This window comes from Opisthocomus hoazin, chromosome 8 (assembly GCF_030867145.1).
Source record: "Opisthocomus hoazin isolate bOpiHoa1 chromosome 8, bOpiHoa1.hap1, whole genome shotgun sequence".
NCBI classification, from domain to species: Eukaryota; Metazoa; Chordata; class Aves; order Opisthocomiformes; family Opisthocomidae; genus Opisthocomus; species Opisthocomus hoazin.
In genome coordinates, this window is record NC_134421.1 from 11,147,950 (window position 1) to 11,220,038 (window position 72,089).

At 36.2% G+C, this 72,089-nt stretch overlaps 1 protein-coding gene across 1 annotated transcript; it reads right to left on the minus strand.

Moving 5' to 3' along the window:
* Positions 1 to 4,391: 4,391 nt before the first annotated feature.
* On the minus strand, positions 4,392 to 59,372 carry IGF1 (insulin like growth factor 1). Its single transcript, XM_009944301.2, has 4 exons — positions 59,091 to 59,372; positions 54,621 to 54,777; positions 18,300 to 18,481; positions 4,392 to 12,881 (listed from the first exon to the last, which is right to left on the minus strand). Exons 1-4 carry the CDS (start codon positions 59,151 to 59,153, stop codon positions 12,822 to 12,824), a joined length of 462 nt encoding a protein of 153 aa, XP_009942603.1. The 5' UTR covers positions 59,154 to 59,372; the 3' UTR covers positions 4,392 to 12,821.
* Between the last annotated feature and the right edge of the window lie 12,717 nt (positions 59,373 to 72,089).

Genomic DNA, 72,089 nt, shown 5'->3' on the forward strand with positions numbered 1-72,089 from the left:
TACACTGGCAATTCTGTTACTGCACTGGTACTTAGAGCAAATAAGTTTAAAGAAACAGTCTGTTTCCTTGTTAAAAGGAAATAGAAATGCAAAAAGACCAAAAGACAAATCATGCCAACCAGAGATTTTCTTTATTTAGTGCCCAGGAAAGTTCCAGTCCATCTCTGAATAGCATGGTTAGAAAGTGTGTTGACCTCAAGATTTCAGCAGTATTTCAGAGCTAGACTTGCTGGCTGCTGACATTCTACAGGATACAGAAATCCGAGCTTCAAACTAGTACAAAGGAAAACCGTAGATGTCAGTGGTTACCCAGAAAGCCAGTCAAAATGTCCCCATTTGAATCCAAGATCTAAGTTTGTGAGATGCTTATGAAATTCCTTGACTCACTGGAGTCCTTGGGTAGTGACAGGGTTAGCATGCTGCAAGTTCAGCTATGAAGTTGTCTAGATTTTTTGATTATAGACAGTATGGATGCTGAAATAGAAAGAGCAAAAAGTGAAATTAAGGATAGGAGGAAATGTTTTAATATCAACTGGCACTTTTGTTCTGGCTGGCGTAGCAGAGAACATACAGCATTTGAACAAAGTTAAAAAGCTGGGTAAAATGACTAAATGTTGTTTAGACAGAACAAGAACAGCAGGAAATGTGTCTGATAGTAAGTTACATTTGCAGAAAAGGCTAATTCAAGTGTTTTGTCTGAAGTCAATCGCTTATTTATTGATTACTAAAACAACAATGTGCTTAAAGCAGTACGGGATTGTGTTCAGCATGTTAAATTAATTACCAAGAAATTTGCAGAGTGATTTGGCTCTAAGAGCTAGGAATGAGTTATGTGTATGAAAAAATATTTGAAGCTAGGAAGTACCAACAATGATAACAATATACAGATGAAGATCTGCAGGAAAGGCGATGATATAAAGTACTTTTGGAAAAGCAAGGATTTGAAGAATGTGAAATGAAATAAACTATCTCCCTTGCGCAGTATGAATACAGATTTTGGTAGCAATTCTGCAGTCAAGTAGTTTCAATAAAATCCATATGAATCCAAACACAGCTAACAGACTGATACCTCTGTAATCTGAACTAGAATACAAATGATGGATGTGACAGACACGTAAACTACTTGAAAGAAATAAAGAAAATATATATCTGAAATACCAATGCATAGACCAAAACTCAACAAAAATTAGGAGCCTTTCTGTGGCTTGTTAGTGGTGTAAATAACTGATTTCCCTGCTCTATCTACTTATAAACCTAAAAGATCTTAAAGTGATTAGAGTTGTGTAGTGTGCTGTGTGCCCAGAACTTTTCCATCTCAAGAATTAAAATACCTCCCTCTTCTGTAAGCCATACTGGGTTCTGGAATCTGTCCTGTATAGTGTTGAAGTCTTCAAAGGTCTTGATCTCATCAGAAGGCTAAGGATATGTGTAATTGTGTACTATTGGGCACATCAAGAATTCTGGCATTTTTTTTTTTTTTTTTCAAATTGCAATCTAATTGCAGTATGTGTAGAGTCAATGAGAGATCAGATTTTGTTCCATTTTCAGCCGGATGGCTTTCAAAGCTTTATCTCTTACTTCTTAACAGCATGTCCAAATCAGTAGATATACCGGCTTTTTGCATTGGAAGGACTGGGCAGGCATTTGCTGCTTCTTCTGTTGCACTGGGTCACTATGTAGCAAGAATATGTGATATATGGAACAGAAAGAAAAAGTAAATAAAAAGAGTGAAATCATTACTTAGTGGAGAGAACACATGCTGAGAAGGTGTGTCCTGGAGGGCTTGGAGTCTGGTCCAAAGATAATGCATTTTAATTGCAATGGTTGTATTAAAAGTTAAGTCCAAGCACTCCCCAAACAAACAAAATCAACCCAGTGGTAATCTGGAAATACTGCTTTAATCTTTGTTTTATCTCAGTTTGACGAACACTTTTCTTCCTGTTCTGTTCAATTTCTCTCAGTGTTTTTGTTGTCAAAATACAGAGATGACAAATTACTTGTTGTCAGAATACCAGCAGAAAATCTGTGTACCACTGATACATAGTGCAACATGTGCAAACTGTTATGAGCGTTAATAGCTCTGTCACCCTCTCAGTTGCTAAAACATGCTTCTCAGAGGTAACTCATTTTTGCAGAGATGAAAAATTGGTTTACAATCATCACTAATCAACTTTATCTAAAAAGTATGTACAAGAGATATAATGAGTAAAAATATAAAGTCGTAAGCCAAAATTCAGGCAGTCATGTATGAATAAAGGTATTTTTAACCAAATGTTAAGCAGTATGAAAATACAGGACAAAACCAAATAGCTGAATGAAGTGTCCCAAGTAAAACAAAAAAATCAGTTTAGAACTTCACACACAATGTCAATTTTGCACTAATAAAATAAGAACTTCTTCCATAGCATTCTTAACAGCTGGTGTTGATAGTCCTAATTTTTGTTAAGCTTCCAGAAGTCCTGCTGGCCTTCAAGTAGCAATGGATTTCTAGATCGATTTTTCTCTATAGCTGAGATCCAAAACCAGTTCCAAGTTAGGTCAATAAATAAGAACATTTCCCAGTAAATTAATATCCAAGCTTGGTTAACCTGCAGCAACTCTTTGATAAAAAATTTCTTTAAATTATCTGTATCTGAGGAAGTGCAAAACTGAAAAAAGGAGCTGGCCATGAAATTTTTTAATTTTGCTGCACTGTTAGTAATTTTTAGGCGTTTTCTGAATCTCTGTGGAGTGTTCTGATTTTGATTGTGTTAGCATAGCTTACCATGCAGTTGTATTTATTAACAAGCACATGTTGTTCACATAAGATGGAATACTTGTGACAACGTATGCAATATGTAGGATTAAAAATTTTTTTAAATTTTGATTAATGAATGGATTTTAAAATGTTCCTTGGCCACATTGCCAAATGCACAAGTTGTTGTGGTCTTTGTTAACTGCATCTGATTGTCAGAAAGTAAAAATGAAAATACATTTATTACTGTTGGGTGATTATTTTTAAAATGAGATCTCCATAAATAGCTGAAGTATTACGATAAGACAGAGTGGGTTTAAAAATTATTGGCTGTGGATATTTAAATATAGAGATTTTTGTGTGAAGGATATTACTTTAGGGATTGTTCACTTAGTGTCTAGAATGGCTACTGTGCCAGCAGGATAAGAATACAAGAACTCAGAGTAAAGATAAGATGGAGAAACTGGTCCAGGAAACTGTTTTGCACTGTAGCCAAAATCAATATCTAGGGAAAAATGCTAGAACAAGGCAACACATAGTGAAACTTTCCTACCCTACATTCATTTATGATTTAGGGACTTCCTGGGCCTTTTTTGTGTCTGTTTACATTTGCAGTGATAAGGCTGTCCTCAGGCCTTCCAGAACCACGAGTTGACTAGTAGAGTGAAGAATTGCCCACAACAAAACAAGACAGAATTATGGAGCACTTAAGCCACACAGAGATCCACAAGTTCTTGGGACCACATGGGGTACGTATGAGGGTGATTAGGGAGCTATGCAGTATTGTGGTGAAGCTGCTGTCTATCATGTTAGAAAGGTTATGGCAACTGTGGGAGTTTAGTGACTGAAAAAAGGGAAACATTGCATCCATCTGAGGAGGCCAAGATCTATGGAGACATAAGCTGGCCTCAGTACCTGGAAAACTGTAGAAAAAAAATCTTCTCTAAGCTGTTTCCAAGCACATGAAGGACAAGATGGCAACTGGGAACGGTAAGCATAGATTTTTCAAGGCATAATCATGCCTGATCGACCCGATTGTCTTAATATCACCCATGAATTTTGTGTTCTTACCGCTCACCCTTTCTCTAGCTCATTTAGGAAAAGGTTGAACAGCAAGAGTGCTAGAATAGGTTGCAGCAGGATTTTACGTGTGGTGACCCTCCACTATCGACTGGCCATTTTTCCTGATTTGTCTTTTCCGCTTTTTAATCAGTGGTGTTCTCATATGCAGAACTTCCCTCCCATTCCATGACCATTTAGTGTTTTTAAGAACTTATGGTGGGGGATCTCATTTACAAGAATTTTGGAAATCAAGACCATCCTGATCTTTCTTGACTATATGCTTGTCCTTTCTTCTGAAGAACTCCCAACACATTTCTGAGGCTTAACATCACAATAACCATCTTCCTTTTCCTGCAAGATACCATATTTATCGTATAATATTTATTCACATTCCCACAGATTCTATTCTTAATAATAATTTAAGTGATAGAGATACAAGGCATGGTAGCTCCATAAATGTCACTTGGATATCTTTGGAAGAGTCAGTATACCTTAGTTACCAACTAGTTCTCGTTTAGCAAGGAACTTTTGAGTGAGTGGCTGTGTACCAAAGTTCAGATATCTTAATCTGTAGGTGAATACCGTTTGTTCCTGGTCATTCATTACTATCAATTTTATCTACAGGTTCCATAATTCCTTCTGCTGCTGCTTTATTTATCAAGGCTCTTGAGCCGCTAGTTCACTTTTCATGTCCTATCTTAGGAGTGCAGCCTGCTCATCCTGTTAAGGTATGTCCTGATTTTGGTATATTCTGAGAGTTGAAATGTGTATGCAAGGGGGAGAGAAAAGAAGAATGCAAATTACTGCAAATTCTATGTGGATGAGGAGTTTTCAACGCATTTTTTATTAACCATAATCCTTTATTAGACCTCACAGAGGTGTAAACTATACATACAAATACATTAGAAAGATACCCTCTTAACAGTAATGCTTCACATTTTGGACCTGATACCAAGAGGGTTGCAAACATTTCAGTACATTCTACAAACCAAAGGGTGCATTAGCCTTGATGTATACAGTGACAAAGCCCTTTACTGAAATCAAAGTAGATAAAAGTGAAAATCAGTCAACTACCTCTTCCAACCTTTACCTACCATAAATGCATATAAAAGCCTTTAAAAGCATGAATACGCTATTATTTATGGAGCGGTTTACTGTTCTAGACACCTCGTAGAGAGAAGGGAAGAGAATGGTCAAGACGGCATTACATGAACTGCAAGCTAGCAAAAATTATTGATCTTTTTTTATATGTGTACATATTAAGAGCTCCTTTTATTGATTTATTGGTTGTTACTAGAAAAGCTTATAAGTGCTAAATGGGGAGAATAGAGCAACAAAGACACTGTTGAGGTATTTGGGGAATTCTGCAACACAATGATGTTACATACACAGTATGAAATATTATTTGTCATCAAGTAGTGACATTGTATCATGAGTAAGCACAAGAAAATAAAAAAGAAGGAATAAATCCAGTTAGAACTTTAATAGAGACTCTAAATGTTTTTAGTCAAGGAACATTTAACACTTGTCACTGTTTGGTTATAATGACTTGAAATGTTAATAGTAGCATTATTCAGTAGTGAAATCAGAAATTCATGTATCCACATTCATGCTTGCATCACAGAAACCCCAGTTATAGTCAGGATACCAACTGAAGTCCAACAGTGAAGAAAGAGAGGACAGTTCATATTGCTATTGGAAAGAGTGTCCTCCTGAAAACCAAGTGCTATTGATCTCTTCATTTAGCACTTCTGAGTGGCTTTGCAGATAATTTGGGCAGAAAGCTCAGTATGATTTGATTATCAGCAGCAGCTGGTGCTGCTGTTTCTGCTTTAACTTTATTTCCTAAAATCCTGAGGCTTGATAAACATGTTTAGTATTCAACCCAAAGACTCCAAGGACTAAGGAACTATAGGAACTATAAAAGAGAACAAACACATTCTGATAAAAGCAAAGTGAAGTATCAGACTCCAGGTGAAGCTGTTCAGAACACTATGAAGCACCAGTATGCTTTCAGCGGAGCATTTTGACTCATGTTTGATGTGACTTAGTTTAATCAGGCAACTATTATCTTTATACACTTTTAAAAATTTTTTTTTATCTTGCACAGGATTTATATAGAATTCAGTCGAACCAATTCCTTAGAAATAGTAATAAATGAAAAGGTAAGATTTATATACTCTACCATGCAATGTAACTTGCATGTGCTTTATTATATTGAAACTTGCATCTAAGTGGAAATAATGGAGAGTTAAATTTTTTAATGCAGTATTTATATCAATTTGATTTGAAATCCTAATCTAAAAAAAAAAGATATAGAATTCATCCCTGTACACCAAATAAGGTCATTGTACCTCTTTCATTGGTAGCACTTTAGTCTATTGATCTTTACTTTATCTATGATCATGGCTAAAGTGGGTTTATTCATACTGTAAGCCAGGTTAATGCCAGTAAACCAGGAAGAGTGGAACATTCATTTGATTTTAAAATTTACAAAGTCAAATATTTCACTACAAAACATTAATTTAATTGAATCAGTTGTAAATATAGTTATCTGGTTAAACCTTTTTCTTTAACACGAGTACATGAAGCGTGATCCTATGTATTGAGAGAGAGTCCTTTTTGTTCTGTGGGTTTTTTGTTGTTGCTTTAGAGGAATGAGATGATACTAATGAACGTAAAATACAGTAAGATGGAATGTTGTTGATTTAGTTAAAAAATGGTTCATATGTTTAAAATGTGAAAAAACCACAAATCTCCCAACTATATTTGTGTTGTTTCTTAAGAACTTCAGTCAAGGGTGAATATGTAAATATTGTAGGTGGGTGTATGTATGTTAAGCATTTGCAGGAAAAACATTTAGCAGCAGAAGTATCATGTTGATGCTTTTTATGACTTTTGTGAGACAAGGTGGTAAAATAAAAACTTACTGAAGAATACAGAGGAATAAAAAATTATTATAAATAATTTGAGAGATAGGAATTTAGAGTACTAAGTCTTTCCAATTCTGAAATTGTTGAGGGTACTATAGGGAGGTATGAATTACTCTTACAAAAACCATCTAATTGATATTGTTCAATGACAGAAATTTTCATTCTTCTCTGTTTATATTACACATTATTCTTGAAGGGGTGCTTACACTTAAAAAATCTCACTTAACAAAAGTTATCTGGAGAAGAGGAAGTAAAAGAAAAATTTTAAATCAATGTTTTCATAGTAAGGCCCTCAGAGTTAGTATCTTGTATTTGTACTTAGATTTGCCTCATGACAGCAAAGTGTCTTATGATTTGAAAGTCAGGTAATTTTTTGAAGTGTGAAAAACAAAGGTAGGAACTAACTTGTGACACCCATATTATTCAATGTTCTTCTAAAATTAGATTCCAGTTGGATTATTGTATATAATCCATGAGAAATAATGTGTAAGAAACAAGAAATTCAAATTTTACTTGAGAGGAAAAAGAAAAACATAATGTACACATGCACACATGCACATACACACATTATAACATCATATATATACACATATACATAGTTATATCTATATATGTATATATCTATATATATGTACACACACCCTTTATGCATCTAGTATAATATTTCCTAATCTAAGCATCAGGGAGGTCCTTCTTGTTTTGATCTCTGCTAGACTGGTATCTCTATACTGTACTATATGTAATCAAGTTTCAGATATTCCCATAACACCCTTCATGTACAAAAATCAAAGAAGATTTATATATATTGGATACTGTGTGTTTGGACAGTTACAGTCCAGCAGAATTTTCCAATGATATAAGAAGCAAAATGTATAGTGTAAGATCAGAATGAAGAAAACCTTTGGGTTAATAACTTCTTTTCCTTCTTTCAAGACAACTTTAATCTAGTTGCTTTACTTAATGTTACTTCCACACATGAATTGGATAGTTAATAATCTCATCAAGGCAAATTCTTTATTTTTTTGTGGGTTGTACCCAAGAGGAAAAAATCTTAATCACCTGAAAGCCTCATCTTCTTCTCCTTACCCCTGCCCCCCAAATCAAAACACAGTGAATCAAACCAAAACACCCCCCCCCCCAAACAAACAGACAAACAATAAAATTATGTTGCAATAGTGTTTTAACTAGGTTTGCTGGGGGGATGGGGAGGGAGGACTGAATGTTGGTTTTGAACAGAAGTTTGGCATTTGGAAGACTTGTTTGCACTGAACAGTATCCTTAAAAGAGGGACTAGTATAGGGTGAGTCCCCAAATAAATTATTACTATTCCTTTTCAGACTAAAAATAAAACATTTTAAATATATTGATTATACCTTCATCAGAACAGAAATATTCTATCTAACCTATAGGTTCCAAGAATCTCTATTGGGGCTTAATTTACCATCATTTCAAAACAAAACAATGAAAAGTGAAATTTTGCACATTAGGATATTCATAGTGACCACATAAAGTTAAAAAAAAATTCACAGACTGTTAGCCATATATTTCAACTTTTTCTCACAACTTGAACCTGGTGAGAATTAAAAATAGCCTCAGTTTCATGTAAGGAATACTTATTTTTTCATTCCTTGTTAAAATCAGATGCTTTTCTTTGTGTTTTTTTTTAAAGAACATTGACTTTTGGATGGCATGCCATGAGTCCGAAGGTAATCAGACAAAAAAAAAAAATGTGTGCTCAATGAAAATCTTGATCATATCATGCCACTGACTTTAAGCCAAAATCTACACTGATTCAGACTAGAGTGTGGCTTAATCTTTGGAATGATACAGGATGTGCATTAATCTGAACAGGCTTTCAGTCATACCCATACTTCCCTGACTTTAAATGCTTTTCTTCATCTGTATTTCTGACTTTGAGTAAAGATTCAGAATTGCATTTCAAGTTTATAATTTTTGTGGCATTTTGATTCTTATTCCTGCCCCATCTCCATTGGTTTAAGATTTCTTTACCACTGTTGAGTGACAAAAAGTTGAAAAATTATGGCTAGTTGTGTTTCTATTTTAATAACCATACCTATATAATTGTCATTTTCATACATTAAAAAAATATTTATGCTTTCTTTTATATTTTAGTCAAGTACTTTCTTAAACAAAACAATAGCACCACTTTGGCATTGTTGGCCAAATCAGTAACAGGTAAAGCAAATATGCACACACTTTTCTGAACTTCTCTTTTCACGCACTTCCTTGTTAAAATGGAGAGCTAAGAAGACATAGTGCTTGGCCTAGAGTCTTCATTAATCAACTTTAACCGTTGATACTAAGTCAACAACCAGCTCGTGCGACAACTGAACATTGCTACCGGTTGTGTATGGATTTCACTTCTGTATAGAAAGCCTACCAATAATTTACCCTTTAATCTTAAAAAAGGAATGGACACTGTACTCTGTCTTGGGCAAAAGGTGCCTACTTTAATGTATCTACAGGGACTAAATGCAGTATCCCATTATTTGATTTTCTTTTCTCTCTTTTCTGAATGGTACAAATGAGCCTCGTAGAAGTCTTTCACACAAATGTAAGTGTAGGTTTGTAAGTGCATTTTGAGCAGAACATAAAATTTACTCATTTTCCATTTAAACTCTTAATGATTAATATTGTTACTATGGAGATGAGGCTCAAATTTTGCTACCTTGATGAAAGAGATATAACTTCAGTGGGTTTACATATGCAGTTCTTTTTGAACTAAAAGAAAATAATGAGGCTTAATTCACTTTTTTAATTCTGCACTTCAATGACATTCTGTGTAATAATTGGAGTTTTGTGTCTATTGTGGAATGCAAAAATTTGTGACTTCTGTCATGTGATTTACATGATATGGGAGGATGGGGAGTGGGATTTTCTTTACTATTTAAGTGATTTATGAGAATCAATGGCATCCAGTGGGAGCCCTGTTCCTAAATATCTGGAGTGCTTTTGAAAATCCAGCTGAACCCTTCATGTTCTCTAATTAGAACTTTCTCAAGTCAGACTACTTTATACTTTTGGGAGGGAGATGTTTTGGCTCATGCTTCAACTTCTGTAAGTAGCGGATTTATTGAGATTATTAAGCTAATGCAGCCCTTTATCTTTCACACTGACTGGTATATCATATGCTCCCTGCCATATGACTGGAGATTTCTTATACAAGTATGCGTTTCCCGTCCATGCATTTCTCACCTCTGCGGTGGTGGAGCTACTCTCCATTTTGTGATATCATTTATTCTGTAGTAAGGCAAGGTGTTGCCTTTGAAGCTTGTAGCTATTCATTATTTATCATAGTTTCTTTCAAGAATTGTTCTGATTTGTTTAGACAGTTGTCAAGTTCTGATGTTAGATATTGCTGTCTATAAGTGACATTTTCTAATTATGATTTCTCAACAGGAGAATTATGGTGGCATGAATGTGAGTGCATGAATCCAAAGTTAAGACCAAAACTTGATTAAATTTACAGGAATTACGTAGCACAATGAGGTATGGTTATTCATTTATGTTAACAGTGCATCAGTAAAATGTTATCTACAAAGAAACTTGCCACCACGGAGATCTGAAAATTGTTTTTTGTGTGCACACCTTTCCTCCCTCCTCCCCTTAGAACTTCAGAGGGGGTAGGGGACAGAAAGAGTCATGGGACATGAAATGGAAATATGCATTATATCTGCGACATCAAAATAATGGCTTATTCTTAGAATGCATTTCAGAATTCTTAACAGCCATTGAAGTAAAAATACTTCCCTCTCCATCCCCTTCACCAAAAAATAGCCTGTAAGAGCTGTGATAGATACCAGAATTGCTGATTATTGAATTGGTGGTAAACAGGTTCGTTTCCCTTCTGTTTCTCTATACTTTCTTCCTTTTTCAACATAGCTATCTCAGTCGGTGACAGCTGTGACATGTTCTTTTTATTCATTTACTGTTCTGTTTTTACATTGCAATGGCAGCCTATTGTGCATATAAACATGGATCTCACAGAAATGGAAGGGTTTAAAGAACTGCCAAGGAATACATTGCACTTTCCTTGGAAAAATTACGAAACCTCAATCTTTTGTGGGAAGAGAAAAGGAACTATAATAATTTGTTAGACTTTTAAGGCCTACCTTTCCTGTCTGTTTCACAAGAAACTATTGTGGAGCTGTACAATATGCAGTCTGCAGAAATTTTCTCTTGAGTTTTAATCAGTAGTTCAGTCATCTACTGATGGATGTAGCAGAAAGTAAGGCAGATTTGAACCTTTAAAAAGAGATACTTCTTTTATCTAATCTGACATCTCCCTAATTGCTCCCTTCATACACTATTCTCCCTGCCCTCTCTGGGAATGACCAAAGGATACTTCATCCCTTATCTGAGCTTACCGTATGCAGGGTGATGGGGAGAAATCGAGTGGAACCACGTTGAAGTTCTGGACAAGATGGAATAGTGCATTCTCCCCTGTCTTCTCTTCCCTTCTCTCACAGAGAAGTTTATTGCTGACCTTGGGACACTGTTGGCTACCTATCTCCCATTGCTGCATGGCCGATCTAGCAGTGAGTTAATTTACAAAAGCGGAGCGTAGGACGCAATGTTATTCAAGGTAGAATCAGTGCAGTATCTATTAAGGTTCCATGGCAGAGATTATCCAGAAATTTGTCTCCCACAAGAGTGCATGAAAAGCCATTGTAAGCAGCAGTTTGAAGGACGTTATGGTTCATCTCTTCTTGAAGACTCATTCTACATTGTAATTTAGTGATTAGATTAGCTTTTCTGATTTACAGAGAGATGCAGCAGCCTAATTAACAGTCAATTTAGTCACATTTGATTGTAGGAAGAATTAAGATGGCGAGAATTTCAGTAACCCTCTGTTACATTTGAATAGAGTGCTGATGTTTCAGAAAGATTTAGGCCATGATGGGCTACCCTTTGAAGTCATTTGAGGGCTGTTTTTCAAATGGTCTTCTCCGGGCCTAGGCATCTATGAATTTGTGTTCCACATTACTGTAAGTGAAAACACCACCATTCAAACATCTAAAAGGAAACAAGTATCTGAATTTTCTTTTCAAGATGGGAAAGTTATTTCTGTGGTGGAATCTGAAGCCATTTTAGTTCATTTAAACTGAATATTTTAAAAACTATTTTGTTATTTAATCTTTGGCTTGATCTTTTCGTATTTGCTTTTACCTGTTACTGTTTTGGCCAGACCCTTTCATGTAACAAACTATAAAATAGCACCGTTGCACTATAAAACAGAGATTTGTACATACTGTTTGATATATGTGTATTATTGATATGCTAAATTTTAAATACTGCATTATATGGAGGAAGAAAGAAGTTACCTATAGTGTTGCAAAATAATTACCTGGAAGAATCATTAATGGTTTGAGAGCCTGTGTATGCTTTAACTGCTTTTAAAAATCTTTTACCTCACAAAATGCAATAAACTGCATCTTTGCAAGAGAAGAAAAAAAAAACCTGTCTTAAAACAAACGCATCTATAACCCATATTCTGTCAAAATGCCACAGATGGAATTAATGGATGTTTAAAACTGTATATGTCACCTTACTGCTGCTGTTACTGGGAATGTCAAACTGTGCAAATATGAAGACGACAAACAATGTTATCACACACTGTAAAACAAACAGCCTGTTGCTTGTATAGAAGTGCAAATAAAAAAACCCCACCACTTAGACAAGGCTGATGAATGACTCCAGCAGCCAGTGTTCATAGGTTAATTTAGTGCAATTGGATCCATCAAAGGCCCGTAAATTTGTAGGCTTTTGAGGGGCACAGGACTTTAAGAGATTTTGTGCAGGACAGTTACAACAGGTTAACAAACAGTAATACATCAACCACAGAATTTTTTAGTTCTGGGCTGGTTAAAATGTTCTGTTCTCTAAAGACTTAATATTGGAATGTTTAGTTGCATGTTGTTCACTGGGAGAATGCCCATTGGTTGAGATAGCATCAAGCTTATTAAACCATAGGGTTTTTTAAGTCTTCCGATGTTTAACAAATAATTTATTTACAGCAAAGTATCCTGCAGATGGCACATTCATTCTTCATTCTTGTGGATGGCATGTTCTTACATTCTGTAGTTTCTGTTTCCCGTGTTCCCTCTACTTGTATTCTTCAAATGCACTTCCTGAAGGTGTAGAAAAAAAAAAAATTATTCCAGATAAATTTTAATACACTGTATGACCACAAAACTCATATTAGTGGGAAAACAGTTATCCTGAATGCTGGAATTGTTACAGCTCTTCTGCCAGTTCACAGGCAACTTAACCATACAAAACTTCTATACACTAAATTTCTTGTTCTCCTAGGCATAAACATGCTGATTACTGCTGTAGTTGATCTTGGCAGAAGAAACATCTGTATACTGGAACCTGGATGGTCTTATGCACACAGTGGGTACCAGAGATTTCCTTTCTTTCAGAACAACGATATTTGCAAAAGCAGGATGTAGAGGGGCCAGGTAACTTCAGAGTTATAACTGCAGGATTTATGGAGCCTCCAGGGCTTTGGTACCCAGTGGTCAGAGGTTTTCAGAATCGCTGAGTGGGGCTCTGTTACCTACATTTTGCATAAATGTCATATTAGGTGTGCAAGATTTTTGTTGGATAAGGCCTTTAGGAGGATAAAATGTGTGGGTTCACTGCAAGAACTGCAGCCAAATAATTTGTATTTTCAAAAAGAGATGGAGTGATGTGCCAGGCAAATCAAGAGAACTTTGCAATGAATAATGCCCTCAGCTCACTGTCTTTCCATGCACCAGCAAGATTCCAGCAGCAGTGGTGGGTGTGGCATACATCTTTCAGTTCAGTTTGATTTCCTTATTTGCCACGCTGGTAAATATTATCTGGGCCCAAATCTTTGCACATTCTGTACCAGACTAGAGGCAGAATTGTTAAGTGACCCTCCGTATATCTAATCCTCATCAGAAGTAAAATTCTTAGTTAACTGAAATCATGTCTGTTGTCTTAAGAAAAGCCAAAAGTAAAAAATCTCCCTGAGAAAGGTGAGGCATGTATATGCAGCTCTTCCACTGCATTATCTGCTATTTAAGCCCTATAAAAGAGGTTATATTCTTTAAAATTTAAAAAGTAATTAAATTTTTGCCTGCTTTTCTGATGGACAGAAAGAAAATGGAAGCTGATTTGGTGCATTACAGTAGTTCTGTGGTGTTTTTTAATGATTTCCTATATAAAATATTATTCTATATATAACTTTAATTTGCCTCTAGTATCTACTAAACGTAAAATAAATCAGAAACTGGCAAAGGTTCACAAAACTTGAGCTCACATAGAGCTTATTCATTTTCATTGGTTTGGACTGTTTTCTGATGGATATGAGTTGAATTATGTTCAAAATATAAAAAAAACTGAACCCAAGCAGTATTAGTAATTGTTAAACTAATTATACCACTAACAAGAAAGTGTATTGAGCAAAACTAAGATTTATCATCTCTGACAAGCCAAATTTGTTAATAGCAAAATATTCATAATGAAGAAATGTCTTTGTTAGGAATCTGCCATTCTAGATGTTCTTAGTCCAAAATGCAATACTAAAAGAGGAAAAAAGATTAATCATCTAATCACTATTTCCAGATTTTGCTAATATAGCTGTAGAGTAACTTCCTTAGCGTGGATCAAATACAGAAACAGAAATGTCAACAGAGTTCCACTTATCCACAGATTACAATATTTTTTGCTGTTTCATTGCCTGTTTCTCTTCCAGCTTTTCCGAAACTACTTTTTCTGTCTTTAGTTTTCCCTAAGTTGTACCTTAGTTTTCACCCTGAAGTACTCATTCTGGAGAAACCCTTCAATTTTCACTGATTTTCAGTCAGATCATCATTGCAGCACTTCACAGGAGTCTGCCACTGCTAAGGATCCTGCCGTATGCTACAAATGTTTGTATTGGTAACAATGAGCTAAGAAAACAGGAATTCCCTGACTCATCTGCCCTGTTTTTTAACTCATGGCAACAAAGAAAAATATCCTTCTCAATGCTTCGTCTAGATGCTCCTCTTTGAAGAGAGTTTACTAGCACACAGGAAAAGTTATATGTTCCATTTTATTTGCAGAAATTCATACATTCTTAAAGGCTACACAGTCGTGATCTGTAAAACAGACAGTGAGAGCCTTATTATGAAACAACAGCCATTTTGGATTGCAGTGCATTTCAAAGTATACGTAAGTAGAAAATTATATATTTTCCAAATGAAAACATAAATTCTCTCTGTTACTGTTGCAGTCTCACTTCAAAATGGCTTTATCATCCAAATAAAGCAAAGATTAAGACATAGCAGGGTTACAGTTATAACTCTTAATATTGACATGTAGATGGAAAAAGAGCTGTCATAATACATCGGCTAGCTTGGAAATCAAGGGAAGATGGCAGGTTACTTTTAGAACAATTTCTCCTCTTGAATTAGCATTTTGATGAGTAACTACAAAGTAGTGGCACTGGTGATGGCAGCAGTAATATGCATACTACAAAATGCTTTGACCCACATAATGCATTTTTTAAGTATGAGATGTTGAGACCATTGGAAAAAAGGAGATGTGAATGCCTGAATCAGATTCTCAGACCTGCATTTGCACTGGTATAGAAAAGCTTACCTTATTTCTCAAGTCTTTGAAAAAAGGTAAATAGAAATAAAATTGTTATCTGTGATGCTATCAGATACCCTGAGCTGATATTCAGACCCAGAAAAAGACAATAAACATTTTATAATGATGGATGCAAAATGTCAACTTCAGATTTGTGCGTGTAGTGTAGCAACATTTGTTTGTAATGAAATGACTAAAGCTCAGCACTAACGTAACCTATAAACAGAACAACAGCCCTGCTCCATTGAAGTAAGTTATTCTACCAAACTGTGCTCCAGGAACTGGGAAAGTAGACCACTTAAAAAAACACTTAAACCAAAACCCAAATGCTGGGTTTGTCTATTGAAAAGGTTATGAGGAGATGCCAAAAAAAAAACTAGAAGTGTGAAAGGCATAAGAAACTGACTGTGTATGAAATCTGAGAGTAACTGTACAACATCTTATATATTCCACTTAATCCTCCCTTAAATCTTGAATCTAAATAAGAAAATATTAGGGGTCATATACGTTATTTTGCATGCATATATTCACTTTAAAAGTATATGTATCTTATGTATAACTTAAAAGAAAAATATTCTAAAGTAGAAAAAAAATTGCTCAACTGAAAAATGACTTCAGTATAATTATTTTTTTAATCAAAATCAGTGACATATCAACACTATGAATTAGCTAAATGCTTTCAAATTGGCGTAGCCTATCCAAAGAAGAAAGTATGAACATAGCATTGTCTTTCTTAATGGACACATGTACAGCTATCTGCAAAAAGAAAAAAGAAATAAAAAATAATTACGTAAGAAAATGTACCAGAGCTTTTTCACATAGAGTTTTTCTTAATGAATTCTGTTTCCCTTCTCTTCCCTACGCTGTATTTTCCTTTTATCTGTCATAAATCTGAGTAATAGTTTCTTCTACACCTTCTATATTTTTGTTTCCTTAATCTAATTTTATCCATCCACAGATATTAATGAAAATTTCAGTTTATTCTTCCCATCAGATTTGTGTTATTTTACCACACGTTTGCATCAAGAAGCATTTATGATTTTTGTACTTCTGTTCACCTCTCTTCTCCTTTTCCCATAAATTTTCTTTGAAGGTGTTGTTTTCTTTAACATTAATTTTTCTTTAATTTTATTTTCTCTCCTCTTTTTACCAAAGTTCTGTCTTTTCTGTGTGATGCACCACGGTTTGTTCAGTTCTTCATTGTTTCTCGTCTTCTCAGCCTCTTTGATCTTATTCCCTCCCCTTTCTTTTACTCTGCTCCTCGTTGTCTTTTTACTGCCCTTTTCACCTCTTGATTCTTTTTTGCTTTTAATTTCCTGGATGATTTCTTCTGCAGCTGCGTTCTTTCAATTATTATGTACTCCCGCTAATTTTTTCTTCTTTCAGTACCCCCTTTTGAATGCTACCTCCCCTGCTGCTGCAGGAAGATGCAAGATGCCTTTCTTCTGTTCCTTTCTGTGTGTAAGAGAAGTGTTTTCCTTCCTATCTTTTGAAATGGGAAGAGGACAGCTGCCTAAAGACTGACATCATTCCTTAGCCCTCCAAGGAAAGACATGTGGAGATCCATCAGAGAGCTGGCAGGTTTCTTGTCTCCTTTCACCTGAAGTTACAGAATGTTTTACCCATCACCTTGGCAACGAGTATAGGAAGGAGCACACAGGTTACTGGCCAAGCCTGTTTTCTTCTTTTCTTGCAAGCCTTAAATATATGTGTGCCCAGACAGGAATAAACCACAGGGTGTTCTTGTCTATAGCTGAGCTCTTCCTGAAGAAGTCTTCGCTTGTTGTCGTGTGTGCCCTTTGAGATGTTCATGGCTAAGGTGATTCTTCCTAGGAAGAGTCACAGAGCCATTACTCTAAAGGCTGAAAACTCTTGAGGAAGGGGTGAAAGGATTCCATTTGATGGATCGACTTACGGAAAAGAAATGGATGCTAGAACCATTACAATTGTTCTTTTCATAAAAATGATATTAGGGAAATTAGTATATAGTGCTGGTTTCCTGACTTGCCATTGAATCCCAGGTTTTTGTGCAGTTCCATTTCTTGTAAGAAAAAATTTTCAGATAACTGAAGGAGTGGGGCCAACATATGTGTAGGACATACAGCGTCAACAGCAATAAAATATATCATTAGAGGCTTACAGCAGATGACAGATAACATGTAAAACAGATGTTCAGAACTCAAACAGGAAAGACAGTAGGGCATGAGCTTAATGATAGCCTCGTCTAAGATGGGTTTTCCAAACTATAGGCTCTGTTGAGGAAGATGAGATTTAGCTACAAATATATACAGTATACCTAGTATGACAGAAGCAAAAATCTGGATACTCTGAACTCCATAACTGTACCAATAATACCAGTGAATATTTGAAGTGCTTGGAGAATATAAATCTCAAATACTAAACAGTTAAAATGAAGTATGTAGTGATTGCAGTGACTATCCAATTAATTTAGTTCTGATAAATAAATTTTTAAAAAGCCAAAACAGTGAGGAAAGAAAAAAATAATTTGTTCATTTACATGTAAAATGAATAGCAGAAGAGCTGTGTTTTCCCTCTTGAACACTCTACCTCTTCCTGACAAGGAAGAATGAGTGAGGAAGTCCTGGATAGATCAGTTGTTAAACACTTAGTGTTTGGTTTCTCTTTTGAAAGAAGTCTTAGGTTCAGTTTGTGATTGGATGATGTCACAGTAGCAGGATAAAACCTCTCAACTACTAGCTTAGCAATCCACATTTTATTCAGTGTTCTAAGACATGAGATAGAACACACCATCTGCTACTTACTTCCTACCATGGACACTTATTTTCCAAAACCCCACTAAGTCTCAGTGTCCCTAGTAGGCAGATCACATCACTTGATTGCTATGTTACCAGCTTTGACAGAATTTTCCTTCCCTAAAATACATTGGGCTTTCTGGCCCTCCCTCCCCCCCCAACCTGGCCTACCTTTTGTGCTTTTGGCATATCAGTGTGGCGCTGAGCACGTACAGAACGCGCAGACTTAGGTGGCTTTATTGGAGCACAATACATCTCCAGCCTCCTCAGGTCACAACTCTGGAAGCAGCATTCATCCACTATTCCCTTGTGGTGTAAGCGTCTACTGCTGGATCCATACCCTGTAGGCTTACCTATTCAAAACACAAATGGAAAGGTTTTATGTTAGAAAGAAAATACAAAGATCTCAGCAGAAATCACACTAAGTTGTATTATTTTAACTGAATCACCAATGGTAGGTGTAGACGCTGCCTGTGTGTATCTGTTCTAAGACCCTGTTCTCAGATACAGCTTCGAAAGATATTCCTGGAAATGGCCATCTTTGATCTCTGTCTGTGGGTGGTTGCTATTTAAGCATTTGAGCAAAATTGTATCTTCAAGAAAATCTTTTAATAATACTTTCCTAAGAACTGTCTTGACATTGGAAATTGAGAGGGAGGAAGCTGAAATCTGACATTTAGAAGCCTTGCAAAGGAAATTTGCCCTTTAGCTTTTGGATGAAAACTGATTGTTGAGCTGACTGAGGTAGCTGGTGTTTAAAGATCATACATCATGCCTGTGTTGTAGGCTAGTATTTTCTAATGAAAAAGGCTACGCTGAGCCACAATGTGAAGTCATTGTGTCTTCCAGAAGGGAAATAAATACTGTATACCACTGCACAGGCCGCAAATCTGCAAGCTTAAAAACTGGTGGGAAGCATGAAATAAGGTAGTAAATTTATCAGTGAAATGCAACAAAAATAGGAAGATGGCTGATAGAACAGATAAAAGTAGAAGATCTTATATTCTATAGCTTTGCACAAGATAGGATATGGGACTGATGCAATGTGGTCTTTCATGTGTTTTCTGTTTGCACTGGCCATCTGTAGAAACTACTTGATTGGTAAATGCGTTGCATTTTTCACTCAGCTCCAGTAAAGGGTGACATTTTCATTCATAGAACTCTTACACTCTTTTTTTTTTTTTTTTTATTTCACCCAATGATTTATGCTTTCTTTAATAACTGTTGATTTCTCTGCTATACTGTGCAAAGAAAACAGACCCATTATTTCCTGGACTTGTTTGTATGCAACACAGTTGGATGTGTAGTCACCCTGTTATGACTAACTAGAAATGAAGGAGCATTAAAAGCACACAAAAAAGTAGTTGCTTGCTTACTAATCTATTTTAAAATTCTGGTAGAATTTGGTTTCAGACAGTAAAATTCTGAAAAGATTAAATGTTTTGTTCTGGAATTTTCAACATTAAATGTTTCCATTTACAGAATGATCCACATTGGTAAAGAACCCAAAAACATGGAAAAAAGAAAAAAAATTTGCACCGAGAGCCAAAAAATGAAGTAACTCAATTCAGTCAGCTCTACCAGTTTTTTTTTCTTGCTTTTTTCTTCCCCCTTCAGTTTTATCACTGAGACCAAAAATCTGTTGTTCACAGAGTTTGACAGGAGTTTACGTTTTAAAAAAATTACTCAAGCTAGGTAAAGGATAAGGGCATTGAAGAAGATGAAAAATCAGTTTCTCTTTGGGAAATTATTGCCTCCAATGCTTTCACAGCAAATTCTAGGTTAATATCCATATATTTGTCCTGCAGTTGTCAATTTGAAGACAACGCTGCATTTTGCAATTCTCTGTGATTAAAACATATGTCCACTGATGAAGAACCCTTGAGGCCGTGTTGCATCCGTAAATGAGAAGACCTCTAGTGGTAAAGTATGTCTAATATTTTAGCCAGCAATACAGTCAGCTAAGAACTAACTATCCCTATGAGCTTTGTAAACCCAGATAATAGGTTTTTAAATGTCTTTTCTTCCAGGGACTATAAATTAAACAAAAAGAAAAACATACTTACTTAGTATATTGCAATCCACTGAGGGCCTCTATACTGTACATTGCCTGCTAAATTATTTGTTTCATAAGACTAAACAGAACAGCAAGCCAGGAGTAGATTACAGTAATATTTTGATTTTTCTGTGTGTGTGTTTTGTTTTATGTGTATCACTGAAAAGTATTATAAATATTAAGACACAGAGTTATGGGGTGTTTTTCCCAGGCTATTATCGCTCATTGAGTTATGATATAAAGTACAAGGTTTTACTTGGAGATTTTTCTGAAGTCTGGTAATCAGGTTGGCTTAGCCTAATACTTCTAAAAATTGGTAGTCGTGACAAAATGTGCAGCGTCATTACTGTGAGGGGTACCCAGAGCTGTTCCACATTTTGTTCTTGCTCCCATTTAAATCATGGAAGTGCAAATCCTCTTCCTGGATAGGCAGATGTACTTTTCCTAATAGATCCAGCTCAACTCTAGGTGCAAATAGTTAATTAGTTAGCTCACTTTTCTCAGTCTGCCAATTTTTCATAACCAAACACACTCTAAAAGCTTCTGTTCAAGAATTTTCCTTGAAATGGTGTATCATAGCAGCTAATAGACATAGAGGTTCATTTGATTCCCTGGCTACAGCTAATAGTGAAAATAAGGATGGACAGTTCGTTGGTTAGTTTCATCTGGCTTATGACCTCTCTACCTAGAAAAGAAGCTGCCTGTTAAAAAATTCTGTTAGTCCAATAGAAGATTTCAGGATTAGTAATCATAGAATTGTTTAGATTGGAAAAAGTCCTTGAAGATCATCGAGTCCAACTGTTAACCTAGCACTGCCAAGTCCATCACTAAACCGTGTCCCGAAGTGCCACATCTACACATGTTTTAAATACTTCCAGGGATGGTGACTCAACCATTACCCTGGGTAGCCTATTCCAGTGCTTGACAACCCTTTTGGTGAAGAAATTTTTCCTAATATCCAATCTAAACCGCTCCTGGTGCAACATGAGGCTGTTTCCTCTTGTCCTATTACTTGCTACTTGTGAGAAGAGACTGTTCTAATATTTTGCACTCCTGAGAATCATACAAATGTTAGCTCCTCATGACATTCATGCTAGGTAGATAATATTACCTTTAGGTGACAAAATTCAGAATCAGTAAGATGAAATGTGTTGGCCAGGAGTTTCCATGAGTTAACAACAGAACTTAATAGAAGATATCTTCCTTCCATGAGTAGCAGGACTATAAATGTCTTTAACTTGTAAAATCCATTAGCAAAACAAGTGTCCTTGTTTTTTACTGAAGCCGATTATCTAGTCTGTAGAGAACTTATTGGGGTATTTTTTCTTAGTTGTGTGATCTTCTAAGAAGGACTAATGATGGCAGTGGCATTTTTTTGTATATGAAGGGGTTCTAAAGGAAATAGTCAAATGAAACATGAAGTTTAAAAAGTCTCAAAAGTTTGTTGTTGAATATGGTTAACGTTTAGCTTTGTCATGAGTAAAGCCAAAGATGAACTGGTTGGTACAGGTGATATTTTTTTTTTGTTAAACTTTCATCTCCTTTAACAATCAATAGTTCTTTCCAATCTGTCTCTGTTGAGCCTGTACTTATACAGTATTGCTTGCACTTTGCCATTTTAAATTTAGTCCAATTGTATAATCTGATGCTTTCTTTCTTTAATTATATTTTACTAAAGAAGAGAAAACAGTAGCATACAATGGGTTATATAGCATTCTACCAGTTTATCAGTTTTATTTCCTGTACAAAATTTATGACTTTTTGGTAAATAGAGTAATTTCAATAGGAATATGTTTGATTTTTTTGTTTGACTGAACTAGAGCCACGTACTCTAACTTTTAATAATATCACTGATTTATTTGTGTATGATGTCTTCCCAATAAGTCAAGCAGGAACTTTTACAATTTTTTTTGTTAGTTGGACATTGTTGATTCTGAGTTTTATTCTCATCTACCTGCTATCTTGTTGTGTCACCACTTGGAAGTTACTTACCCTTCAGTGCCTGAATTTAACTATTTATAAAGTTGATAAAATACCTTGAATAACCCATGAAGCATTGCCTGCCTTATTTAGTAATCAGTAGCAACATTTCTCCTGCAGTATCATATGCGTGAATAGTTAATAGAAATCCTGAATCCTTGAATCTTTCAGGTGGAAATCTTGGTGTACTTCAAAATTATTTTTACTATAGCCAGACCAAAGACATCTTTGAGTTGTTTTTCTTTCTGACAGAATAATAACTTTATTAAGGAGGATATAATATCTTATAGCTCTTAAAAAAACCTGCATGTTACATATAGCAAGTTTGGAAAGGAATCACCAGCACATTAGTGATGTGGTCAGCATGGAAACTTGACATTGATTTATAGACTTAAATATTCATGTATTACATGGCATGCTAAATGCTCATCCTTCATAAAAAGATAACATTAATATTGTGAAGTCAAATGATTTTATTGTTTTTCTTTAAAATAAGTTTGCCTAAGGTTTTTGAAAGACCTAAGCAGCTATGTATACTTAAAATTCCTATGAAATAGAAAGTGATATTGCCTGAAGTGCTGTAAAACAGATAGAGCAAATAAATAGACAAAAATGGAAAAAAATATTCTTTTTCAATAACTATGATTCTGGACGCTACTTTTGAGAAGTATCTGATGACTAAATTAATTTTAAACCAATAGATTTTAAATTGCTGCTATCCTCCTAAGTGCTGCATTATACAAAAGATGCTGTCACAGTGAAAGATGAAGCAAGGAATTATAAGGAGATACTACCACTTCTGCAGATATTATTAGGCCCATCTTCTGGAAGGAGTGCAGGATCAGATGGTCCCAGTTCATCAAGTTACCAAAGTATGCACTTAGATCTAGGCAAATGTTCAAGCTCCTACACTGTCTGTTCGACTAAAGCACATACTCAACACTAAGCACATGCCTGAGTGCTTTCCTACGTAAGAACAGACATAACTAAGCACTTGAATTAATTTCTGTTCCTTAATATTTTCATTATATTGCCTTAAAATGCTGACTGCTGTGTCAGTATATTGGGCACCCATATAGTTCTTTCTGACACAATTTGAGTGCTGCCTTCCAGCTGTTATCAAAAAGTTCCTTATATTTACTCAACGTTCAGAGTGCTGCCTGTGGACATAGAACAGTCCCAGGCATTCCTTTTTGCTCACGTACACTGATTTCCTTGGAGGTTTCTTTCCTTTTTTGTCAGTTGCCAGCTCAAAAGAGGTTTCATATCATGTAGGTCAAAGTTTACTTAATAGAATTTTTGGCTCTCATTTAATCTACTGTACCAAATATGTGTTTCTTTCCATGTGCTACAAGCAGATACAAAGTCTAGTCATGCTGTTGTGAAGTCCCCTGAAAGCAGGCCAAGGAACAGAATTCCAATAGTTAAACAGCTGGCTTCTGTACTAACAGCACTTCCCTTTATTTAAAGCGAAGTCAGTGGAGTAATTCAGTAGGGCTTGTTTACACTTGATTTTTTTGTTCCCCTCCTTCCCTCCAAAATATCTCACTGGTGCTGCCATTGGTTCTACTCTACTGATGGTTTCAATGTGAGAAGCACTGCTGTAGGTGACCTATAGAAGTTTCCGTTGTCAAACTATCTAGGCATTCTGTGGAGAATTATAATCTACTGTTGTAGCATAAACATCAGGAAATTACATGAAAAATAGCCCGGGATAAACACAAGGCTGATCTACTCTTTAGTGTACCCCAGGAAGAAGTGGTGTATCATGTCCTGGAGCTTTTATGTGACTCTATATCTGCTGTACAAAGCGTCCTTTTTAGCCCAGCAGTACAACCCAAGAATGCCATTTAGATAGTAATTCAGAAAAATATCATAAGTATGAAAAACAGTGAACTTATTCCTAACCTACTATTAGAGTCAATCTTCAGCTATAACTGGGGCTCTTAAACTAATGTGAAAGGCTATTGACCTATTAGTGTACTATAATCTCATACTGAGAAACTCAAAATGGTTCTAGCACAACATTGGGGTAATAGAATTTGTACAATTTTGAACATTGATCGTGGGTTTAGGGTACCTCTGTGAGGGATCCTCAAGAGAAATGTGATGACAAACTCTTTTTCCCATTTAGCACTGTGTCCAGTTTGTAGCTTACAGTATCTGGACGTATGTAAGCATACTGTAAGGCAGTAGGTTGGTCAGAATTTTTTTGTGGCCCGAACAACAAGGTTGGGAGTCTGTGGTGCTATATTACAATGTAGTAACTGAACAAGCATATCCTGTGTGCTAGATCCAGACTGGAAACTGGTGGTTGGAGTATTCTTGAGCGGCATGTACTATCTGCCTTGTGGTGGCACAGAAGACTAGGGATGCAGAGTCTGAGATTCATCTTACTCAGCTTTACTACCTGAAAATTAGCGACCTAGTTTGAGACAGTCAAGTCAACAAGCAGGTGTGTCTGGAGAGTCCCGTGTTCCTGTTTTGAATGCTTTGCTTAAAATGAATTGAATAGTCATCTTATAGAGCCCGTATTCTTTCATGGACTACAGATAAAGCTACTTGATCGAGTCTTAGAGTATATGCTCAACTTCTTCTGGGTAACTGAAGTCAAAGAAAATTAATTCCATTGAAAGGGGTTTGTCCTAAATCACAAATTCTATCACACTGGTGGAGTACAAAATCATTCTCTTTTACTTCCATTTTAACAATTAAATATAATGCCACATATTGATCTAAAAAGCACACCAGTCAGTCTACTGTTTAATTACATATCTCCATACCTCTTAGACTATGTTCTGTATATCAGGCTAGTATTCTTCTCTATTTTGTGCATTATAAATGCATATATATGCAAAACAAGAGATTGTTGTTATCACTTTTCATCTCCTTGTGATCTTAGACAAATCATTTAATGTTGTATTGGTAATACTTCTTGAGGGTACTATGGAATTTCTAATCTGTATTTGGAAAATTATGAGTCAGTGTTCAATCAGCAGGAAATGCCTGTATTTTGATACTTCTATGAACTGTTCAAACAAACAAACAAGCAAACAACAGATCTTGTGAACTGTTGTCAAGTCCCTTACAGAAATACCTCAAGGTTTAAATGTTGCAAAGTAGGCAGTCTGATTTTCATGTAAATAAGTTTCATGCATTGTCAAGCTACAATATTTAGCTTCCATTTTCTTTCAATATTTTGTTAGTGCCAAAAACTAATTATGCTTAGACTGATTTTTGTTTGTATTCATCAAAATGAGCATATATTAGCATTTATAAATGCTCAATGAATGGATGCTCTAGCTCTGAAGTCTAATTTAATATGCATGAGAATAGAGGATAAGCTTTACCAGTATGCACAAGTAAAATCTTTATGAAAGCATATGCATTTGCTAGTATTGAGATATTGCACTAGAGCTACTGCTTTGCGAAATACTGGACTGCATTAATTACCAAGTCTAAGGCAAGAAGATGTTTGCTCATTTCTCTCAGATTCTAGGCAAGTAAGACTGGGACAACATGGGCACTCATTTAGTGCTGATCTGTAAGAGAAATCTACCAAGACTTCACAGAGTGTTTTACCTGAATAATTAAGATTTATAAGCTGCACCTTATGGAAAAAATGAAAACTCTTTCATGTTTCAAATGGAGAATAAAACAACTATTTCACTTCTTTAAAGTCAGTTAGATGACAATTGTAGATTTATGCAAAAAGGTGTCTTGATTTTTAATTTGTATGTCTATGCTAATTTCACACGGTTGAAGAAGGTAATGTTTTTCCTCTAGAAATACGCTTACAGAAGCATTTTTTTCTTCATCGTGTGTTTAATTAAAAACAAATTCCCTCCTCCCCTAAACTTACTTCCAAAGTACAGTACTTGTAACAATTTCCTCTCACATATAGCTATACTGTACTCTGCCCTTTTTATGGAACGGCTGCTTTGGAGGCCATGAAGTATAAAGCGTGTGATAGAGCCATTATGCTTCACACAGTAGTTCCTAAGCCAGTTGCAATGTGTGAAGAGAAAGACCTATAGTTTTGTAAGTGTTGCACTGGGATATGAAACGGAAATGTCAGAGTTTAGAATTCTTTTGAGGAAAAAAAATAGCACAAAGAGTGGGAAACAATATAATGTATTATTTTACACCAATTCAGTGCTCTACAGGGTGAAAACCTTGCCAGCCTAGCACAATTTACAAGCCTACGTCAGATTCCAGGGCTGGAAAGTGCCAGATGCTGCCAAAATATATATACTTTGGCAAGGGAAATGATTTGCTGGAAAGAAATTCACTATTGCAAGAATAGACAGGTTTATCAGGGCTTAGGACAAGATAATAAGAAACCAGTAGGTCGTTGTTACGTTGGAATATTGCCCCCTATAGTGCATCAAGGAGGACAATGGTAATACAGTCATCCATCCATCCAGAGAATATATTCTCTCTTCTTCTATATAGTCTCACATAAATAATTACTGCTTACCTTGTGTGTGGTAGAAGGATGATCAGTCATGATAGGATCATTTATACCCTGCTTATCCCACAGCCAGTGTAAAACTGCCTTTTATCTGGATTACCAAATGAATAAGAATGCAAAAACCCTAACTGGGTGAAGTCCTACCAGCGCTGAAGTCACTGGGATGTCTTTTGTCAGGGTTATGTCCTGATGAATCAGCTGCCAGAAGCTACTTATATATACCTGATCCAAGATCTATTGAAATCAATGAAAAGACTTCCATTGCCCTTAGTAAGCTTTGCATCAGGCTGATAAAGAACAATCGCTTGCTTTGTCTTCCAACATTACAGTTCAGTGAGTAAATACTATCTTAGTGGCATCTAGAGAGATTTGCCGGGAATGGATGTGATGTGATTCCTTGAAGGAGGTGAGAACAAAAGAATGCTGATATACAACATGAAGCAGCATGACTGCTATGTGCTAATGCCACTGACCATCTAACAAGCAATACAGTGCTTTGCACTGCATACTCAAGATTTTTATTTCTATAGGTACTCCTTCTTAGCTGTATTCTGAGAAATGAAGCAAATAACAAATGACAAACATGGTACTCTTGTTCCTGCATTTTGGAATCATCCTCTGGTTAGAAGCAGAAGGTGTGGATGGCTGGTGCATTAACTAATTCCTGTCTAATACCTTACACACTATCCAGGCGTGCACCTATTGACACACGTTACAATTTTTACTTCTGTTTATACAGCAGTAGCACTTACAGGAGGGTAAGCAGTTGAAAGCAGGCCACTGTCATCTTAGTTGCTATAGAGGTAGACAATTTTCATTCCCTTATTAGAAACAAGCGTGACAATAGAAAAGAAAGCAGGAGAAAGAACGAAGGTAACAGTACGGGCCTGGCTCAGTTCTCTCACTAGTTTTGTATTTGTCCAATGGAGTTAACTTCAGTGGATTTACTCGAATGCGCTCTAAGCTCTAGAGCTTTAAGCTCTGTTTAGTGAGATGATCTGATATCATTGCCGAGGGCTTTGTCAGCAAGAAGCATCCAACCTTGTACAATGATGCAGGAATAAACAAGATTAAGCTTTGTACCGGTGCAGAATTATCTGAATCTTGTTTAGACTTTCAGTTATTGAACCTTGCTGTATCAGTCAGAATGACATTACTTTAATTACTTCAAAAATTACTTTAAGCAAGGTAAGGAGACTTAATGCTTTTGATAAAAGTCCAGCATGTCATTTTCTTATGTACAACATTTTAAATGTGAATTATTTTCCAGAAGACTTATTTTTGATTGTCTGCTACTTTTGGCATGCTGGGATACTTTTACTTGTGAAGATTGACTTACAAGATTCCTTATTAGCAAGGACAAATTAACCACTACATTTGGAAAGGGAATTAAGACAGAAAGATTGAGACAGATTCTTTTATCTTCCCTGAGGTTAAACAGTGCTTTATCCTGAATTAAGAGAGTTTTTTGCAGAGAAAGAGACTTAATTTGAGTAATATTCACAGAATCCACCTATCAATTATTTGCACAGGAGAAGGCTGTGACAGTGCCAGGAACTGAACCCACACAACATAAGCACCAGGCCAATGCTTTAACCATGTACCTGTCTCCCTTCAACCTTATTTTTGAGTCAGTGGGGCATGTAAAAATCTAATCTTGAAATGAAACATTTCTTTGCGGTCATGATGCTCCTGTTAAACTTGTCGAATGAGATAAAAGAAAAAGTGAAACTTTCCAGTGGAGTATATAGTCGTTAGGGAGTGAGGATGAAGTCATTGGGATAAGAAAGGGACAGTGAGTTGTGTCTGGAAACAAAAATCAGAACTAAACCTTGCTAAAATATACGGTTATTCTTGATTCACCTTTCACCCGCACTGGTTTTCTACTAGTTGTGGCTCCATTTTTCAATGATTTAATAAGGCAATAGGAGCTAAAAGAATCAGTTCTAGCGAACAGGAACATAAAGAAAAAGAAGTCTCTGCTGGATAATAAATGAAGCTACTCTTGTTCTCCTTGACCATCCAGCTCGCCTTTTTATTACTGAAGACATGCAGTGGGATTATAAAGGAACACTGGTATAGTGCAAGGAGAAACTGGTTCCAGTATAACGTCTTAAATACCAAAACTACAGTTTCTGTAGGATCGTTGAAAACAGAAGTCCTTACAGGCAGTAAAGTTGGTTTATGAAGCAAATGGGAAGTAATCCTTCTTTTATAGGGCTGACAATACCCTCTCCAGTCACAGTTCTTAAAAGGGAATGTGGTTTCAGAATAGAATTTTTAAAGTTCTCACTTGCTAAGTTTCAATGGCCTTTTCAAGGAAGTTCAAAGGTTTTGAAAGTTCATTTCCATTTAAAGAAAATTTTTTCCAAGTAACCAGAATTATTCCTTTCTTTTACTGTTTCCTTTCCAAATTGTTTAGACGTGATTAATGATTGAAACCTCAGCATCAGTTAAAGATATTTTTCAGTAGCTTCTCTTATTTGGCGATCTTGCTGTCCTTTTGTTTCACTAGGTTTGTTCTATGGGTCACACAAATACTATGAACTTTAAAAGGGCTGTGGCAATGTTGAAATTGATCTGGCTTTTCAATTCCACATGCTTACTGACTTCTTCTGAGCCACAACATTCTGCATCCACAATCATTTAAGCAAGGGAATCCAATTCATCACAAAAGTAGGATGAATAAATGTGCTTACAATGGTGTAAGCTTTTTCATTTGTCTTACTGGTGTACTAGTGTGTAAGCTTTATGGTGACTCTCTAAATGCTAGCTCTGTTAGATGCACTTCAGTCTGCAAAATCATTCTTCCTAACGCTGGGCCAATGTTTTTGCACATCATGACATCCACTTCATCAGGCTGAGCCTCTCCCTTCTCAGGAGCTATGATGGTTATGGAGAAAAAAACAAAAGTACTGTGGAAAAATGAAAAAAATACTTGTCTTAAGCACACTTGGCCGGTGGAGGGCTTACATGGTAACAGAAAATGAGAAAGTAGAACCAAGTAATTCCTATGAAGTGCATTTCTAAAGAATCTCTTTTATTCCTGTACTGGTTATTAGAAATCTCAACCATTTTTAATTCTCAGGCCTTCAACACCTATCGTTCAATTTTTATTCCTTTAAATGCTAATACATCTCAAAGCCTGGAGGACTTTCAAGAAAGCTTTTGATCATCTGAAAGCTTAGATTCTGAGTTGTGTCTGAAGATATTTCTTGGACATGGGCATCAGTATTAAGGCCTTTTCAAATATTTTTGTTGTGAGTCTTCAGATATTTTGTTCTGTAGTTACAAGTTCCTTTGCTGTATTTGAAATTAATAATCTGCTATTCAAATATGACATTAAGAGTCAAACCATACAAAGGAAAATTATGTTCAGGCATCCTCTTGTGGTATCCCAAATTTGATTTAGTAAGATAATAAATATTTTCAAATAACGATCCTTAAGTAGTTAATTGTAGTTAATCCTGCAATTAAATCTGATCTTGATATACGTAAACCAAATTGGGTAGAAAATAATCCTTCCACACAAAAAACCCCACCAAAACACTAAAATCTTTGCAATTTCTTCTTATTTGTTTCTTCAGTCTAATTTGATACAACTAAAGGAACGGGGAAATGTCCAGGGGAGTTTAAGTAATTTTCAGATATTATAGATGTGCAGTTAAAAAGTTTTTTTAAATAACATATTCAAATTAACCTTGTCATTAGCCATGCATATGTAATTTAAAAAGTGGAATAATCTATGTAATTTCTTCTGACCCTGTCTCCTGTTGCATAATTGTGATAATACTTACAACCTCTGCACTTTCAGTGTTAATACACTTTGAGTGTGGATGTAGGTGCCAGCAGTACAATGTTTTTTTCTCTTAGTCCTTCTGTACCCAAACTTTTTAGAGTTCTTTCTATTAAGAGTGATTTTTGGATAAAAAATCACCATTGCTTTCACTGAACTTTTGGTCAAAATGTATACCGAATGAATGTTTTCTGTGGTTTGGGAAAGTTGGATTATTTTTTTCCCCTTGTTTTTCATTTTGCATTCCTCTGAACTCCTCTTTGCTAGCCAGAAAAGGAGGTGCCAAAATAACCCAAGGAGGCTGTGCAGCCTGTCCGGAAGTGAGAAGTTCAGCAAGTTTAGCGAGAGTGGCTGTTCACAGAAGATTTCCAGCATAAGAGCCTTAGCCAGGATGACACTTTATTTTGCAGAACTCATTTTCCCCATTTGTGAAATTCAAAAAAGTTTCAGGTCAGCATCCAGGATAAAAACCTAAATGGAAGCAAAATTAAGTCACTTTCACAATTCTGTTTGTCTAAAATGGGTCTGAGCTTTCTCTTCTTTGCTTTTAAATGCTTGTCTAAACTGCATCTCTTGAGATTTTTCTTAATTATTTGCAATCTCTCCTCATCTGTCAGTTGCTTATGCCTCTTATGCATTGCTACTTGTCGTCTTCTAATATCACTTCAAAACTTTTCTAATGAATTTCCTAAACTCATTCCAGTATGCTAGGTATTCTTTGTTTATCCCTCTAGCAGTTAGACAGCAGGGCATTAAATACGCTGTTATCCATTTAAACTTCAGAATTGTTTTAACTTTCCATCCAGCATCACAAAACTGCTATACAATCAACTCTACAAATTAAAACCAGAAAAATAAAATATTCCATATGGTTTTCTCTATACAACTTCAGAGCAATGTTGTTTGTAGACCAGATAAATTTAACGTATATCTCTGTTAGAATTAGTGACATTAAAATACAATCAACATAATTGTCATCCTTGCTATTTTTTTTCTAGTCTTATTGCTACAAAGCATAAAACAAAAGTTTTGATGCAGGAAATAGCTGCATATTATTAACCTGTGTGGGACTGAATCTCTCATTTTCTCTCTTTACAGGTCTGTCTCTCTGTACTTGCATGACTGTGATCTACCGTTCAGTGTCTTCAAAGGTACCATGGAGTACCATGGTACAGGTACCATGGAGGCATATGCTGCCTCTGCAATGGCTTCTTGTCTTCATCTGCATATATTATGGGAATATTGCATGAAGTACATTCTGTAGTGATACATATAGAAATTTTTTTCTATATCGTATGAGGTAAAGAGATGGAACTGTTGTAATGAAGCTGTATCACTAGCAAATAGATCCAAGCACTGGAATTTCCTGTGTATTACTTGTATTATAGAGCAAACTGGCTATACCTCTAGAAGCTTTGAGTGATCAGCACGTAATAGATAAGATATACCCTCGTACACAGGGTCTACAAAAAGGCTTTAAGTCTTTTAAATGCTTTTCATCAATTGTTCTTACGGTCAAGGCCTACTGAAAAGCATAAATAAAATATTTAGCTGTCAGGGACTGCCATTTATTTCTGCATCATTCTCAAGTTTTTGGATTCCTTTTTCAGTTAAGACTGGTCTTATGGCCAGTCACACATTAGTCCTGAAACCACATTGTTTGTAGCACTCAGTAAGACTAGCTGTAAGTATATATACCTTTTTTCCCTCAGTGGTGAGATCCAGGAGGTTTTGTACTTGTTACATCTTCTGGCTAGTGTGTGTTGCTGGAGCAACAGCAGCCTGGAGACTGGCAGTGGCAGTGCAGACACTGTTTTACTGTCTTATTTATGTGCAAAACATGGGCAGAAGGTTCAGTTTCTTTTTTACACTAGAGGGCTCCTGCACACTTGGTTAGCAGAGTGGCAGCACCTACAAGTCAGAGCAGTGGACACGTGCTGCAGTGTAAGGGTATGTCTACACCATGGGACGGAACAGGCTCGTGGTGTCTTCACTTTACAGAAACTGCTTCTGCATATCACGATATTGTCACCTCATGAGCGGTATCAAAGAGGCTTGTGATAGTTTTCCCTCCTTCTTCCCACATAATGTGGGAAGAACAGAAACACTTTCTGAACACAGAGAAGTTAAGATTCACACCTTGTTCGGTTTACAGATGCATGTGAGAATGGTAAATGCTGTAATCAAGCCAGCTGGCAAACTGGAAATCTTACTCTGAATGTTTCCTAAAATTATGGTCACTAGGTCAGATTTTTGGAGGCTATTGAAAATCATGTTGACTTGTCTTTCTGCTGTTGGAGTGGCTGAGTTAATTTAATTTCAGTAGTAGGAGCAGCATCTTTACAGGTTGAAGAAAACGCTTATGCTGGCTCTGCATTTTGCAGTAGATTTTCCTGTCAGTGTTTGGATCTCGGACTACAATGGCTCAAATAACAGACAAGAACTAGAAAGTGAGAAGAAAGCTTAACTGTTGGAGGAAGGCACCCCCATGCAATAACTCCTCTTGACGTTTTTTAGACCAAAATTTCAGATAATGTTCACCTGTAAATAGAGTTCTGGAATTTGAAAAAGAAATTCATAGAGAAGATGTGCAAATCAGGAGGTAAAACACTTCTCAAATACTTGTCCTGTACTCTGTGCTTTGGCCTCTTTTGCATTATTAATAGTTTTCTTACTTGTCTATGTAGAAATTTCTTAGTATTAATCAGGCTAGGCTTTCTTCATTTCTGCTTTAAAAGAAGTATTGTGGAAAACCAGGAAATTTACAGACAAAATAGCTGTGTGCTGTACTTTAGTAGCCTTTGGAGCTTCTGAAATAGATGAACTGTGTGAGGGTTTGTTTAGTAAACAGTGTTGTCCATTCAAGCAATTATATCAGAAATTGTTCCCAAAACACTGAATTATGCTGATATTTTAAAATTTTGCTACTGATCTCCACAGCTTAAACACTTAAGCCCTACCCTGCTCTTTGTCAGCTTCACGCTGGGAAATGTCACTGGAGTCACAGCTGGTGGAATGAAGGCAAAGAGCAGAGAGGAAGCATTGAAAAGTGGCTGAATACGTTGCTGTATTGTTGGGAGAAAAGATACTAGAAATATAGAAAACAATATACGGCTTTTAAAATCCACAACATGTTCCATCCTATGTAAAATACTGTTTAGCATTGGTTGTAATTAAACTTCTATGCATGTTGAACAGTATATTAGAACTCCTTACCATTTTTCAATAATGCGACAACAAGGAAGATTATCCTTTCCCCTACTTCAGGATGACGTCATTGTACTGATAAGCAGGACTTAGGAAAGATTTATGTTCTTAGCACTAAAATTAAAGAATATAATACTCCTTTTATTATAGTAATTTCTAGCTCTACTAATTTTCAATGTTTATCTGGCAAGATCGTTAGGAAATTCAGAAATCATTTCTCTGGTTTGAGAGAAAAAGAGTAAGGTGATCTAAGGATAAATAAGCTGTCTGCTGTAGTGTTCCTCTACCACTGTATCACATCTAGCAAGCATCTGCAAGGTCTTTCAAACTGATATGCTGTAAAATTGCTAAGAAATGCAGTCTTTAAAAATTCAAACATATTGTTAACATTTTGTGTGTTGAAGCTGGTAGTAATTATTGAGTACTATATTTGTTTCCTAATAGAACAGACGTTCTTAATTTGTTATTTCACATTGTAAATTTTCACATTAGACACCACACTGGCTCAAGATAAAATATCAGGATGGGACACTTGTACTTTCTTTATATTCCAAAGAAACCAGACATTATTGCATCCTGTATCTTGCTCAGATTCATTTTGACTCATTTCCTTACAGAAATTGCTGAAATCTCTCCAGAGTTCTTCACGGACCGTTCATTCATTATTGTCTCAGTGCTCTGGCACAATTATATAAAGTGATATTTAGTGGATGTAGAAGAAGAAAGATTAAAAGTTAGCTCTTCTGGACGGGCTATATGGCATCTGGTAAAGCTCAAGTTTGAATCAGTGAGGGGCAGCCCAATCCCTAAAGAACAATGCATGCTGTCTTATTGCACAAAGTGCATATAAGTGTTTGAAAATTAAATACTTCTGCAAAAGCAGAATAAATATCCCGTAACACTATCATCGACTAAGCAAGAAGAGCACAAAGTTTGGTAATAATACATATAAACTACATTTGTTTGGCACCAGAATATTGCCATTGACACTAATATTTGGAGCGGGTAGCAACACCTGAACTTCAGAATGCCTGACACTTTCTAATATTAATCTCTGCCTTAACACTGTTATAACTTAACCAAACTTTAACTGCCTGAGTTTCAGGTTTTGTGCATTGTGCATATTTGAGTCTTTTTGTTTTCTTCTTTTAAAGGAATGGGAGCGAGAGGGTGCAGCTAAAACCATTGGGTCATTTCCGACAGTAGGATTACAAGCCACGTGGTTTTGCCCCTATTAAAACATAGCCCCTCTTCTCGGAAGTGTATGGCTATTTTACTGAATAATCCCTGTGCTTCCATCGTGTGAAGGTGCAATTCAATGAGGAGGCAAAAAGGAAATCACTTTGGTTCAGGTATGTGCACTTGTGTCCTGCGTGTGGGAATTCACCTAGAATTGCAAATTTCCAAGGTTCTGAGGTATGTATCAGTAAAGGTACGTATAGGTATTTATCAGTCCAGTATTAGTAATTATCAGTTGAGTTCTCTGAAGACTTGGGCTGCTGCGAATGTTCTGCTTTTTATACCCCCCTCATGATAATTTCAGGGGGTTGTCCCCTAGCAACTCTCCTGCTCTTTAGAATGACTGCTATCGTTTGTTCCTGCTACCGTAACTGAACCTACTCTCTGATATTTACATTTCCCATCAGAACATCTCAGTGAGGTTTCTCTTAAAAACATGTTTTCTAGGACTCTACTGGGATTAAAGTTAAACGAGATGTGGCTGCTTTGTGGTTAGGTGATCCAATGTGGGTATTTCTATAGAGATGCTTCACAGTCTGCGCTAACCAGGACTGCAAGATTGATACTTTTGTGTAGCTATCCACTGACATGCAATTGCTGGTACATGGTGCAGTCGCTGCCCAACCCAGATCTGGTACGAAAAATTGGACGCAGTTGCATGTGTTGTGCGTTTGAGAGAGGAGAACTGTCCTTGAAACCTGGTTTAAACATGATTCACCCTCAAAGGAATCAAAGTTCAGGTGAGGTAGCTGCCAAACACAGAACTTTATTATCAACTTTTAAAGGCTCTTCTGTCTCAAATTATGTCTTCTTTTGATTCATCATTTTTACAGCTTTCCAGATGAAATTTTTCTGCCTTGCTTGTAACACCTTTCTCTTACTGCTAATTCTCGCCACCTTCTCTCCTGCGTGCAATTCTGATGTATGATGGCTGTTTTTTTTTAAAAAAAGCACATCCTAGCACATTGACTCATTTAAATTAATGATAAATATCTCAAAACCTAGAAGAATGGATGTTTTTTCTATTGTTCCTGGCTTAACAATACTGGAAACCTTTGAACAGAGTTTCTATTAAATTAGAAACAGTAAATCCTTTCTCATCTGATTTTCCCAAATCAAAATTACTTAGCAATTCTGAAAAACAGTACCTACACAGTTGATTAACACAGTATTGATGCAGAACTGACTGGTATCCTACCTACAAGGAAGTCACGGACTTCAGTGAAGTGAACCTCCTGGCAATATTGACAGAAACAGACCTAGGAAAAGAGCATGCAAGGCAAGCGTGCTCTTCTCTGAGGCGACGCTTTTGATTTATTCCCTCATCTCTGTGTTAGCATTGGCAGAATATTGTGGAGAATGAAAAGAAATTGCTTACTAGGCTCTACCACTTTATTGAGAGGATGTAAGGAAAGTAGTGTGAAAAGTGGAATGTGTGGGGAATTAGAGTGAGAGCGCAGTATTTTGTTGCTGGCAGATGTCCGCTGGGCTTTACCATTTTAGTGGGGTGGTACAATTGAGTTGTTATGACACATCCAGGAAGAAAAACAGAAAACACGAGCTGTAGGCTTGGAGAAAATGAAATGATGATGACTCAGAACTTACACCCCAAACAAAATGAAGATTGAAACACTGCACCAATTTGTTTAGGGGAGGAATCTGAAGCACACATGAAGAAATGAGCTTCCGATTTATTGAAGCTTTGCACTGATCATCAGATGAAGAGGGTAATATGAGAAAGCTAGTGTCAAGGTGAAAGGCAAGGATGATTACAGATAAACAGCAAGCTGAGCTTATGTTTTTGCTGCCATCCTCTTTTCAAATTACTTTTTGTTCAGTGTGTAGTCAGCCTCACATCTGCTTCTGCTGAAATCCAAGGAAAAGTGTTTCTTCGCCTAGAAGTGTTGTTGTTTGACTCGTTTGGCTGGGAGAAAGAGTCTCAAGTAACCTATGAACTCTGTGCCATATACTTGCAGTAAGCAGAGGGCCTGCTGGGGCGATCTACTTAACTTGCCATTAACTTTTATGTAACTGTTTTATAGTATTGTTTAACAACAGTTTGAGGGATTCTCTGCAGTAATATGGCATACGTTAACTTCTAGTTTGAAAGTAGTAGCCAATTTTTATCCCTTATGTAAACAGATCTATTTTTATTGTATTTACTGAACTGTCTTCCTGAGTCTGATAGATTATTACCTATAATTTATCATACTTACTACAATGTGGAGTTTTGCTTAAAACTTTAACCCTTCCAGTTGAGTTATATATGGATGAGCTTATAAAAAATAGTATTTGGATGGATCTGAATGATCACCTGAACCAGGGGATTTCAAAAGCATTTAAAAGGTGGATAAACATCATTGTCTCATTTTCACACATGGTGAATGTGAGACAAATACAGATATAATTGGTTTGTTCAAGGTTATGTAAGCTAGTTAGTCTCAGAGCTAGAAACAGCCATAGCCCCCCCAGATGATTTATTCTTTATCCATTGCCTACCTACAGAAGCCCTTGGTCTATCCTCTGAGATATAAAAGGTGAGAGAGTGTTTACATCAGTTAGGCTACTTGTATTCAGAAGTCTCGTTTCTGAATTCATGGATTGCACAGAATGGGGCTGTATTAGCCATAATTGTGTACTGCTGGACTCATACATTTCAACAACTCACCATTTATTTTTGTGGGTGCAAAATTTATAAATAGATTTTCTGTACGTACGAGAAATTGGTTAGCAACAAGATCATCTTATGTAGCATATGAAGAAATCAAGTGAATATGGGTTTGATATTGGAAGTAATCTGTGGCCAGATTTCTTGTGCACTTTAAGGAATTGTTATAATTGCCAAGTGTTGAAAGGCCAGATGGTGGTCTTGTTATTTGTTACCAGAGAAATTCAAGTCCTTTTAACTTTGCCAAATAAGCTGTAATTCAGTCTACCCCAGACGATGGTGTTGTGTGGGGCATATCGCCCTGTATCTTGTGAAATCATAGCCTCAAATCTCATTGAATAGTATGCAGCCTACGGGGTATAGTAAGCCTTTATGTCATATTTGTATGCGTCATAAAGACAGTATTAGTTATCTCCTCAGTGGATCATCAAGAGGGCAATAGCTACATTACACAACTGCTGATGACTGTGATCACATAAAGGGTCAATCAGTCTGACATAGTGCCTCTGATCTGCAGCTCCAGTATACTGGTATTCTAAAGGGACAGGTAACATGACACCAGACACTCCCTACTGCATGTCACTTGAGGCAAAGTGTACGTGACATTCCCTTTACTAGTACCTGGCAATACTGAATTCTGTTTATCACCAGCCACTTGACAACAAAACCTATTCCCAGTCAGCGCTTTTCTGGTGCCCTGCACAGCAGCTGCTCTGGAATTTCTGCAGCTTGCAAGAATGAGGCAACATCTGTGATTCGAGCGAGAGCAGAAAGTGGCTAATGGTTCTTCGGATGGATGCTTACTTTTGAAGAAAAGGAGAGAAGGATTACATTCCCAGTTTCTCTTACATGTTCTCCATTGCTTATAGTTGTCAGGCCTCACCTGTACTAAGCTAACTTGGGCTGGTAGATTGACCATTGACTCAGCAATTTGGGAGTACTATGCTGTTTATTGACTGCATATATTTAGGTGCATCGTGGCCCATTTGTAATGTAGAAGCTCAAGCTTATTGTCATCCATTAAAATGGTCAAGATTAGCTCTCTTACCAGACTATATCACTATGAGTTGTACTGGTGATGAAACCTGTTCTTACTGTGCCTGTTGTCTGAATCCAAGCTCGCAATGTTAACATTGGCTTAACAATCTTTGTATTTTCTTCTTTCCTTATAAAAAAATATAAGAGCTCGTATTTCAAAATAAATCTCCTGAACTGTGCTTTATTTAACATCTGACACAGTTGAGCTTTTAAGCTGCTGCGTGCACATATAATGCATTTTAAAAAGTGACATTGCTATGGTTATGGGTTACACAACACCATGATGTCAGCCCTCTGATTGGTGTCATGGTATTTAGCAATGCCGCTTGGACAGGAAAGTTCACACACAGAATCCTGTCCAACAGTTCTAAGAATTTTATATCTTTTGAAGTATTCAATATATTTCTTTATGTGTTGAAGCACTGGCCTTCCAAACCCTTGGTTTTATTTTCCAGCAGTCTCAGTGAACTTGGGGTCATTGGATTGCTTGTTTTCTCACTGGCTGCACTGAAATCAAGCAGCCATCAGCTAAATTACAGTAGTTTAAATGTGTCTAAATGAAATTCAAAGCAGTGTTTCAAAACAGCATTATGACTGCTTTCAACAGCACAAGGATATAATGCAAACTGAAGAGGCAGAGGTGGTTCAAATAGAAGGTGGATTTTTTGTACTGGCTTAAAATGAGAAACAATGGGACTTTCAGATTTCAACTGCCTACTTCAGCCACAAGTTTTCTCTGATTATAGTGGTTTCAGCAAGAAAACAATCTACTGTTGATACAGATTAGGTCTTAATTTTCTGAGACATCTCTCCATCTCTTGAGACTATAGGGAAACAGCAAAATGGAAACTTTATCAAAATGTTATCAATCTATGCTGGCAATATGGTAATGATGGTCTATCAGTTACTTTGTCTGAAAAAGTCAAATTAAGGACAGTTAGGATGGACTTGATGAACAAAATCATATTTATCTGTTTAGGTTGTTCAGAACAAACAGTTTTCCAAGTGTTGCATAAAATATGGCAATGCAGAGTGGAGAAAGCAGGAAAAAACCCAATTGTCATATAAAGTGGCTTTTTAGTTAGTGGATTACTTCCCATTGCCAGCAAAGTTTAATATGTGAAAAACATTATGTATATATAGTGAGAAATGCACTGGTGGTCTCTGCTAGCACTCACATCATAAAATTACTTGTATGAATTCTCATCCAGTTTGTAATATCAATTGACTACTCATGAATGGATAAGCCTAATTTATGTTGTCATTACTGAAGATAGGAAATTCCAGCTGAAGGTTTAGTATGCAACTCTGAGAGGTGTATACACAGTGACAGCACTTCGTAAAATCTTTGTGAACACATATAGGACTTTTCTGTACCACCTTTTATGAGCACCTTCATTATCTGAAAAGGAAAACAAATGGTTTTATGATCTTTCTTAATTGTTTCTAAACTTTTCATCCAAAAATGGATCTCTAGACCAAGAGATTTCAATCACTTAAAATTTTAAATGATTCTGCACTGAATTCAACTCATTACCAACCACCTGGCAACAAAAACTATTCCCAGTCAGTGCTCTGCTGCTGCCCTGCACAGCAGCTGCTCTGGAACTTCTGCACTTCGCAAGGATGAGGCAATTTCTGTTGCTCCTATGAAAGCAGCAAGAGGCTAATAGTTTTTTGGAAAGGTGCTTAGAATTGAACAAAAAGAGACAAAGATTACATTGCTTTTGTTTCCAGCTCTCTTGGAAAAAAGTGCGTTGGTAGCTTGGGTAGGATAAGGGTATATGCTGAAGCTGCTTTTGAGGAAGCAGCAGAGTTGCAGCTGCATGTTTTCAAATCTGCATTTTTCCATGTTGTTTCAGTTTGCCCTGTATAAAGGGAACGTACTACTTCACTGTATCTCTAGGTTAAATTCATTGACATTTGTATGATGTTTTGAACTTACAAAGTACTAGCAGAAATGTTAAAATTACTTTGCAATATTAATGCTTGCCATCTCCAGTTAGATATGCTATTACTAGGAAAAAACCCTTACAAATGCTTAGAGGAACAGATGATTTCCTGGGAAATTCTAGGGTATAATGTCTTTGTCTGAGTGCTGCAATCAAGTAATTCTATGATGAACACTCTAGAGGAATTTATGAGGAAAATATTAATTCTTATTGTCTGCAGTGTTTGGATCTTGGAAGTCAATAGGGCATGAGACCACCCATTACATAGTGAAGACAGAATAAATATTTGAATGATTTTTTTCGTTGTCCCAAGAAGTGTGCAACCTATATACCTATGGATACAATTTTTTGTTAAGGACTGTAGTCATTTAGTGATGGACTGTAGCATAATGTAAAACTGATTGGCCTGTGACCAATATTAAGGCTAATATTCCCTGATTTTAGGGGATTCTTAAGACCACTACGTAAGTCACTCATTCTTTCATTAAGCTCTTCAGTTTGAGGTGCAGAACATGTTTTAAAAATGTGTTTAATTCATAGATTCCTTCATTATTTGTGGTTACACAAATTAGTACTTTTTTACAAAACCTGCATATGCTCTTACTCCTTATATGACAATGTATTTAGAATTATTGCAGTAAATTTAAGTGCTGTCAGATGATCTCATTTCAGTGGAGACTAGGTCTGAGTCACAAGTAGATGAAACTCCAAAATAAGACATCCAGAACAAGTTTGAGAGATTTTTTAATAATATTTTTCTGATCAGAAGACAAAAAAAAAAAAAAATATTAATTGTCTCCAACTTCCTGCAATGATTATAATTTTTCTCATGTTCAGTCTTTATCTGGTATTGTTTGTGGTCCGTGTTTAGGCTTTGGCATCCTGCAAATGAGGTTAGTTGAAAGGTAGCATTTACAGCACTTATTAATAACTGTCTGTTCCAGAATTACTCTTAGAATATTTATTCAAATTCAACCTTCATTATTTTTAGCTCACTTGGGAAATTATTAGCTTTCATCTGATGCCTCACATATTTATGCTAGAATTAAGAAGATTTCATACTAAGCGTATTAGTATGTTTAACGTCAGAGAGGAAGCCAAGTCATTACGCCAATTCTTATTTTGAAGAGCTTTTAATAGTGATAGCTTTTTCACAAGTAGTCAATAACATCCATAAGCAAAATTTAAACAAGTAGCGAAGGACCCTGACTTGTCTTTCCAAAGATACTGAGGCAACCAAAACCACAGGCATAGGCCTAGAAGGATTTAAAAGGAAACTGCCTAGGACCACCTATCATTGATTTCAGTGGAAATTAGATGCATGACTGCTTTTGAAAAATCTGCCTCTGTCCATCTGCCTCTTCAGTGCCTAAAAAACATTGAAAATCTGCCTCATATGCCCCGAGGAGCCTCCAAGGTCTCACTGACTTTTCATGAGACTCATACGAATTTTTGAAAATAGATTAACACTTCTAAAAAGTTAGTGTTCAGTCTTTTAGAAGTAACCATCTCCCTGACACAAAATCAAGACCAATTTAGGCACTTCAGCAAACACTTATGTATGAAGAATTGATAATTTTTAAAAGTTTGTACCATGAATGGTAGATGAACTTTAAAATTACACAATAAACCTTTCAGGTTGGTTTGAATGCATGTGAAAAATAAGGATTTTTTTGATGCTCATGTACCCTTTTTAATCAGGCACAAGTAATACATAGTGATTGCTCAGAAGAGCCTCTATTTGCTATATTTATAATACAGAAGGAAAAATTTCAAAAGTTCAGCTGGTAGTTCTTAGGAAAAACAGATGACTAGTTAGAAACCAGTGGGAATCCAGTCAAGGGAAAATATTTGTGGTGCAATGGCACTTATGGCCAAAAGACCGAGGAAAATCAATGATCAATGTTTTCTTTAGTGAGCATAGAGGATTCCTCAAACTCACATTATCCTCAGTGTACTGAGCCAAAGCCAATTGAAGTTAACAGATAACCTTGAGTAAGTATCCATGGACTCCTGATTGTGGATTACAAAGTGAAGAAACTCCTGGACAGGGCCAGTCTGGATTATTGACATCATATTTTCCCCTTCTTTGGCATCATCTTTGTCACTGCTTTATTATACTACATATCAGCTTTTGTTTGACATCTCTCTTCTCTTTGCCACACAAGCATGTAGATGTACACTTTTTTTAAATACTATGTCCTAAAAAAACCCCAAGAGCACTCCCACCTGTTTCATAATTCAAAAATAATAATTTTGCATTCAAAATCTGTGCAGGTTATTTCATTCTTGATAGGGTGTTCAAGACAGACTTACAAAACAAATTTTGTCTTTTTCCACAGATCTGAGCTTCATCTCTTTCATATCAGAGTATAAATTTCTATTTGAAAAGAGCAGCAGACAATAATCATAGAATCACAGGTTGGAAAAGACCTCTAAGATCGAGTCCAACCATCCACCCAACACCACCATTACCACTAAACCATATCCTGAAGTGCCATATCTACACATTTTTTAAACACCTCCAGGGATGGGAACTCAACCTGCTCCCTGGGCAGCCTGTTCTAATGCCTGAACAGAGTAAGAATATAACCTCTTACGATTTCTGCTCATTTTATTAGTCTTCATCTTAGTGATAACAGGAAGGACTTGTCTTTTATTGCATCAGTTCCTATTGTTTTCAAAAACTAAAATAAGATGACTATGTAACCAAAATTATAGTAGTTGACTTCACGCCATTAGAGCTGAAGTTGTAGAATTTCATTTTGCGGAATTTCAGTTTGCAAAAAGAAAGAGAAGGGTCAAATTCTACAAAAATATCTGCCTATAATTTTTTGAATGGCCATGTTATCTTGACCACTCCACTTTTTGAAATGATTGTATCTTGGGATAGCTATATTAAATCTACTGTATCTCATGCCTGAAATAGTGGTGGAACTCTACAAGTGTATGAAAATCATTCATGCAAGACTCATACAAGATCACCCTTCATCACTTATAAACGCAGAAGACAATAGATAATGGTGAAGTGAGAGAATGTTGTGGAAACACTACCCTCATTTCTACCCCCTTTCCCTCAAGTCAGACAAACTGGGAATGGTGCAATGCACAATATTAAGAGTAACAAGAAATCGGCTAAATTGTATACATTTTTATTCATAGCTAATATAAATAATCCTTTCTGGTTTTTAGTGCTGTACTCTGCTTCAAAACAGTGCAGTTACTGAAAAAGATTTGTCAACATCTGAACAACCTAAAGCATAATATCTATCCACCATATCTGGTTTGGAAATTCTAACTACAGCAATTACTGTTCCCTTCAAATGGATCGCTTTAGAGAAGATCGTGGAATGCGATCATCTTTGAAGTGGCTCTGTGCTGTTTCTGTATTGCTTTGGATGAAGGGAGGAACTGAAGTGAGGAAGGCAGAGGGACTTTGTGCTGTTGATTCAACTCATTGAATGACTAAAAACCTCAGGCAGGGTTCTGTCTTACTTCAGTCATACTATTGCTTTTATAGATGAGCTCATTAGGTCAACAGTAGCTATTTTTAAAATCTTCAGATTGCTTGAGTATCTCAAAACTGTATGCCTGTTTTATCAATGAGTATCTCAAAACTGTACTTGAGCATCATTCTGTGTCTTTTCTCCATGATGATACTTTATGCACAACATTCTATTGGAGAAAATGCTTCTTTAATTATGTCTGATGTTTAGATGTCACTGTAGGTTTTAAATATTATTATTGTCTCTGTTTCTTAAAAAACTGCTGGGCCATGTATATTCATGGGAATAGAAATTAATCCATGTGAACAGCAGTGTAAAAAATTGCTTCATTATTTATGCATGGATAAGCGCACCTTATCTCATTATGCAGGAGTGAAATATGAAGGAGTGTTACTTATTATGGCATGTAAGAGTATATTCTATCTATTATCTCAAGAAAGAAAAGATATATAAGCTTTTCCCTTCTACTTTTACTGTCTCAGAGTTGAGTGCTTTCTCCAACAGCATTCACACTTCGTCAGATTAAGGCCTGGGAGTTCTTAAAAGCCAAAGGAGCAGCTCTAACTGGTGTTACCTGCCTAAGGCACATGCTGGGTCTTTGCTTAACTGTATCATACTATGGCAGCTAAAATAAGCTTGGGGTTGCTTTGATTTGAAATATGATCTGTACGAGCCCGAACATTGAAGTTCACTGTGGGATTTTAAATAGATTCATCCCACCAAAATTTAGGCTGTTAGTGGTGAGTCCTTTTTCAATTGACTCAACTGACTTAAGGATACAATTGCCAAAGCTTCCTTGCTTAATTTAGTGGAGAAGGAAAAGCATGTCCTATGGGATATTCAGAATTTAATGAGAGCTCTGAAAGTTTCTAACTCCTTTCACTGACTCTAGAATGAGCTTGAGTAGGCTCCTAACTCAGATACCTTATTTATGTGCCCAAAAGTAGATGGAAGAATCTGAACCAGAATCTCTGTGTGTATATTGGATCAAACTCTGTTTAGTCTTTATCATTCAGAAGGTTCAGTCTGTATGTGGATAAATGAAAATGGTGTTTGTCGCAGTTTGTCTAGAAAGAACTAAATTTAAAAGTCTTTGGCTGAAAAGAGGTGCAAGGAACATTACAGTCCAGAACAAAATACAAATGGGAGCTTTTCTAATACATCTATCCTCTATATGAATCATGGAGGTATAACAGCATCACTTACTCTTTCTAAACCTGTATCCTCCTTTGAAAAAAGAAGGAAAAAAAAAAACACGAAAAAAAGGTCAGCAAGGAATACTTTGATACTACTGAATTTCAAAATATAAGTAGGGTTATAATGCAAATTATTTCAGTAGTACCCCTGTTTTCATTCAATGCCCATTGATTCAGAGTAAAATGCCAGAAACAATTAGAAAAAACAGAATGCTTTTATTCAGGATACATATTTGCCAGTAATACATCTGATTAAAGTAGGGAAATTAGACATACTATCAGTAGCTTGCTCCCAAATTACACAAGAAGAAATTAGATACATTTTCAGTAGCTTGCTCTCAAATCTCTTCAGTCTATGAGTCACCCGATTCTTCCTGCCAAACTAAATATGTCTATGAAAGGCTGGAAACTTTAATGGAAAGAAACATAAAACTTGAAATACGTAGGAAAAACTAAGTTTTTTCATGGAAGACCTGTTGACTAGTAATTCAGGAATTCAGGGGATGTAGAAAAAAATTATTACATCTTACTTGTCTACAGAAGTTTCAAGGTATGAAATGTATCCAATTTAAAGCTGCTGTGTTAACCTAAAATAGATGTCCTTAGCTTTCATGTAACCTAAAGTAATCAGTGAAGACTTACAAAAAGAAGTTGCAAAAATTTTATTATCATAGTAGAAGCTCTTATCCAGTCATTTTGATGGGGAAGAGTTAAAAGAAACCTGCAGTATAGTTAATGTAAGTCTGAAAAATATTCTTCTGTTTTAAATTGGATTATGCATAGTACCACACAGCCATCAAAGCTAATTAGGAGTGTACTCATGTTCTCAGATCCACAACCATAATGCCGCCTTCTCTGCCATTTTCCCCGGAATACTTATACTTTTTCTACTTTTGCATAAGCCATACATTTTAAAATATTCTTTAGAATACAGACTAGTTGTGAAATACAGAGTCTGTGCGTATAATTTAAGCTTTTATCCATTGCTTTAGTAGGATATGGCTGTTAATTAACTTTCTTTTGAAGTCAAAACAATTTTCAGTAGTATTTACTTTCCTTGGAAGTTGCTGTTTATAGGGGTGTTACTGAAGTGCTAACTTGTTTGGAGATAGCAATAGTTAGTAACTATTGCTAGAATATTTATTTTCAGAAAGAAAACGGTTGTGTTCACTGAGCTGGATTAAGTCAGAATGGTCTAAGTCAACCCTTTCTTTTTTCTGCATCGTACTCAGCCTTGTGTAAGTTTCTGCCCAACACACAAAGACACAAACACTACAAACAAACGGCTCTGTATAAAAAAAAAAAAAAAAAAATTCAGATTTGAGCGTGCTTTAGCAGGACACTCCTTCCCTACTTCCACACTTTTATGGGCACATCGGACAGCAGACCCTTCTGCTTCCTTATGGCATTCTCTTACTCTAGAACAGTTGTACGACATAGATCAGAAAACTGGAATCACAGCTGAATTTCAAAAGTAAGATAGGAAATATATAAATATTCTGTAGACTCGGGAAAAAACAAAGAGAAAGATGAGTTCTAAATTTTTTCTTTGTTAAAGGGAAGCTATTCCAGTTTTGACTAGCAAAGGTTTTAACAGGAGGTAAGCAATAGCTTCCACTGTGTCTTATAAGAGCAAGAACACTGAAAACATATTAAATTTGACTGTATGTGGGCTTCAATCAGAAAATACAGCAACTATCTCAGACTTGTGTCTGGTTTTCTAGGAATTTAAGTTCACTGAGGAATTAAATGTAGTTTTCTAAGGAATTCCAAATGAATTTACCAGGAATTGACGTTAGAGAGGCAACGAGAAATTTAACCTACAAGTTGCTCTGATAAAATTGACAAGATAAGCTCACCTATGAAATATGTCTGATATTTAAAGAAGTCTGAAAAGAAGATAGCATTTGACTTTTCTTGCTTTGATACAGTAAGAAAAGCAATTTGTTCTGTTATTCTAAAAGTTACATGTTAACTAGTGCCTAAGGGTACAGCCTTTGGGTTGAAATATGCCTTCAATATTTAACTGGAGTCAAATTTTTAAATCTTTAATTACAGTGACAATGCAAAATTTTCTATAAATTGGCATAACACACTGGTCAGTATATGTTATGCCCCTCCAAAGGTTATGGTTGTGTTATAATTCTTGTTCTCAGAACCTCATTCACAGATGTAAACATGAAATAATGCTTGTCATTACTTAGCAGTTAGACCCAGTACTTGGGCTATGTCTTGTGTAGTGATTTTGCATTAAATGCACCACTAAGAAAGTATGAATGGCTTTTTCTTCTTTTGGACATGGAAGTTCTTGTGGTTATTACCAGATATAAATTTACTATTAATACTTCAATAAGAATACATCTGTGGTATTTCGTTTGTCTTGATTTCTAGACAGAGAAATTATTTAACTGATGGTTACCACTTTCATTTGTTGTCATATTTTTGAACAATTAAGCTCGTATCATAGGGAAATATTGACATTTGGGTATGGTTTAACAAACAAGTTCAGATACTTCCTTTTTCAGCAAAGCTCAGAAATGAAAATGGCTTTAAGTCTCTATTTGATTTTCAGTGATATGAGAGGGTTTGAAACATGCATAAGAGCTATAGTAGTGAATAAGCTCTAGAGAAATTGCTGTATGAACTTCCTTCTTTGAATGAGCACTCTATATAGATTGCCCTAGATGCTCAAGTAGTTAATGCAAAAGGTTTTAATTAAGAGACTGCTTGATTCTGCTGAACTGAGTAATTTGCTTTGCAACTCTTGCCGCTGTTGATCAAATATTGCAAATGCATTATTAATACCAGAACAAACGCAGGCGTCCATACGCAAAGGTTTTGGCCAATTGCATAAAGCATATGCCAGAATTGAAGTTAGTGAAGGGTTTTTCTTGGTATTTAAGATTCAGTGGAAAAGTAAGAGGGGTGGCTATGCCAAGAATTAATGCTGATCTTGCCAAGTACTTCTTTGAGTGACTTTATCCAACATAAGACTAAACAATGTATTAAATACACATATAGCAGTTAGGGAATCGGAAGTCAAATAACAGCTTTCTGCTATTTGAGACTGAATTTGAAACTTGGTCTAGTGCATAGATAAAGGAAAACATCATAAAAAGCCTTAGCATCTCTAACATCTAGCAGCTAATACGGACATGTATAAATTGAACTTCTGGAGAAACTGTACTTAGTTGGTTTTGGTACTAGAGACTTTTTGCGGAGATGTTTCTTGCTGCAATTTGGATCAATGGTTTGCTTCCAGTCACCTCATTAAAATTCTCATTACTACTTCAGTCCTTCTTAATGAAAAGGTTGAAAAATTGTGAAATCCTTGGTGACCTGAGAACTAGCTGCAGAGGGGACCTGTATGCAGAGTCCAAATTTAGTGTGTTTTAGAGGCTAAATCCTCCTAGACTCACTGTGTGATCCATGGAGAAAGAAGGCGGAACCTCTCTCATTGTTATTAAAGAGGTAACTTAAGAAGATTTACCTCACCAAACTAAAGTTAGCATTTACAAACACTCCCTAGCCTTTCTTAATGTGGTGAAAAAGGAGAAAATTCTTTCGAAGTCTGCCTTATTTTCAGAGAACTTCCTCAATGGCTACTAGCAGGGGCAACAGAACACACAACAAAGTTATGTATCAGTTCTTTGACTATACAGTGATACCATTCCAGAAGCCAGAGTTGTCTTTTTTTCTTGCAGAGGTATATCAATAACTGTACATGTAGTCCTGGTTCCCTGAGCACTGACCCTGGAGACCTGGGTAAAGCACATCTTAGCTGCTTTCCAGGCTGGCTTTCCTGCAAGAAGTAAGGAACCTGGGGATAAAGATTGAGGAATACACTCAAATCTTCCATGGATACAGGATTTGGATGTGAACAGAGCATGTAGCCAGACCAAGGAGCTTAAAAACACTCTCAGATCTTGCTGTATGAACATAGCTAAGATGACCAGCATTGCTTTGCAAAGATTGCTAAGACTGTCACTGAAACCACAGGCTGTATGTGTCCACCGGAGCTTTTCAGTGTGTCTCTCCTGGGCTTGCAACATTAACATTCCTTTCAATCAGGGACACATAGAGGAGCTAATGACTCATAGCGCCGACAGGTATAGAGTAGTTAAAGAACTGAGTGCCATGCCATCTCTTGTAATTATGTTGATACATTTGACAGGCCTAGAAACTTTAATAACATCTTAAAAGCAGACTTCCTGAAGTAAACAAGAAGCTGTTAACCAAAGGGAAATGGAAGAAGCAAAACATAATTGCCTATTGCTATGCCCCTTATTTCTTCCTCTGTAAGGCAGCAATTCCTCCATGTATACCTTAGTTCTATAATGCAATGAAATCTGATGACAGCTCCGATTACCCAAAATTATGTTCACTGTCTTATCCTGATTTTCTGAGGATTATAAACCAATAGTCTTATGTTGTGCACAGCTGCAGATATTTCCAAGGACAACACACAATTTTGATTGTCTTAGTGGAAAAAAATGTGGTAAAAATCTGTAATGATATTCCACAAAGCAGTTGACACAGAGAGCATTAGGCTGGATACCAGGAAAGCCTGTCTTTTATGGGATTCACTCTTTCACATAGGGAAGCATGTGCTGGATCATTCTCCATTCTCTGAAGAATATCAGAGGAACTCCATTGTGTCAGGTATGTAAATTCAGCTCCTTCTTTTGTATGCTAGTGATGCTTCAGAATCATAGAATCATAGAATCGTAGGTTGGAAAAGACCCCTAAGATTGTCCAGTCCAACCATCCGCCCTACAACACCATGCCTACTAAACCATATCCTGAAGTGCCACATGTACTCGTTTCTTAAACACCTTCAGGGATGGGGACTCCACCATCTCCCTGGGCAGCCAGTTCCAATGCCTGACCACTCTTTCAGTAAAGAAATTTTTCTGAGTATCTCATCTAAACCTCCTCTGACACAACTTGAGGCCATTGCCTTTCGTCCTATCACTAGTTATCCGGGAGAAGAGACCAACACCTGCCTCACTACAACCTCCTTTCTGGTAGTTGTAGAGAGCAATAAGGCCCCCCCTCAGCCTCCTCTTCTCCAGACTAAACAGCCCAAGTTCCTTCAGTCGCTCCTCGTAAGACTTGTTCTCTAGACCCCTCACCAGCCTCATTGCCCTTCTCTGGACATGCTCCAGCACCTCAATGTCTTTCTTGTAGTGAGGAGCTGAAGAGGGTTCACCATAAGCCCAAAGTATTTTTTTTTTCCCACAGAAAAAATAGGTGTTTTCTTAATTTATGAGGTTGATTGCCATTGTTTCAAGTAAGTGTTGCCATCTAACTTGGGCTTTGGAAATTAGAATGATTGAAAGTTTCTAAGGAAATAAGAAAGCTATGTCCTTATTGGCACCTGTGTATTGTTAGCCAAACTGGTATCCATTTATTGGAAAAGGTATATTTTCAAAGGAGAAGAAACTAGATGAAAAAGAATACAACATTTGCGCCTTAGAGAAACTACATTTTCTTTCCTTTTTCATGATAGTAATAGTCCTCAGCAAGAGGACATGCCTTGAGCAAGAACGAACAATTGCCCATCAAATTCAACTTGTATGAAGAAAGAAAAAAATCTCTTTTTTAGGTTAATCTAAAAAGTAAATTCCCGTGATAAGACTAGACCATTTCAAGCAAAATTCCTCCCTGTCTCGGGCTATCACTCTGTAAGTTTGCTGTAATTTGTCCTTTCAGTTTTTCCAACATTCTGTGCCCTCTGCATTGTTTTGTAATAGCAGTGGCATGATAGACATTTCTAGGAATTCAAATTCTAATGAACATAACAGCAATCCCAGTCGTCATCATGACTGTTGAATCCAGAGTTTTGAGACTAGAGAAACATTAACTGACAAATGTTGTGTCTAAGTGTAGCCACTTGTGTAGCAGTGGCCAGGCTCTCTGTTGGCTTCTCCTAACATAAGCTAGCACAGAGGATTTTGGGTGGTAGGAGTTCTACTAGAAAGGTGTTGCTAGATAAAAGGTGGCAACAAACTACTTTTCACTGGTGAATCATGGGAAAGAAAAAGCTGTCCAAGAAGTAGCCAGTGCTGGCTGGGGTTAAATGTGACCCAGGGAAAAAGCAGATGCTCCATTTTGGGATTTGTGAGGTGTTCTCTGCTAAAAAAACTTTTAAAAATGCTCCTTGCCAATCATCTACTTCATGAAGAAAGGGAGTGGTAGAAACCACATTTAACTTCCTCCTGAAGTCAATACTTTTCTTTGTGTATGGTAAGCAGCTGGGGCATCTCTTCAGAAGCTGTAAAGAATTTCCTTTTATAGCTAAGTTGGGCAGAGTAGACTATATAAAGGAAATTTTTTTTCTTCCAATCCTAGCCATAGGTATAGCCTTGTGGATGTGGAGTACAGAGTTTCAACAGAAAGTAACCCAGTTATTTCTGTCTTCATTTCCACCCACAACTCCCAAGGAATAGTCAGAAGCTTTGACATTGAATCTGAACCAGGAGTTCCACCTCAGCCAAAAGGTATTCTTTATATTTGGAGTCTCTTGTGAAATACAGAATGATGGAAGAAAAACCTTCCCTCACAGCTATTTCCTGTGCAAGTTAAAGGCAAACATTACCATTTATTATACTTTATATAAAGGAGCCAGCATATGAGAAGGCTTCAGCTACAATCAAAATTGACATTCTCTTCACAGTAAAAGAAAAAATGTCACTGGATTTTTACTTCCGCGAATGATGTAGCATTCTTTAAAAGGTCTGTGAAATGGAGCAACGTTTTTAACTTCCAATAATATGCTGCATTCTGTAGTACATTTGATATAATGATTTCAAGTTGTTAACAAATGTTACTGGATTTACTGTTCTATAGTTCTATGGTTTACACTAAACACTAATGAATAAGAGGGAGAAGGCTAAAACAGATTAAACTGCTGCCTTATGAATCAGAAGCAGTCAGGTAGAGGACACACATTACTTAGCATCCAGGGGCCATGTATCAACTTCATAAAATTCCTGTTGAATGTTGCAGTTGCAGTCCGTTGATTACAACAGTGCGACTTTACTAAAACAGGGTGGTCATTCATTAGTAAAACCTTCCATAGTCTTCCATACAAAACAAAGCAGACCTTTATGGTGTCAGCAACAGTTACATTAATTTCAAGTGAAAACTTGGAATGTAAGAAAACAGCAAAGAAAATTAGAGAGAAAGTGTTTACTGGCAGCAGATGAAACTCAAGATTGCAAGGGTAAAGATTGCCTTTAAAAGTTCAGAAACCCATCCTGGTGCATTTTAAAGTAAGGATGGTCTACTTTAGGGAATTTAGAGATTTGAAACAGATTGCACAACCTTAGGATAACTGAGGTTGAAAACAAAGAGAGTTATTGCTGATGATTAGCATTTCACAAGTCCTCTTACCTTGAGGGACAGAAAGAGTACATGTAACAGTAAGTCTGATTGCTTGGCAGTAGCAGCCACTCTTGTGCTAAGCAAGTATGACAGTTCTCTGAACAAGCAGCAAATGTTTTTCCAGGAGAGGAATGACTGGGAAAATGCCTAAGATAATGTGTGTTAGAAAAAAATTGCTATGCTGTTCTAAGGATGAAGTATATTGTCGTCTTGTTTTTCTGGTGCAGAAGCAAGAGAGTGAGATGAAAGTCTGCCTTGGCATTCCTTCCAACCACAAAGAGGAAGTATTTGTAGGACACGCCAATAGGCCCTGAAGGGTAACTCAGCTGCTGATAAATGTAACTGATTTTGATGTTCAAGTGAAGATATAAAGTGTTGGTAGAAAAATGTAAATTCCTTCATGAGATATTCCAGTATTTTTAATATTGTAGTTAGCACCAGAATACAAAGTTAAACAGCACCCTAGAGCAGATGCTCATTAACGATAGCTGAAGTGTTAAATACAGAAAAGACGGGTTCTTTAGTGAATTACTTTGCATATTTGAATCTAAGGCTCATAGTTTCAAAGGTAAACATTACTAGAAAGTGTCAAGAAGATAGTGAAGATGTCTGCAGCTTGTATGTTGAAGAAATCAGGATTTGCTGTAAATTAAAGATTCAACAATGTAGATGTGCCTGTTTCTATTTTTATTGCAAGCAAGGAGAAAAATACTGAAAGCAATAACTCCATGAATAGAAATTAATAGGGATGGCGTGTTTAAGATCTAAAAAACAAAGTGATACCTTAGAAAGCAAGAATTATTAGGATTAAATGAGGATTAGAAAAGTAAACAAAAACCCCAAACAAGCTAGACCTCACAAAGGGTATAAAAATAAATAGAAAAATATCCCTTCAGTTAATTTCTTGTCTTTATAGCCTCACCTTCCCATGTTTCCTTTTCTTAGTTAGGTTCTTGTTTGGAAAGTGAACTGAGGCCATGAAGGAGAGGTAACTTCAGACAAGCACTTCAGACAAGCACTTATTATTATTGAAAGAGCACACTAGCTTCAGAGGCTCTAAAAGCACAAATTCTTGCATGTTTTGAATAAATATATTAATGAATGAATTCAGAATGAATATACTCCTAGCTAAAAGTTTGATTAACTTCATGTTATTTGAGTAGCAAATGGCTGAAAATTTGAAATAGTTTTCTATTATTTGCAAGTTGTGTATTTCTTGATCTTGACAACACTTGTAAGAAAGTACGAAGACAATGGAGTTACTTATCTAACTACTATAGATTTGCACAGTCTAAAACACAGCAAAGGAAAAATATCGTGATACTCAGTTCCAAAGTGTAGGTCTTGCTCCAGAAGGTTATTTGAGTACTAACATATCCACACTATTGCAGACTTAATTTTATCTGTTGTCTGTACTGGTGTTAATTTTTATTATCTCACTATGCATGAATTTTATTTCATCTATATTTGACTGATGAAGCATGTGGATACTTGGATGTGGTAACTTTCTGCTTGCTGCCTTCCAGCTTTTCTTTTTTTCAAACCAGATGTTGAAGCTTAGTGTGTTTTTAACACGATACAACGTGTACTTAGGCTGTTTATGAGTAGTCTGACAATACAGGTACATGCAGTTCTGCCTCATGAGTATCTTGGGTCTAGTATGTGCTTTCATTCATTTAATTTCAGTGGCAGGTCAGCAGAAAGCAGTAATACAGCAGGTGGAATAGCAGCAGCTGGGAAGTTGTTAAAAGCAGTATCATGTCTGAAAAGGAAAATTTGTCAGTAAGTCAGAAAGGCTGAACTAGAGGCACAACTCTAGTCTTTACTGAGACTTCATGGTCACTGAAGACTTGGGCATCTTCAAGACAGAGGATACTAGTCTTACTTGGCAGACTAGTTTGGTCATTTCCAAGCTTGCTTAGACCAGTTGCAAACTCCAACGAATTACACGGAAAAGTTTAGCAGTTCATTGAAGAAAACGGTTAACTTACTGAAGTAAAAGCCTCTGTCTCCACACACGAACTGAAGAGCATCAACCAGCTCAGCACCACAGAGTGTTTCTGGGCCAGCAGCAGCAGAACTGGTTAAGGTAAGCAAACACAGGCCAAGGTAGAAGAAATGAATGTAGGACACAGTGTGCATCTTCACCTGCCAAGAAAGCAAAAGGAGTGTCAGAATTTCCCAACAGAGTCCTAAAGAAAATGACTCCTGCACCCTTGTGAATTGAGAATTCATGTGTACTGTAATCTGTTAGACAATAAATACAGTATCGGGATATACCTCACAATAATTTTGCAACTGTCTACGTATTGAAGCCATGTATTTTGTAAACTGATTACTTCCTCTGGTGAATATTCTTGGTTCACATGCACAAGTAGTTAGAGAACCCTGTTGTAACTATGATTTATGGTGGCTCCTGCAAAAGGAGGACATGGAAGAGAGCGATAGACAGGCAAAGGGAAGCCCAAAATAACTGGAGCAAAGAAGATTGGGAAACCTTGAATTGTTTCATCTGAGAGCAGGCAGGCTAAGAGGGAATATGAGAGTTGCCTGCCAAAGTACTGTGAGAGATGGAGGTGGCATGTGGCAGAGAAGAGCTATTTAAACTAAAGAACAGCACTGATGCAAGAATAAATGGCTGTAAACTGGATGGAAGGAAATTTGGCCCACTAGGAAAAGGGTTCATAATTAGTAGTCCATGGTTCTCCAGCCACCTTAAAAAGGGAAATACCAGAACAAAACAAAATAAATTTCAAGATAGAGCTTGCCAAAGTTACAGAAGAGTTGATGTGGGACCTTCTATAGTAGGGCACCACACTCACAATGACTCTTGCAGTCCTCTGTTACTAGCAAGTTAACATTTGGAAGCATTCAAGAAATTCAGACAATCACTAGTGGCAGTGTTATGGAATTGTATTTTGACTTAATGGAAGCAGCTATACTCTCACTGACCTGCACCATATCCTCTTAATCAGGTTGGGCTATGAGGTATACACAGAGGTGGTAATTCTTGTCTTATTTACATTTGTTTACAAACTGTTTTTTTCCTGGACTTATGACTGAAGAAAGGCCAGTCCCCAATGGGTGTAAATTTGCAGCATTCCATTTATTCACTTCCTTTTATGTCAATTTATATCAACCCTACATGTCAAAGAAGATAGCCGGGTTTTTTTTAAATACTAGGAAAAGCAATTTATATTTAGTAGCAGGACAGTGAAGATTGTGCTTAATGAATATTCTGAACAGATTTAGATCTCTTGCCAAAAATGCTAGTTTTGAAAGGTGTAAATCTGCATTTAATTTCGTTTTCTTTCAAGGTTAAAGTTAGTATTGCAGTCAGGTAAGAAGCTTTATATCTTGCACATGCAGTTAACCTTGGCTTAAAACTGCTTTGTATTAGCAGACTAGTGCAAAGTAATTTGAGTAAAATTATTAATCTTCCCTAAAGTTACTTTCGGGTTTTCAGCAACCATTTAATCTTATTTTTTCACGGAACTTTTGAAAAACTGATGAAATTGCCTAGTGTCTTTTCATATGGGATATCATCCAGTGGAGTATTGAGCCTTCTCTAGTCAATAATTTTCAAGAATTCTTGTTTTGTTGGCGAGGGATCTTAGCACCTTGCTGAATGAGTCTCCTATTTCATCTTTAGTCAAAGCTGAATGAGACAAGTCTATAAAGAAGTCAGAAATTATCCCCCTTTTTTTCCTGATATTTCTGCTGTGAAAATAATGAATGAATCTAAATCCCATGATATATCATAAAAAGAAAGAGTAATTATTTTCCCACTCACAAGAGTATTTAGCCAACTTTGCCATGCAAAAACCAGCAAGCTTTAATGCATGGACATAACTTCAATGGCAGATGGAGTAAGATCGGATTATAAGTGAGTGATGATAACAAGAGGCATTATTTCCTGTAATGATTCTGTATCTTAACAACATCAATTTCTTTTTTCCCTTGCCAGAATTTTGCATTTCTAAGATAAATATGATGCACCTGCAGTTTGAGAACATTCCCAGTTCTGAGGAGGTAAAGCAGAAGGCTGTTTAGCACACCACCTCAGAAGGCTGAAAGACATTACAAATAAAAGACGTTATGTATTTAACAATTGTTCTTTTATAACATTTGGGCCAGAAATAAACGTAGCCATTTAACAACTTTGTATTTTTCAAGACCTTTCAGCTGGGTTGCATTTTCATATAAACACCAGCACTGAACTACAACAAAAGAGATTATCTACTGTTTTTCCCTTAGTGTACGCCAAAAAGGCTGCACAGTATAAACCACAGAGAAATTCTAACCTTATCTCCAAATTTAAAAACAGGCAAGAACTTTCAAACAAGTAAAAACTTTGGGTAAAAGAAGACAGACTCACATATTTCTAGGGCTCAGTAAATTATTTGTTGGATTAAGTGCTGTTTCATCAAAACCAATTCCAAAACACTGTTTAAAACTTGAACTTTAGTTTGTCATTTTAATTAAACATAATACTTGTTGATTCAATATGTTTGTGATAAAATCAAAGTTCCCATTTGTGTCTGATGGGAATATCCCTAAGAAAATACAAAGTAGTAATCCAATTTTTCTTCAGGTTCTTTACAGTCAGAGTGCTTGCAATGTCCCCAATTTGACTAGAAAGCTGAGAGTTTAAAAGAAAACGCAATGGCATGTGGGTGGGGTTTACTGAAGCATCTAATTACATTTGGAAATTGAATACAGGTTCAGGATGAGCCTGGGTAAGCACTTCTTTTAGTTGCATAGAATGACTGACCATATTTTCACAGCTGGAATTTCCTCTTTTTTTCAGTAAAATAACCAGCTTTTGCTGCATTCCTCTTTTAATAGTCCAGAAGAGTGACACCACAGAGGAATGTCATATATGAACACTCGACATCTCTTTTAGCTCTTTATTCTTCTATAGAAGTCATCCTCATCTAACTATCAGTTGGCACAAGTTGTGCATAAGAATTCTTCACATGCTTGGTCATTTTAATAACATAAAAGAACTTGTACAGTAATTATAAATATCTTGAAGGGGGCAACATTTTTATGGATAGTCTATGCTATAGAAAAAAAACCATGCTCAGAATTACATTTTGCTTCATAGAGTTTGGACCTGATTAACAAGCCATAGTAGAAGTAATTAGTATGTAATACCAGTATTCACTCATAATTATTATATAAATAAAGCATATATACTCTGGAATAGATCAAGGTTTAAATACTGCTAACTTTGATTTAAAAATATGGGCTACAGCCTAACCTAAATCAATATGTTCCATTGATTTCAAGGAAGCTTGGCAGGATGCACCAAGGAACTAGCACTTTACTTTTATGTCTCTTAGTGCCTAGCTCAATACTTTAAAAAAAAAAAAAAAATCATCTTCGTCTTTCAAGTATATTGGAAGAGATGCCCATTTGTACATTAAGAAAATGGTTTCATCCTTTGCAGTTACAGACCTGCTCTTTTGAATCACATTAAGGAATGAGGTAAGTGTGTTTTAAATGTAAGACACTTAAACAAATATTTAGGCCCTAAACAATTAAAACATGAGAATTCTGTCAACTGCATAAGTGTCCTTGCAAAACATTAACAGAAAAAGTTCTTGAAAGATACAAATTTGCTGATAAAGGAAAGTTGAACTGGGGCCAATTGACAGAAACAGGTCGTGCACCTACTGAAGCCAAATTTACTTAGAGACAGTTTATATTAATGTGTAGAAATTATAGGGTCATAGCATGAAACTTCATGTGAAAACTTTCCTGAAACAACCTTCCCTACTAGGGAAAACTTGGAGATGAACATGTAGGGGAATTTCCATTTTCTTTATGTACAATTGCTTAAGCTATACAAATATGCAAGGTCAGCAAGAGTTGCAGCTGGTTTCTAATGTAGAAAACAAACTGAACTTCACATTTACTTTTAATTTATGAAAGCAAAAAGCAAGTAAATGCTACAATGCTGCCAGAAAATTGCTGCAGTGACAACATCTCTTAAAAGTTTCCCTGTGAAAACATGAACATTTTATCTATAATTGTGTACAATAAACCAGAAGAAACTTAACATGTGAATAATACCTTTTTTCCTATAAATCCCTGCACCTGCAGAAAATAGCTAGAAGTTCTTGTTTTCAGAAGCATTAATTAACAATAAAGACAATTATGTAATTGGACCCTTTAATAATGACATAACTGTAATATTACAAAGTTCTCTGAATAGAAGTGAAATTTAAGACATGTATCTGCAATAGTTTACCCTTACAGTTGTCTATGTAATTGCAACTATTACATACAGCCATTTTCCAGATCACATAAAATTGCATGTTCAGCAATTTATAAATAATTCTCAGTTCTAAAATAATGTTATTGAAAAGTGCATAATACTCCTCAAACCAGAAGCAGACAATATACAGTAAAATAAAGCTAAAAAATTATTTGAAATAGTAATAAAGATTTACCTTCAAGAAATCACAAAAGCAGCACTTAACTAATTGTGTTGAAAGACTGTTGATTTTTTCCATTGCTTCTTAAAAGTGCAAAGTCTGGAAATGAATTTGTTAGCAGTAATGATGAGAAAAAAGAAATCCAGAGAGATGTGAGATGTTGAGAGCAATGTCACATTTCAATATTGAGGACTTTATTCCATTGCGCAGGCTCTATCTGCTCTGATTTTAGCAGTGACAGTGAGATTTAGCAAACAGAAGAGGGATTTAGAGAAAATCCTCACATTTATCTACATTACACAGACACTGTAGACAGGAAACAGCTGGGGGAGCATTTGCCTTCTCTCTCTCTCCCTCTTCTGGCAAAGTTACCGAGTAAGGACTTTTTTGGGCATGGTGACAAATAACATCATACCTTTGCATTTTAAAACTAGAGCACAGAAGCATATTTTTTTCCCTTTAAAAGAATGTGAATTAGTGAGTGAGGACTTAGCAGACAAAAAAGCTTGTGCTGCCACGAAAAATCAGAAAATGTATTCTGGTTAACTTTCAGATAGCTATGTGTGTGTTTGTATTTACGTGTGCGTATGTGTCTGCATTTCAAATATATAAAAACTTCTATACATAAGGGCACTGTTTGTATATATGCATACCTTTGAACATATGTAAAGATTTTATTTATGCATAAAAGCACAGGTATTTTATTTATATAGTATAGAAAGACAGGCAGTCGGTTATCTACTTTTTTCTTAATGCATCTTTACATTATTAAACTTGGCACACCTATATGCTGAGTAACAATTAAAACCTCCAACTCTCCGTGCTATTAACCCTAAAATAGCAGTCTGTAATTTGCTAAAAATAACAGAATTGTTGAGCACTACTTGTAAATAGGGCAAAATAGCTTTGTGATCTTTTAGCAACCACACCAGAGAAATCATATCATTTCCTAGAATTTACAGTACTATGAATAGAGTAACACAAGTAGCTCAGTTTGGGGGGTTTCCATGACATTTATCTTCAATGTGCTGCTGTAATTATAAAGTGATTTTCCCCCTTTTTAGTGCTAATCTTCGTAATCACTCTCGATAACAATGTAAATGACATTGGGAAGGGGAGAATTCAACTTTGTTAGGTCTGCAATACCTAACTTTTGCCTTTTTATTTTTCTTCAATTATGAGTATATTATAAATAACACCAGCTGGCCAGCAACATGCTCTCACGGGTTATGATGTCATTCAAATCCCTCAACTGTGCTAGTGGCTTGCAATGTGCTCCAAGCCAGCTGTTTTTCTATTTATAATGTATGCTTGCATTTCGATACTTAGCTATTGAGAATAAAGTTGTGATGCTGTTTTACAGATACAGTTTATAGTCGTTACCCTTTGGTTTAGAAGATGACATTGGAAAGCAGAGCATTAAACAAGACTGCAGCTCCAGGGACCAAATACATGTCACAAACAATGCATGATTTCCATAAAAGCAGAAAAAAGAGGGGAAAAAGGGAAAAGCATTGCGGTTTGTCCCTATCCCCTTCTACTCACTTGAGAGACACATGCTGAGGTGCTAGCTGTATTTTATTATTGAAAATAACAACTGAGATCATGTTGGCCCAGGTCCATTCTCAGTTTTCAGATCCACCTTGAACTATATGGTGCTCACCAGGCAGAACGGACACATTTAGTTGCTTGTATTCTCCATTAATGGCTAATACTCCACTCTGTGCAGTTTTAAATGGTGTGCGGTTAGCTAAGCTGATTAATGTTTGGAAGGGCTTTCTTCTGATGTAGCATAATGGCAGAATGAGAGGGGGCTTTGAGATAAGTTTTTTTAGTTCAGGAAATACCAATATTTCAAGTATTCTAATACACATTTGTACAGCAGGTAGTATATTTTAATATTCTGGTCTGCATTTCAGAGGTCATTGAACAGTGGCACCATTTTACACACAGCCTGCTGCAACTCATCCCACGTCTATCACTTACTTCACCAGCCGAACAGAAGAATGTGGGAAGGTAAATTATCAAAGCTCTGATATTCTTTATTTTTGGCTTTTACAGTACTACAGATGGGTGTACATAGTTCTGCCTTTTTCTTCCTAAATAACACGAAGAATCCACTCATTCATCACTTCCCCACTGCGTGAGCTTCAAACCCTTGCTTCACTCCTCACCGCTTTCTTTCTCCTAGGTTTCACCAGACTTCTCTTGGTCATGAAAACAGCAGGCAGGAGAAGATGCAATATTTGGCTTTCAGGGTAGCCAGAGAATCGAGGTTTCTCTACACAACTGCTAATCCTGTTTCCTTCCATGGAGCCATTCTGAACTCCTATCCTCAGTCCACCCTATCAGCCAAAGTGTTTGATGCACTTCACTTTCTTTTGGTTCTTGTTTTAAAGTGGTATTGTGAAAAGATGGGAAAACAGAGTAGATCCAAGAGAGGTTTTTGGTAGTAGTTTTTAGACACTGATGTTGCAGTGCTTTTCCTCACTAATGAGTACTTCCACTTTTTTCTAGAAAATTCAACATTCCTCAGGATATACTGATCTGGGGATCACTACTTTCCTAAAATGTAGCTTCTATTCTTTTGATAATATTCTAGCGAGTATAACAGTCTGTTAACTAATGAAGATTTGTTCATTTCACCCTTTTTAAATAGAATAGCTTTTACTTTATAAACTATTTAGAATAAAGTCCTGTATGATTACTACTGACCGACTGCTTATGCAGTTACATACATTCCCTTGAACAAAATGCACCTGTAAACTACAGAATGTATGGTAGGCATCAAAATACTCACAAAAAATGTCCAGGTCAGAAAAAATTATTTAATTGGAATGTGCATAGCTATTCTACATTAAAAGGCTATAGCATATATATCTTTGTTTGGCTTCTTAAGTATAACCTGCAGTGATATAATAGCCACAAAGATATATGAAATGCGTGAGATAGATAATCATATATTTAGGAATTTATGTATTATAATCCTCATCTTCTGTGCTTTAATACTCCTATGATATCACTAACATGCTGTAATGCTGTGGAGCTCATATGTCAGTTTTTCTGGGGACAACTCCATTTTATAGAAGACAGTTAGCAAAGCTACAGATCTTCAATTATCCCAATTAATATATTATGCCTCCTTAAGTCTTTCCTTAAAAGGTAGGAACGGTGCTACAATACCTGAAAAAATCTGAACTATAGTAAGGCAACCAGTATGCCATCATCTTGCATTCTTCTGTACTGGATCACTCCTACTTATATGCAGTTATTTGTTATCTGTAACTGTTGTTTCTTTTCTTACATTGGGATTATAAGTTTTCTGGAACCAAGATAGAACCACTATAATAGGTATCGCCTGAAAGGGTGGTAGGGCTGAGAGCACAGTGGAAGACAGGGTGGAAGAAGACAATAAACACAGTGGCTGGTGAACAGCTGTCCTTGATTATATGAACATAGTAGAGACAAGATTGTCTTTTATTAAGTTGTTTTAAGGACATTCATCCTGCACAGAACATACAGAGATGGAGTAAGATTCATGCAGTGTGAACAGATGATTGAGCTATAGTGAAAGCCATGGGTAATGTGTCCCCTGTCCTCTCCACTGCCCACAGAAAAACAGAAGAGCCTTTGGAAGGAATGATGTCTTATCAGTCTTCTCTTAGCTTACTGACTGGTTACTGAGTTCAGTTCACTGAGCCAATGGGAACTGTATTTTTTGTGTCTTTTTTTTTTTTTTGAGGTCCTGATCATGATATTAGACATTAAAGACATTATTAGTTTGCCTAAATCTAGGCATCTGGTGTCATTTTTAGTGCTGCGGGATATCCTTCATGCCCCAGCTTCCACTACAGTGATACTTATTTCCCAGAAGTCTCTGAGTCCTAGCTGCTGACCTCATATAGATTTCTTGCATACTTTAGGGCATCTCAAATGGCCTTCAGCACCTGCAGGTAACTGAACCCCACCGTAAGGCCTCCTTTTGGCATGTTGATCTGGGATTCTTGTAAGTGCAGCCTTTGGCCTGAGTATTACCTTTGGCTTCTTCATAAACAGAGATATACTCTGTCTTCTGTCATTTACTATTTTTGTGATCCATTTGTGAAGAGGTTTTAAAGTGGAGAACACAACAATTTTCATTTAATTTCTGCATGACTTGAGTGTGTATTTTCCTTATTGTCATTTGCTTATCCTCCAGCTTAAGCTCTTTTGCTTTTGAGCTGTCTCTTTTTAGTTGCTTCGTAAATCATCTTGCTTACTTTTGGATAAGACAACACATTATTTACAATGTTAGTATTATTTCCTGAAACACACAAATGATTGTTTAGCTCTTCTAGTCTCTAGCGAATTATTTGTAAAGTATGATGTGTTTACTATCAGAGAAGTTTGGCTTACTTTTCTAGGAAACAACTTTGGAGAAAGTGGTGAAAGGGAGCATTTTATTAATATGGAATGTTGTGCTGAAGTTAGTTATAAGTCAAGTATGGATTGGAAAATTCCTTTCATCAAGGTAAAAGTTAAGAAATCAAGAAAGAAATCATTTTACTAATTCCTTTGAGCTAAAGGAATGTTTAAAAAAACCCCCTAAACACCTTTTCTCATGGTGGCCTAAGTAGCATCATCACTACATGAAAAATAAGCAACAAATTCGATGGCGAGGATGAGAACATGCAATTTGAGCTGTCATTACATTGACAATATTGAAGAGACATCAAGGAGAGAGCAGTGTCATGAAAAACAGTTTCTCACTTGGACGAAACAGGGAAAACGCAAGTTTCATGATTAAATGAGGATCAAGTAAATTGAAACATTTCATGTACGCTGATCAAGAAAAACATGAGTGTTTGAAGAGCAGAATGGATGTGCAAGAACCTCAGTTCAGAATTATTGCTTATAGGTAGTGGTTGTAGAAACAATTGATGTTAATAACAGGTCAGAATTAATCCATGGACTTGTAAACTGAAAGTGCTGGGTACTTCACATTGTGTGGAGTAAGAATAATAGCTTTGCTAAGATGACAAGAAAGCAAGGACTTTATTGCTTGCAACCAGAATGCAGAGAAAGTGTGTGGTTAGAATACTGTGATGAATAAAGTGAAGTGCTGTATAATTTTGTTTTATGGTACAAATAGCTACCCTTTTAAATACGCTTGTTTTAGTGTGTTTTTTCCCCACGTTTTAGAAACCATTGGTACTAAAAATAATACTAAGCCAAATATTGATCTTTTTTTCCTACTCAAATAAAGTATACGTCAGCTATGGGATATGTTGTTTTCACCATTTGCATACTTCATTTTTTAAAAAATCATAATACATTATGGAAATTACTTATTAATTAGTATTAAGTGGTATGAGATGATATGTAATTATAACTGGTAAAACAAAAATATAAAATATGAAAATTAGTACTAAATAAACAAAACTAAAAAGCTCAAACAAAATGTGTTTCAACATTTTTGAAAGCATTTTTTTAGTTTTTTTAGTTTTGGGTTTTTGGGAAATTTTGAAATAGTTTGTTCTGATTCAGAATAATCAGAATACCAGAATTTTCCATTAAACTGGAAATTCCCAGTTTCAACTGTTTGTAGTGTTGCTCTCCTTTTCCCAATGCTAAGCACAGAATAGATCATCTTTGCTCCAAAAAGATGCTTTCTTTCTTTTTCCTAAAAGAAGAAAAAAGTCAGAATTAACAAAGAAAGAATACTGAGACATATGACTGCATAAGCTCTATGCTTGTGTGCACAGAAAACAGAAATAGCAAGGCAAGTGGGAATTGTTATAGGCTGGGGTTTACATATTTGTATATATCTTCCTGGCAGGTGAAGGATGATTTCCACGAGCCACTTAAATATCTGTATCACAGAAAGAAAAACGTGTAGCCTTAGATATTCCTTTAATTTCCTAAACTTTTACCTCCGCATAAAGATGAAAAGTAGAGACATACTCATCTTTTCCTAAGTCATCTCAAGGGTTAATCTGTGATCATAATTTTTTATAAAATATGGTCTAGCAAATACAGAAAAAAATCAGAATACCATTAAATGTAAGTTAGACACATGAATTATGATAACTATATATGGTTTTTTTTTTGTTTTGTTTTTGATTTGGTGACTTAGAAAGGACTGTAACAGAGAACAAACTGAATACTGTAAATTTTATCACAATGAGGTTGCATATCTCCATACAAAGCAGACAGTGTGAGGACACAGAAAAAAAGGCCTATTTATTTTATCTTGGCCTGAAGAGTTTTTACATGAGTTACAAGAAGGAATACTTTCTGAAGTCTACATTTATAAACAAACACTATGTGGAGATTAAATAAGATGTCTCAAAAATGAACTAAGCAGATGTTCTTTTTGTTTAAATTTCTTTAATTTACAGTTAATCTGGCTCCTACTGCATTGCTTAGGACTCTTTCTTCTGGGTTCATTTCTCTTCACTCCCATGGTTTACTACACAGAAGGGACTTATAAAATTTATGCAGTGTTTTGTGGACTGAAGCCCATACATTCTGCACCTTCAAAGACTAAACCCCCTTACTGACATTTTCATTTCTATTTTCTGCAAATAGAAGTTACAGATACCTCTAGTTTGATCTATTAATTACAGACATGCTCTGGTTTATTTTGACCAAAACATTAAAATCTAAAGAAAAAATAACTGAAACCCATAAATAACCTCACCTAATTATAATTATTAGATTTTGGTCAACTATGCTTTCATTAATAAACTACTGAGTAATTCATTTAACTACTGAACTACTGAAAAGAGCCCCCAGAATGGCAAAGTTGCCCCAGATAAAAGCTATATTGATTCTGATTCACGAGTGCTTCTCCGTAATAGAGACTTCACTAGTGTCATTTCAAGCTCAGACCTCTATCTATACTGTAGACCTAGGATACAGCAACCATCTCTTCAATGGTCACCTTAATGACAAAATGGCAAATCAGATTTCCTTTCCCTCTTTCTATCTTAAAATACAAAGTGTGTTGGACTGTAGCAGAAGGAGGCTCTGAATTTAGCAAAATGGGAGTGAATCCGTCTTAACTCACCCATGGATTCAGTGGTTCTGAACAGTATCTGCTTAGTAACCTTGATGTATTTTTCCCCCTTTATTTTCATCCACTTTGTCTTTGATAATGTTATTTTGTCATTGGATATGTTTTTAGGTTTTCTGAAAGGCAGTGGTGGCTTTGAAAACCTATAGGTTTAGATTTCAGGGCATCCTGTGTGCGAATGCATTAAAACAAACAAAACTCCATCTTTGATCTCGAACAGATCTTAAATATGATTGCATTGAACTCGGCTCTTATTATCATTTCTACCTCTGAATTACTGTATTACCTTGAGCCACTTGAGCCATTTCTCCAATCAGTTCCATATTTTCCTGTCTGTGAAACAGGAGTAATAGTTCTGAAATGTTTTGTAATGTACTTTGAGAGTCGTAGAGGGAAAGCAGAGCAAGCCACTTTCTGTATTTTTTTGAAAACATCATGGTGGCCAAAAAACACCTCTGTATGTTTATAGGAAGTGACAAGTTACTGTGTTAGCCTTGCGTATATTATGTCTCTGTCATCTTCCAAAAGTGTTAAGCATAGCTGGAAGAATTCCCAACAGATGCTTCATTTCACTTATTTTCTTATTTTTTCTTTTACACCCTTCACAAGTGTTCTTGTCAAAGACCTTCTTTGCAAAACTGTTTTTGGAATGATTGTTCCTCATAAAATACTGATATTAAAGTATGATAAAAATTTATGTATCATTACTTTGCTGTTTAAGAAAGCGATGCTGTTCTTAAACGTATATAAGTCAGGATTAACACATCTGAAAACATTGAAATACAACTGAAAAGGGAATTGTATCCTGTGAGGTGGCAGACACCCATGGCTAGCTATGTATTACTTGGGATGTATCAGGAACAATTTAATAAATAATCCTTGGTCTAAATATGTACAAACGGCGGATTTATAGAAATAGGGTCCTGATTCTACAAGCAGACTCCTTACCGTGAAACTTTATTCCAGTCTCTGAACCTGCTTATGTGTTGAGCCATGCTGCTGTGCGGAAGAAGACCGGCTGGCAAAGAGGCTACTGTCTGGGTTGCTTTTCAGTGAGCACCTGCAGCACTGACTTGACTTTGTTTGATGATAATGGGTGGATACCATTTAAGAACGGTAAGACTGCTTTGAATCTTACTTACCCTTTCTGTAACAGTTTAACCTCTTTTCCTTCAATGTTATGTAGAATATTAGATCTTTTTAAAAATGAAATAAAAAATCATGAACATGAGAGATTTTATTACATGAAAAAACACATGAAGTAGGAAAACATACTTTATCTTTTTTAGACGGGCAAGTTCTGCGAGAAGTATCACGTGTTAGAAGCTTACATGATGAAGAGAAATAAGAGTCTTAAGCCAAATCATTTCATTGTTTAGAATTTTAGCTTTTCTCACAAAAGATTAAGAGAAGGAGAACACATTTACTTCATATTCTGTGTTATCTAGTTAAACAGGACTTTCTTGTTTCTGTGTCTACTTTTGCAGTTATCACATCTTTAGTTTGCTAAATCTTTAGTTTTCTTGCATTTTTTTGTTACATAGGGTATTTTTTAGATCAAAGATTATTATATCTTCTTTAGAAAAATATTAGTGTTTAAAATCTTTATTTTTATGGGCAACAGCATCATCATTATGGTAAAGAACTAAATATTGGTGCAGTTTTGAGATGCTTCCCAACATCATCAGTGTTTCAAAACACTCCTTTAAGATTTGAAAAGTGTAGCAGGCTGTGTAGCAGATTTTATCAATGGAACAAAACCTTTTGCTTATGATTTGATTTAAAAGATTTGTTTTTCTTTATGGATTTGTATTTCCATTCTTTCGTCTTTTGACAGAAAAGAAAGCATACATACAAGCATGGTTTCTACCTATACTTTGCATTGTTCGTGTTTTTTTTTTATACTTGTCTGTGTTGTGGTTTTAACAGTTTGTTTTAATGTTTCTATAGTCATTAATACTAGATCTGTATGCTACTGGTTCATTCAGAAACACAGACTGAGACAGATCTGCTGTGAACACGAGATCACATTTCAGCTGAACAAGGCAGAGCAGAATTCAGCATTGATGCTGGTTGCAGAAGGAGATATGGTACTTTATTCTTCATAACATTAGAGAGGTGCAGGCAATTGTTATGTGAGCTGGCAGAAAGACTGCAGGTACAAAATTAACCTGTCAAAACTTGAGCAAGTTTTAACATGCACAGTGAGTTTGTTTGAAGCTTTGTGTCATGTATGCCTGGAATATTTTTATACAGTATTAGAAGCCCTAAAACTGAATGCGCTAATCATTGAACTATGGACTCTAGTAAGATTGAAACATACTGGTTTAGAATCAATTTAATTTCTTTTATTTGAAATATTATCTTTGAATCTTTTTGTAGAAAATTACAGTGCTCTGATAGGCAGGTTGGATTTCTGGGGTTTTTTTATTCTAATCTTTACTGATAATTTTTATCCTTTTCTTCTTATTCTATAAACATACTGTTTGTATGGCAACAAAAGTGTTCTAGGCTCTTTTCTTTCTACTTTTTTTTTGTGATAGGTATAAATTATTCTAGTAATTTTAAAATACATGTAAACCTACTGTTCAGATCTGTACTGGAACAATATTTGTTTGTTTTGCCAGTATTCTTCCATTGAAAGAATCTACAACATTGCTACTATGTAAAAATAACATCCCCTCCCCTCTGAGTTAAAAAAGGGGATTTTATGGTAGAAAAATCAAGCACACGATATGAAAAACAAGAAGATTTACAGTTGCACCTGAACCCTCTCATCAGCATCCACTGTACATTCAGTTTCTTCCCTGAATGAAGAAGGAATTCTTTGGGGGAAATACTCTGTGGTCATGTAATTACAGGTTAATAAAAGGATGGACTCGAGGCTACATGAACAACCACATGTTTGGCATTTCCAAGATCACTTTCAGCCTTGCAAAACATCCATCTGAATAGCAAACGTCATTTCTTGGGCTGTGAGCATGAGATTCCCTCCTTTTGCTCCTACTTTACTCCACCTGCCACTAAAGCAGCACCTCACTCCCATTTAGTAAAATTATTATTGCTTCCCCATGGCTGCACATGGCATATAATGCCCAAAGATAGGAAAAAGCAGCCTGTATTGTTGTGTTCAGTGCCATGCTTACCAGCGATGTTGTTCTGGAGCCTGTGTCTACACCTCATAAATCAAGCTCCAGCTTTCCTTGGAAACCACAGCAAAGCAGGGTGTGTGCTCAGGTCTTGAATCAAGGCTCAGGATGTGCACCTGGTCTAGAGAACTTAGAAGTGCTTCTCAGTTTCACTGTCCATATGTAGTCACAGGAACCTCAGTGACTAAATATTGCCTGGGAAACAGCCTCCTATAATTTAATGTGGTTCAATCTTCCTGAAGGCAACCATTACATGACCTTGTATGTAAAAAGAAATGACATGATCCAGATACATTGTGTACCAATTACTTGTACTTGCTAACTACTACTGCGTTTTCATGGCTGTCAGGTGAGTTGAGAAGTGTAGAGCAATCTTCATTCCAAACACATGAAATCCTTTCATAGTTCAGCCGGCATATGGCCTTTGGCTATCCCACCACTGTATATGACAAACTAACCAAGCTGTTCTCGAGATTTAGTTGGGAAACTCTGTCAAGGTCTGTCTGCTAAAAGAAAGGGCCTGGCTGATAGTGATATTCTCCGTAAAGGTGTGAAGGCATACATACACTGATGCCAAAAAAAGAAGGTTTTAGCAGATGTGAATGATAGGTCCTAGGTACCTGATTGTATCCTTGCACTTACAGATGGTTATGTTTTTCTTCCCTTCCTGTCTTGCACTGATACACCATGCTGTGCGTAGTGAAGAAAAAAGCTGTTGTGTTCCACTGGGGCTCTATAGAGAGAGATACTTTTTGCATTCTTACAGACCCTTCAAGTTACATACTGATTATGAATATTTATTAATTTATTTCAAAACAAATGAAGTCTGTATTTGATTTTGATCACGTGTGATTCTTTCTTAAAGGCAGTGTTTGAATAACAGGTGAGACAGAATTATTTCATAAAAAGGAAAAAAAAATATGCTTTTGTCTCTTCTATCCAAAATGATCAGTGTCTTGCTACCTACAGAACTGTAAATATGCTTACATTTATGCTTAACTACTGTTCAGTGTGATACAGGTAGTGAAATCCATCCTTGAAATAACTTCTGGAACTGGTAAGTAATTCTAATATTAATGAAAATGTTCTCAAAATCATGTTTTACATTACAGTAATTTATATATGCATTGTGTGAACACTTCTGGTTTGAGTTGATTCATGTGTTATATGAACCAGCTGAAGTTCATGATGTAACCATGTTAACACTTTTTAATAGCTTTTTGAGAACACAACACAATTGTGTTAATGATAATCAGTTAAAGACTCTATTTGTTCCAGATGTTACTTTCCTAGGCAAGAAAAAAAAAGATTAAAAAAGAAAGAATTTTTTTCTATGTCCCTGTTTAGTATCAATTACTCAGAAAAGTCCTAATGTAAACCTAATCTCTTTCTTTAGATAGCAGACTAGCAAGCCATAGCTTGAATTGGATATGTGAATACAATTGTGAAAGAGACAGAGATGCCTAGAAAAGCCTTTTCTTTTTCCTGGCATGGGTCTTTAGTTCCCAGTGGCCTAAAGTCCCACACCACAAAATCACTATAATTGGCATGGCTGGCAACTACTTCTTTCATTGTCAAACAGATCCTTTACAGTAAATTTGTAGGAACTCTGAAATTGAGCTAATACCAAAAGTAGCAAAAGGAAAAAAGAAAGCAAACCACACACAGATTCAAGCATACCATTAAATGACTGACTTTTGATAATCCTTAAGATTAAGTGACCTATATGAACAAAAAAACCCATTTATTTATTAGTTGCTTATATTTCAAAGGTTCCTCCAGGAGAAACTTGGCATTCAGTGTCTCATTGGCAACATGGGTACATTTTACTGGACTTCTGTTAGATAGACATGTCCAGGCTTGTTCATAACTTTAAATAAGCGTTGATCTTAAGGGTTATAACTTCAGGAAAGAAAGGAATCAAGGTCTTTGGAGGAGGTGAGACATTATGCATATATCTACATTGCATAGCAGCTGGAAAATATATTTAGTCATTAAAAAAGGCTGAAAGAAATACCTTTTTCTGCTACTTTTCCTCCTTGCATAGATTAGGAAAAGGTATGATGGCCCAGAACATCTCCTGCACTAGGGGAAGCTCAGGAAAGAAGCAAGTTATTTATGGGTCCTACATTCTTGCAGTTCTGTAGCTCCAGAGGATGTCCCCGATAAGGATATCTCAGGCAGATAATATGTACAAGACCAGAGGGAATATCCCGTGATTTCCAACCACACCACTCACGTTCACAGGATGTCCTAGGGATACAGTCTCTTGTAGCACCTCTTTTTTAAGGATACTTTCTCTCTGCTCTGCTCTATACCACAGACACTCTGTGGCCCATCATGCTCCTTTTCATATAGGAGCCTTCTCACTGTTTCCCTTCAACACCGCCGTTCATTTTCCTGTGACTGCATGTTCTGATTAGTCATGACTAACAAGGTTAGAGAGGAGTGAGGAAGGAAGCAGGAGGCTCCAAGGAAGGAGGTGGACCTACTGCCCAGAAGTAAAGCAACATTCTTCTGCCCTCTGTGCATATGGTCACTGTACCTAGAGGAATGTGTCCTTCTGGACAATGCTTGTTCTAATCAAATCCCAGTTTCTCTTTGCTGCACCAAGAACACAAGAGCTCTGACCAACTGTGTCTTGGTCGTTCTGGGCATGCATTGTGGGCATCCTTGTTACTATCATATGATGAGACTACGAGGAATTTAGCTACATGGAACAGCCGCCACATATCTGCTGAGTTTTCCTCTGGTTCACTCAAATCAAAAAGGCACTGCATATGAAGAAGATGGACTGCCAGTGTGGAG

Coding starts and splice junctions, on each gene's coding strand:
- IGF1 (XM_009944301.2), bottom strand. CDS start 59,153: ATGGAAAAAATCAACAGTCTTTCAACACAATTAGTTAAGTGCTGCTTT. Junction 18,482..54,620: donor AGACAGAGGCTTTTACTTCA/GTAAGTTAACCG, acceptor TGTTTTGAATAG/GTAAGCCTACAGGGTATGGA. Junction 12,882..18,299: donor ATATGCCAAAAGCACAAAAG/GTAGGCCAGGTT, acceptor CTACACCTTCAG/GAAGTGCATTTGAAGAATAC.